The following is a 72,089-nucleotide window of genomic DNA, read 5'->3' as shown; positions in this document are numbered from 1 at the left end:
AATCTCTGTTCTGCAATAAAGATAGATAAAATGCTTCTGTTTTTGATAACAAGTTATACTGGAGGCACATTTTAATTTTGGGAGGGTAGAAAAAAAATGTGACTGAGTCTTGACTTTCTTTGAAAAGTGGCCGATGGTTCAGGGCCCAGGAGGTTGTTGTTGGGTTTATTTTCCCTCTGGGGCACAATGCTGGAGTTACAGAATTTTGGAATGTCTGAGCTAGCTCACAGAGGGCAGCGGGAGGTGATCTCATGTGACCTATGATTGAAATAATAAGGTGATCCATCCACAAAATCCATCCATTTGTCCAGTGAGGACAGTGTGAGGGGCGGGGAAGCGGGAAAGAACGAGGATCCCTCATCCCATGATGGTGTGCGTGACTCATGTCATTCTGAGGGTTGGGTCTGGAAAATCATCTTGGGAAAAGGAGGGAGATACGTCACTGCAGCCAGTTATGGGGCACTGTCATTCAACATCTGTTTCCCCCAAGCCAGATGGTCACTTTTATGATGGTGGTCACTCTCAAATCTTCTTTCCTTTTCCACTAATGATGGAGGACAGCAGTTGGGGCATGGGAAGGATGAGTGGAAGAGGAAAGGTGGTATCATCCCAGAGAGTCTCTATTTGTTATGAGATAGATTATCTAGAAAAGGGAGAATCAGTCAAGTGCCTGTGAGAACCTGGAGAGAAGTTGAAGTCGTCAGATGCCTGAGATCCTTCCAGAACAGTTCTAAGGGAACAATCATTGCCTCTGGAGGGTTCTAGAACCACCATGAAAGCTACCTCATCTGAGTCGCAGCATTCAGGAGATAGAGAGTCAATGGTGGGAGGGTGTACCTGTTTCCTATTACTGCTGCAATCAACTACCACAAACTTATCGGCTTAACAGAATACAAATTTATTATCTCACAGTTCTGGAGGTCAGAAGTCCAAAATGGGTCTTACAAAGATATAATCAGCGTGTTAGAAGAGCTACACTCCTTCTGGAGATTCTAGGAGTGAATCAGTTTCCCTGCCTTTTCCAGCTTCTGGAGGTCAGTGCACCTGCATTCTTTGGCTTGCAGCCCCTCCCTCCATTTTCAAAGCTAGCAATGTACCATCTTCAAACTTCTCTCTGATCTCTGCTTCCATCCTCACAACTCTTTCTCTGACTTTTTTTTTTTTTTTTGCCCTCACCGCCCAGCTTGTGAGGTCTTAGTTCCCCGACCAGGGATTGAACCTGGGCCCTTGGTGGTGACAGCATGGAGTCCTAACCACTGGGCATCCAGGGAACTCCCTCTTTCTCTGACTTTGTCCCTCCTCCTTCTTGTGGTGACATTGGACTCAGTTGGCTAATCTAGGATAAGCTCCCCATCCCAAGATCACTGATTTCATCATACCTTCACAGTCCTTTTTGCCATATAAGGTAATAATTCACAGGTTCTGGGGATCAGGGGGTAGATGTCTTTGGAGGGGCCATTTTTCTGTTTACCACAAAGGAAGTAGAAATGACCCCATTTAAGCCATAATCCTAGCTACTGTGCGCCTTTCACAGCAAAATCCACTGGAGCTGTCCCGAGTTGGCAGCCTATGATGGAGATGAGAGCAGAAGATGGAACTCAGGACTCCTGTGCCCCTCCTGGCTTTCTGTTATCAAGTCATCTCTGTGCTCCTGTGCCTGCGTGGAAGCTGGGTCAGAGGGACCCTGAGCTTTGCAAATGCAACTGGAAAGCTGATTTGAGTTTCTTGATGGAGGTCAGTTATCAATGCCTCCATGAAGGAGGAATGGCAGCACAATAAGGAAAAAGTAGAGAAACACTTATTTTTATGGAGGGCTAGCGGACCCCAGGGTCTGCCAAGCAATGAATGAGACTGAACAAAGGATAAGGATTTGACTCATCCATTCAATACAACTGATGTCCCAGTGAAATTCCCAGCCTAGTGCAGCAGCTAGAAGTGCAAAAGGCAATCACTCTCCAGTGTGGATAGGAGAATAGTAGGGGAGTACCTAGCCCACACTGGGGGCATTGGGGCTGGCCACTGGAAGGAAGTGACCTCGAAGTTGACACCTGTAGGATCAGGAGGAACTAGCTAGGGGAGGAGGCAATGGAGTGGAGGGAGACTTCCAGGGAGCGAGAACAGCATGTGCAAAGGTCCTGAGGTGAGAGCGTGCTCACTCAGGGAACTGCAGGAAGTCCAATCCAGCAGGGGCACTGAGTTTGACGTTGAGACTGGTTGTCATTATAAGGTTATTTATGGCATTCTCAAAGCCATGTCTGTTTTTCCCTCTAAACTGTGAGCTTGTAAAGCAGTAGTTGTATCTGTCTTGCTCATGGTTGAACTCCCACCAGCATGGTACTTAGCATCTATACATAGTGTTGCATGAATGAATGAATAAATGGACGAGGTCAGAGAGGCAGGTATGAGGCAAGTCCCACAAGGCTTTGCGTGTCATGGTCAGTAGTACCGCCTCTCTCCACAGTGGGTGACCTGGAGCTGAATTAGGTTTGGCTTTAGGCTACTGGAGGATCAAGTACGTATCTGGTGGTGGGGCTGAGGCTGTCGATTTTGACACTCCCAGCAGTTGGGGGCTGTCTCCAGAGGCCTGTGTTCAGAGCTTAAATAACCAAGAATGACTGACTCCTGCCTGCCGTGGCATTTACTGGTTTTTGCCCCTCACTGACCAAAATGCCAGCCACGTGCCCCACCCATCTTCCAGCACGTCTTCCACCAGAACCTCGTTGTCCAGCCCCGATGCGACTCCCACCCATGCAGGTGATCCAGACTTGAATTTACCCAGACTCACTCAAGGCTGCGTATTTATTTCATCTGCCGCTGAGATTCCCCTGGTGCTTGGACCCCAAGTCCACCCTCTAGCCCTGAAGATGCTCTGTCTTCTCTCTGTCCCCACAGCCGCAGCCTTTCCCAGGCCATATCCTGCTTGCCCTTGAGTCTCCTGGGCTTGGGAGTGGGAAGCACCTGGCACATAACGGCAGCTTAATAAACAAATCAATCCTCCTTAAGACTTGATTGGTCATTAGCCTCATTATCCTGTGAGCAGAGGGCTGGGGGAAATTCTAGAATGCCAAAGAGGGGACAGATCAAGGGGAAGGGTGTGTCCAGCCCGCATTTGTGGACAGGATTACACCCAGAAAGAAGGCAGTCTGACCAGGAACCTTCATCGCTGGACGCATGTCAGATCCACAGGGGAAGCCTTATAAATACCAATGCCCAGGCCCCACCTAGAGCTTTGGAAGCTGAACCGCTAAGGGAGTGGCCCAGCTGTTGGTGCTTTAAAAAGCCCCCCAGGTGAGTTTAATGGGCTGCCAAGGAAGGCTGGAATGTTATTTTTAATCTCTTGAGTGAAAGAAAGTCCCAGATTTGGCCATCCCAGCTTAGGCACACGGAGATGCTTAATGAATAGCAAGTTTCCTGAGATCTCAGATTTTCTGGTACCATCAGATTAGCCTTGATAACAGTCTCCCGTCACCACCGTCCCATGTCACACTGATATATACAGCATCTCCTGTGACCCTTTCCTGCACCCGATGGTTGCCATACTCTATATGATTCTGTGCTTAAAATCTTTCTTCAGACTGCATTTTAACCCACTTCTCTTATTCTTTCCTTAGTCTGTTCTAAACTAATCTCATGAGAGTGTGGGTTTGATATTCTGCTGGTATTTTTTTCGGAACACATGAAAACATAAACATATAATGATGAAAAAGAAAAAATAGGTTCATATCTCTACTACCTAAAATCACTTTGCCAACGAATTGTACTTATACTACTCTGTGGAAAATACTATTTTATAGTTACCAAAAATGTTTCACAAATAAAAGGATGAGGGTGAGCAGTTTTAAAAGTCTCCATCTCTCTCCATGAATAAGATATTGTTATTCTTTCATTACATCCTTCTGACAACCTTTGAGATATTAAAAATAACACTGTTTCTAATTAATTAAAATAGAGCTCCCTGGGGGTCTAATTTTGTGTGAGTTTCTTTCTTTCTTTTTTTTTTTTTTTTTGGTATTTGCTTTAGGTCACAAATCAGTTTCACTCCTAAAACTTCATTTAAGTAGAAACCAGATTTCTCATTAAGAATTTAAAAAATATTAATACCCTTAGACCCATTCATTGCATTCTGGGGCATTTATAAGAAGGAAATACTTCAGAAGAGAGATAATAGTTTATATACAAAAATGTCCAGTGCAGTGTTCTGTACAACTATGAGAAACATTGATCCACCCAAATCTCTAATAACAGAATGACTAATTTAATATATAATTAATATATATATTTATATATATATTCAGTTTAATGAAAGGTGTGATTTAAAAGATTAGGAACCCTATACGATTCTAATGTTTACTGGATTCTAATTTTTACATCTCCACCACTTAGCACAGTGCTTGGTACAGATTAGACCCTCAAAAATACTTGTTAGGGCTTCTCTGGTGGCGCAGTGCACGTATCGCAAAAAAAAAAAAAAAAAAAAAAAAAACTTGTTAGAGGTTGAATGATTTACTAAAATGATAGTCACAGAATTTATAATAACACAAAAAACCATTTTTTAGTAAGTGAAGAAACCAGGTTGCAATAGGAAACATAAAGTATTGTCACATCTGTATTAAAATGTGCATTGGCTTTGTACATGCCAAAATAAAGGGTGGATTAGTGAAATGTATATCAGGCTACAGAATTTTCTGCAGCTACTAAAATGATGTTTGCAAATAATATTCATGATATGAGAAACTGTGATAAAGACGTAAAAAGCCGCATGCCATATAATTCAGTTTGTGTGTATGTATAGAATTCTAACATCATATGTTATAATTTAATTGTAATTATGTTATATTTATAATAATGTAAATATTATCAATAAATATTATAAATATCTATAAATACTATAAAATAATAACATATATTTAAACATTTTACATAAATTTAATATTCAATATATTCATTTTATTATGTATTATATATAGGTATCTGTATTTTACGTTTTATTTTATTTATATGTATATGTATGTACATATATATGTATACACATACATTCACAAGACTGGGAATAACCTCAGATATTAACAATTGTTTTAGGTGGTAAGATTAGGATAAGTTTTTTTTTTCCTCCATTTCATTGTTCCCAGTTTTCCAAACATCCTCCTTCAGTGAGCATGAGTTACTTTTATCATCAAGACAAAAGAATAACCTCTAGGTATGTTTTAGAGACAGAGCGGGTGGGAGAGTTGGGGGGGGTGGAGGCGCGCAGCCTTGAGGGATGCTGGAGGATAGAGGTCTGCGGTCACATCGCATCAGCTGGTGTGACTGATTCTGCCCAAGTTCAGGTCCGCAGGCTTCTCTGGGCAGGAACTCGTGGCGGAGCCCGGCGGGGGGATGTGCACAGTCTGCGCCCTGGACTGTCTGCTTGTGGATGGTTTTGGGGACCAGTAGCCCGGGGGCCTGGCTGATCCTTCCAGAGGAATGCTGCCTTCCCCTAATTTGCCGGGTCCCTCCAGTTGCTAAGAATGATGGACAGTAATTAAAACTAAGCTAATAACCTCCTCACTCTTGACATTTCTGTGGGGTTTTGTTCACCATTATCTACATATAGATTAAAAATTGTAATTGGACTGGCGATCGGGTTAGGAAAATCAACCGCCTTCTAACTTGTCGTTTGCCAGAGACTGACACTTTGAAATTTTATTTAATCTGAGAAAATTGAGTTGAACTCTGGCACCCTGGGAGGCAGGGATGGGGGTGGAGAGGAAGGGGGAGAAATGAAGCAACATTTATCTTTAAGGACTGATGCTAGCTGAGAAAATATTCAGGCTCTGGGCTGGAAGGAGTGGGTCTGAAGTCAGAGGGGTGCAGGGAGCAGCTGCAAGGATACAGCAGACCAGGTATAGGGTGGAGGCCTCCTAGGAGGCAGCCATGGGAGGGTGACCAGATGCTCCAGTGGGATCCTGGATGAAGGAGGTTTAGGGAGACCAAAGCCACCTTCCCGAAAGGATTCCTGTGTCATTTCATAGGGCTTGGGCTACCTAACCCCACCGAGTCCCCCTGTGCTGGCGAAGAGTGATGTTATTGGTTTATAATTCCATGATTACAGGTCTCTGCAATGCTGTGATTATAGGGGTCCAACTTATATCCTTCTGTTCTCTGCAAGACTGAGGTACCATGCATCCCTTTCCCTGGGTCTAAGAGGCAGGGGTTCCCTTATTTCTGAGTCTATGCTCCTGGAGTGTGAGGTCTGAGGTCTGAGTCTATGCTCCTGGAGTGTGAGGACTCCAGAAGTCAGGGATTATGATATCGACTTTAAAAGGCGGGCCATTGTCAGAACTGCTCAGCTGCCCCTCCCACGGAGTCGTGAATTTGTCTAAATTGAAAGCCTTAAACTGATACTAATCTTAGCTTGTGTCCCCTAGGTGATGGGCCAGCTGAAGATTTCTTTGTAATACACCATGTGGCGGTGTCCATGCTGCTGCTTAAGATACTTCAGTGGGGTCTCATGGCACGATTTGGGTCAAGTCCAGTCTCCTTAGGACGGCTTCAAGGCCGTTCTGGATTGCCTAGTGCCTCAGTCTCTCCAGAGTCAGCCTCCTGAATCCTCACAAACGTTTCTCCCCCAGCGTGCACGCTCTCTCTCCCTTTCTGACTACAACAGTGCCTCCAGATCTTTGCATTACTCTTCCCTCTGCCTGGAATTACCCTCCTCCCGCTCCATACCACCCCCTTAACTTCGCCTCCTTCACTCACCAAATTTCTATTAATCTATCACTTATCAAACCAGGATCTCCTTGAAGGCAAGAAGAGTTTCTCGTTTACTGTTAATTCTTCCATCCCATGGTGCAGTAGTGCCAGAATTAAAGAATGAACGAATCTGTGTATAAAGGCAGGGAATTTGTGACTCCTTTTCCCTTGGAATAATACATGCTCATTTATTTATTAATCTCAGAAGTATTTGTTGACTGTCTACTTTGTCCCTTGTGCTGTGCTCAGCCGTTTGGTGTCCTGTGAGCGAGGCATAAGTCTCTATTGTCTACCGTGCTTGTGGGGGAAATAGATTAGAAAGATGAATTGGGGTGAGGAGTTACGGGAAGAACATTCGAGGCAGAGGAAACACGTGAAAATCTTAAGAAAGGAAGGGGAGAGACACAGTGTGAAACAGAAGCCCGGTGCGGCTGGGGCACTGTGAGAGATAAGGAGGGGTCCAAAATGAGCCCAGAGTTGTGGGCAGGACTTGAATCATGAGGTCCTTGCAGGGTTTCCAGCCTGGAGCTACGGGATTAATTTTACACTGTGAAAAGATGGTTTGTTGAATGAATTAAGTCCATGTGTAAGATATAGACAGCCTTGTCTCTTTATTTTGAGAATAATTATTCTCATCCTTCATGCTTGTTGCTTTAATCTTTCCGGCACACATTCACCTCTGGAGAGGACCTATGAATTTTACCTGCCTAGAAAGCTTTCCCAATACCCTTTTTCTGGAAACAGATTCTGCCGGCTGCAGAGGCGGTCCCAAGACCCAGGCCTGACCAATCATAGCATCCTATCCCTCTGGTGATAGTGATTGGTGCAAGAGGCAAGCACATGACCCAAGCAGGGCCAATCAGAGCCCTTCCATGGGATTGGTACGTGGACTTGGTAGGAGGAAGCTTCTCCTCCACTTAAGTTTGTAGGGCAGGTACCAGCCACGTGGAGAAGGTGGAAATGGAAGGTGTGTGTGGAGAAGGAGAGTGAAGCCACCGTCACGAGATGAGGAAAAAGGGAGAAACGAGAGCGTTTTCTTCGAATGTTTGAACTACCCCAATATGCAAATATTGAGAACCAGTGAATCTCCCCTTCCTCGGCTAAGCTAGCTTACGCTGGATGTCTATCACTTACATCCAAATGAGTCAGCTCACTCATGCCGTGCCTGATTCCCATACCTCTCTAGGATGTATTCAAGGAAGGCATCTTATCCTAATTTTATAGTGGAGAAACCTGGGGCTCAGAACATTGCCTGAGCTCATGCGTATTTAGTGGCAGAGCCGGAATCAATTGATCCATCCCTCCTTCTATCAACCAACTGATATTGTCAAGCTATTATTCCAAGAATGGTGATTCTGAGGATTTTCTGGATCAGCCCCAATTTCAGATCCTCCGTCCCAGTATCCTCACAGACCACCTGAATGGGCCACTAATTTGAAGTGACAAACCACCTTTCCTTAAATGCTTTTCCATGTCCAGAAATAATTTGAAAAATCCATTACAGCCATAGCTCTCGATTTGTAACTTGGAAGGCGCTATAATGACTCAGTGGTGTGCTGGTACGTGTTTAGCATTCAACGTGTGGTTCTGACATTAATCTTGGTTAATATTTTTGTTTACATTAGTGAGTGAGACAAAAACAAAACAACAAAGACATATGTTGGGGCTTCACTTGTTCATCTGTGACGTGGGCAACTTTTTTCTGAATTGAATCATGGTTTTCAAATACTGGAAGAATATTTCCTCGATTGTGCTTTCACAATAGAATGGCTACAGACACATCATATCTTTAAGTTTAATCCGCTTTATTAACATTTTTTACATCACTTTCTAAGGAATTAACAAAACAATAATAAATTGAACCATGGCTTGGAGCATTTACTGGGGTCTGTAAATACTCCTATCGGGGCTGATTTCAAGCTACCAACATGATGTCATTAAAGTGAAGTTGGGGAGATGCACAGATACCATTATATGTATTTCTACCAGATAAGTGCAATGGACGTAAATAACTTCAAGAGTATAGATTATAATAAAATGTGGTCAAATAATTAGGAAGTGATGAGTTTTGAGTAGTTTTAATGTCATTTATTTAACTGTAAGTTTATACAATTTAATTTTTAATCATGACCACATTTTACAACCGGCTCACAAAATTCCTGAAAATTTAGCCGTTGGCTGTCATGGGAAGGTATGAGCTGGTACAGCGTACAGCCACAAGTCACTGTAACCGTGTATTCTCTGATAATTGGATGTTAAGTGAAACTACCTGCCATTGTTCTGAGAGCCTTTCTTCTTTTACTGGGAATGAGCTCATCCTGGAGGTTCCTTCTAAGAGCATCCTTCTGGTTCAGATCAAGCAATGCCCTCCCCTTTTCTTTCACAGCCCCCTCCTTTTCCCCTTCATAACACTTAACACAGATTGTAACAATGTTACAACCACAATCAATAAATATCAGAAAACTCCAGGCTTCCCACATCATTTTCATGAGATAGAGTGAGTGCTTGTTTCCGTTTTTGGTCAGAACAGAGATTACTCAAGAATAGAGTCATGATGATGATGATGATGGGGATGACCATGGCAGGTACAATAAATTGTGCTCTTATGATGACAGGCTTTATTCAAAGTGTTTCTCATGCATGAATACTTTACAGATTACCTCCAACGTATGAATGTGGAAACAGGCTCAGAGAGGTTAAGTGACGTCCCCAATGTCACACAGCTTCAATCCAAGACTGGTTGACTCTGAAGCACCTCCTCTCCAAACCTTTCTCCTATCTGGGAGGGAAAACCTGGATGGAAGGCAAGCCCTTTAGCTGGCAGCCCCTTGCTCATTTCCTTCCCTGAGTCACCGTCCAGCCACGGAGGCACAGACCCCACTCCCTTTGCCGTGTAGCGCATTCGCAAAGCTTGGCCAACCCAGCGCTGAGACTGAGTTGTCAACCAGGAGATAGAAAAAAAGAAAAAGCAATTTCTTCCCTTTCTTGGCTCAATCCTATGTAGTCAATACTGTTAACAGTGAATCAAATATCAGGACTGCATTGACCCAGGAAAAGGCCAAGGAGAAAAAAATTCCAGAGCAGAATCCAAAAAGCAGAGAAAAAATGTTCAGCCAGAAGCATAAATCATACCTGGGGAAGTGAACCTGCAGGGGCAGCAGTAACAGCATGAGAATTAGCTGCCCCAGCAAGCTGGCTCTCCAGGGCCCCTGCTTTTCGTGTCCAAGTTTCTTGGACCCCGGTTCCTGGTAGATCCAGAGGATGAGAGGCCACTAGAGGCAGGGCTGGGGATCTCTGATTTGAGGTCCTTCGGATTTGCCACCTCACCCCACAACCCTTGGCGGAGTTGGGAAGGGGTATCTGCAGAAAATGGCTTTTGGGGGCAAAGCGCCCCCCTCCGCCCCTTCAGCCCTTCATCCTTCCATACATGCCATCCTATAAGATTTTACAGTGCAGAGCACTGGCTCCAAAAAGTATGAGGCTCAAATGTTCTAAAAAATATTCAGGCATGTCTGAGCCACGTTGCCGACTGACCTGTGATCTCCTTTCATAAATGCAGCTATTCAACAACTTTTCATGAAGCACCCACTGTGTGCCAGGCATTGTTCGAAGGCCCTGGGGATTCAGCCATGGATAAAATAGACACAGATTTCCCGATGTCACTGAAGCTACAGTCTAGTTAGTGATGCAGGGGAGATAAGATAATTAAGACTTTTATAGTATGTCGGAGGGTAGTAGATGTTATAAGGAAAAACAAAGAAACTAAAAGGGATGTAGGGTTTTTTGAGTGGGAAGAGTCAAGTTTAAGGTAAAGGGACATCTGAGGAAAGACTTAAAGCAGGTGAGGATGTGAGCCTATCAGAAAGTGGAGAAATGTGTTCCAGGCAGCAGGTGCAAACGTCCTGAGGCACAGCGTGTCAGGGGTGTTTGAGAAATGATGGGGTGTGGCTGGAGAGGAGCGAGGGGATGGTGACAGATGGTGGGGTTGATGTTGGAGAGGTGACCAAGGACCAGAACAGGCAGGGCGTCTGGGCAGTACGGACTTTGGCTTTCCTCTGGGCCGGTGGGGATTGCTGGGGAATTGGGAGCTGGGGAGAGACCTAATCTAACATGGGTTTCAATGTCTTGTCAGTCCCTCAACCCCATATCCTGACTGGTTAAGATTATAAAAAAACAGATGGATTTGCATGGCAACCTGTGTACCCCTGAGAACCCATCTTTCTGATAGTCACCTGTTAACGCCCTTGCACATTCTTGGCATATAATAAACGCTCAAACATACTAGATGAGCATAGAAAGATGTCTGATGGCTAGTCAACAAAGAGTTAATGGTGCTTCCTTTGGAGACTGGAATGGGTATGGCAAGTAAAGGGGAATTTCCTCTTCTCTTTCTTACGTTTTTGTAATGTCAGAATTATTTTTTAGCCTTTTTTTTGTTTTGTTTTTTTTAAGATGTGTTGAACGGATGGATAAAGACCGGGAGCTCTGTGTTAGGTTGTGTGACCTTGGGTAGGCCATGCGTTTCTGAGTGTCCACTGCTTGTTTTGATAATGGGGTAGGCCTCTCATGCCTGCTCATGAGGGTCTCAGGGAGATTAAGCCCAGTGATGTCTGTGGAACACCTGGGACAGCGTCTGGTTTGCACTGATTTTAAACCAGGTTCTTAAGGAGAGACCTGATGGGGAAGGACCTGGGCTTTAGGGACATAGGTGCCCGCACTAGCCCCCACCTACTGCTCTGAGCAGGCCCAGCTCTCTCCATCCTCCTGGGCAGCTGGGAGCTGGCTGACCATTCCTTCTCTCCCTGACTCCCCTACCCCAGCCTAGTACCCTATACCCTCCTTGGGGAAAACTGGCCGCCTTCCCTGCAGGCCCCTCAGAAACTGAAGGACATCCTAAGACCTAGGAGAGAAGCCACATCACCCAGTGGAACTCAATAGAATCTTTTTCCAGGTGAATTCCAGAGACTTGTCAGGTGTTCAATTAAGAAGGAGCCTGGGGACTAGTCTCACATTCAGCATAGACACCTCCCGCACAGTGTTCTAGCACCTAGGCCCCTGAAGCGGACACTTGGCAGTTTTGCCTCTTTAGCATCTGTTCCTTTTTCTGGTAACAGCATCCTACTTTTTTTTTTTTTGGCCACACTGTGTAGCATGCAGGATCTTAGTTCCCTGACCAGGGATCAAACCCATGCCCCCTGTAGTGGAAGCGTGGAGTCCTAACCACTGGACTGCCAGGGAATTCCCAACAGCACCCTACTTTCTTAAGGAGTCCTCTCCCATCCCCACTCCACTAGTTTTACTGGGGTTGACTGCCCCTCCCCCACACGTGGAGGCGAGCATGTGAACCAGGCCTGAGCCAATCAGAGCACTGCTGTCCTCTGCCTTCAGTGATTGGTTCAGAGATGGCACTCATGACCCAATCTAGCCAATGAAAGCCAGACTCAGGATTTTGGTTCAGACTGTTGGTGTAACAGTCAGAAAGGGCTGGGATATGCTACAGTAACACACAGCCCCTAAATCTTAATTACGGTGGTGCAAATCTTAGTGGCACAAAACAGCAAAACAGTGGCACAAGTTGATTTCTTGCTCATGCTCCATGTCTTCCTCAGGCTGGTGGGGGCTCTGCTCTTATCTCCCTCATTCAGAGATGCAGGCTGGTGGAGACTCTACCATCAGGGACATCATCAGATACCATAGCAGGGGGGAAGGGGATGTGGAATCAGATGCATCTGACTTCAAGTCCCGACTTTGCTGCTTAAAGCAAGGGACCTGCCTGGTACATAGTTATCGCTCAGAGAGTATCGATTTCCCCCTTGTCCACTTTCTCCAACCCTTATATGTTGTATGTCCAAGTTGGATTTCCAGAGCTTGGCTCAAAGGCCTGCCCCTCCATGATGAGTTCTCAGACCCACCTCATTGCCCAACACCTTTCCATCATCTTAGCACAGAGGGAAGCACCTAGTAGGGGCTGTAGTCTGTGCCCCTTCAGTGTCTAGCAAAGACCTAACCACTTAGTAGGTGGCATTCTCAGGGCCACGCGAGGTGCTTTGCGGTGTCAGGCACATAGTAGATGTTATTAGTTGAACTGTTAAAATGCCCAGCCCAATGCCAAGCAGATGGTGTGTTCTTTCCTTGTGTCTCTCCCTGCAGTGTTTCTAGCAGTGTATTTTTCGACGATTACCCCCCAGAACACGTCCTCCCAGCCCCCAGCCTCTTGCATCTTGGGACCTGGAGTTTGTGACCAGGAGTTGCCACCAGGGTATATTTGCTGAAATGGGTGGGGTGAGGTGAGGGGGCCTTGAAGGGGTGGTCCAGGGCTGCGCTGCCCTACGCGGGTCATCAGGGGTCAGTGAGCAGCAACTTGGCTTATGAATTTCCTTGGAGGGCCCCAGACAAAGAGAAAAGTCATTGGTGATGCAGTTACCTCGGCAACTCTTTGTGCTGGAGAGTGGGAGAGAGATGGGGGAGGGAGGAAACTGAGGGAAGGGGGCAGCTGCTGGGGGAGAGGGAGGTGCCGTAGGGGAAGTTTCCCTTTAAAAGAGGTGAATGACTTTGCTTCTGACTTCTGAACAAACTGAAGGAAGGGGTCTCCAAGCTGCAGGATGGAGGCTGGTCTGGGTGAGATGTCCTGCTTCTCGTCTTCAGGCCTCTCTTGAAATTCTTCCAGCTGGCCTAAGAACATGGAGAGAACTGGGTTGGAGTTCTGGCCCTTCTTCTAACTTGCTGTGTGACCTTGTGCAAGTTACTCTCCCTCTCTGAACCTCAATTTCCTCTCTTATAAAATGAGGATAGTCATCCACAGCGTGGCAGTGAGGATTAGGAGATTGTTTTATGTATCGTGTGGAACAGTGCTGGGCCCCTGTGAAGTCTGAACTACCTGGCGGCTGGTATTTATTTGATGGCCTCTCACCGGCTACATGGGTTTAGGCAAGTGACTACCTTGAAATAAGGATGGGGCATTTCTAGGTAACATGCTGTGAGCCAAGTGGGAGCTCCTGGTAACTAGTGATTATTGATGATTATGGATGTTTCTGCCAGATTCTTGACATCGGGAAGGGGGTGTGTGGGAGAGTCATTACTGTTGGGCCTCATGGATCATTATGTAGATGGAGAGACTGAGGCCCAGACAGGGGCGTGACCTTGAGGTGCCCTTGAGGGAGACACCTGGGAGAGGGAACCAGCAACACGGCAGCAACGTTGCCCAGCTCTCTGCATCGTGTATTCACGGAACAGCTCTCTCGCAGCCCCCCGGGCAAAATTCCGTCCTTCCCCACCCACCTCGCATTGCGCATGCCCAGAAGGCAGTCTCCATTTCTGGGCCGCTGAGACCGTGAAAGGTAGGCAGAGGTCTGAGTAGAGGCATATTTGGGTGGGGTGGGAACCCCGGCTTCATGAGGGCAGGGATGGTGGAAACCTAGAACTCCATGTTCCAGGGTGGGGTGGCCTCGGGCGCAGTGCCTCTCCTACCAAGGAGGCTGACCGGTTCCTGTCCATTTGCCGGGGCCTTGGGGAGATGTGGTTATGGCAAAGGAATCTACTTCCCCGTGTACACTGTACACTGGCAGCCTGTTTATCAACTTGGCTCTAAGGAGGGCGGTTTTCCCGGAAAACAAGTATCTGGAGTCCTGACCTTCATCGAGACCCTCGCTTAGCTCCCCAAAGCCCTTTTGTCTGTCTCTCCGTCCATGTCTCCCCTTCTTGAGGAGCTGTCCTGTCCCTGGGCAGACTCCCTAGGCTCTGCTGGGAAAGACTCTCTGTCTCTGATCCCAGATGGTTTCTGACTGCTGTGGGGAGACACACTTCTCCGTGTTTTAACTACTTACTATGGGTGTTACCTGGGAGGCATCACAAACAGGAAGTGCTTCTGGTGTTCAGAGGGCTGGAGATGTGAGGGAGGGCTGCCTGGAAGAGGCAGCATGCTTCTCTGAAGGAGGAAAGAAAACAATAGGTGTCAGGGCCAGGCACTTTCAAGACACTCCTCATTTAATCCTTACAGTAACTTGGCGAGTTGGACACTATGATGATCCCCATTTTACAGGTGAGCAAACTGGGGCTTGGAGAGGTCAGGGGCCTGTTTCAGCCTGTCCAGAGGTTGCAGAGGCCAGGTTTTAAGCTGAGTCTGTCTGATCCAGATCTGGGACATTTTGCTCTACTAGAGGCCAAGATAAGTGTGTCTAGGTGGAAGCTGTAGGCAGGGAGAGAGTGTAGAGTGAGGATCCAGGAAGATTCTGGATAAGGGAAGTGGCAGGGACTAGTGGGGTCATACTAGCCTGGGGGGAGGGGGAGGGCAGAGGGGTTTGTATTTAATGCTGTGGGAAAATCTGACCATGCCACTCCACTTGCATAGAACCCTCTATGGCTCTCTAGAACCCTTGCAAAAGCTATACGTTCTCACCACAGCCTTCAACATCATGCATGACCTGGCCCTGCTCCCCTCAGCAGCCTCATCCTCCTGTGCTAACACAAGCACACCTCCTCCTCTGCAGAAGTTCAGTCTCCACCTGGGACCTTTGTCTCATGATTCCTTCTTTCTGGAGAATTCTGCCTCTTTCCACTGCATGGCTCATTCCACTCGTTATTCCTGTCCCAGCTTAAATGGCACCTCCTCTGGGAAGCCTTCCTTGATTCCCCAGGTGGGTCTGGTGCCTCCTCCGAGTGCTCACAGCCACCTTGGATTTCCCCATCACTCTACTCTGATTATCTGTCCCCCTTTCCCTGTCTTAGTCCGTGAGCACTCCTTGAGGGCAAGAACCACGTCTATTTGTTCATCACTGAATTCTCAGTATCAAGAGCGAATGATGCCAACGCGTAGCAGATACCCAATAGGAATTTATTTAATAAATGAATGAGGTAGGGAACCAGTGAAACTTTTGGTGGACAAGCAAACTGGCAGAAATTGGGTGGTGGTGGGCAGGATCTGGTGGAGAGAATCCTGATTCAGACAGGATGTCACCCCACTATACCTCGAAGTGCCCAAAGCACCCCCCATTCCATCCCTCTCCCTTTGACCTTTGTGTGGGGAGGAGGCTTCCTTAGGTCCTGAAGAATTCCCTGCCTCACTCCTGTCTCCTATCCCAGCCTCCACTGGGGCTCTTAGAGTCACTCCCCTGCCCTCTTGCCTGCCAAGGACACCCATTTCTGGAGAAAATCTTAATGGAAGTCTCTCCAGCTATTTTTCTGTCTCTAGGAGGAATTAGCAACCACAAAATCTTCTTTTGTCCCAGAAGTGGAGCGAATAGGCAGTGCTAAGAGGCTGCTCTCTCATCCCCTTACCATGGCTTTTTCGACCACTGGGGAGACCATCAATTATTGAGCACCAGCTGTGTGCGTTTCCAATGAATGTTAAATTCATTCACTCCACGTTACGAATGGAAGGAATTGGAACTCAGAGAAGAGAAGAGACTTTCTGAGGTCACTCTCTGGAGAAGTTTAGAACCGGTGTTCATGCCCAGAGTGGACTGCCCCACTCAAGCCCCTGACTGGAGCCACGGTGAACTGTGGGCACTCGAGCCAGTGCAGTGCCCTGGTTTAGGTGTGGTTTCTCCACGTGCAGCTGTGTCATCTTGGGCAAAGGGCTTTACTTGACTTCTCTGTGCCTCAGCTTCTTCATCTGTAGAATGGGCGTAATAAAAGCATCTACTTCACTGGCTTGTGAGAAGTTAATTGTTGAGAATGTGTCTAGCTAAAGTGTTTGGCAGAGGGCCATATGCACAGTGCAATCCAGATTAATTCAACAAATCTTGTTGATTTGGATGTTGGGGCTACAGCAAGGGAGCAGAGCAGACCCCACTCCACCCTCCGGCGCTTACATTTTGGTTATTGCCATGTCACAAGGTATAAGATAATAGTCTCTGAGCCTTGAGCTACTATGTATATATTCGCCCATTCTGTTGAGTACCTACTGTACTCCAGCCTCTTATGCCTCTCCAAGGAAGCCTGTGAATGGGCTTACAAACAGGGAAGGAGAGAGTCAGAGAGAGCCTTCAGTAGGCTGAGTCCTGGAGGGCCAACAGGAGTTAGGTCCGGAGGGTGACCTAAGTGCCTACACTGCACATGCAAAGGCACAAGAGTTGTCTTGCTTGTTCACGTTTAAACCTCAGTGGTTGTTAGACTCCTCCATTAATGTTTGGCCATTTCTTCCCTAAACTCAACGAATTGTGTGTGAACATGAGAACTTTAACCCCGCTAGCTTTGACCTTGATTCTCTTTACATTCTTTTAAATCATCTCATTTAATCCAAACAACAATCCTGTTGGTATCATTATATAAGTCCAGGAATAGATGATCACTTTATTTTACAAAAGCACAGAGAGGTGAAATGTTGTGTCTAAAGTCACCCAGTTATAGGGTTGCCGGATTTACAAAAACAAAAGTAAGCAAAGCTGGGCTCCCAGTTAAATTTGAATTTCAGTTAAACAATGAATGATTTTTTTGAAGTCTAAGTATATCTCGTGAAATATTTGGGACATAACTTATACTGAAAAAGTATTTGCCATTTCTCTGAAACTCAAATTTAACGAAGTATCCTGTATTTTACCTGGCAAACCTATCCAGTTTTTGAACTTGGTTGTGTCTGAAAATAAAGGTAATGATAATTATCATCTAGGTTTCTTGAGGGCCTACTATGTGCCAGGCTCTGTCCTAAGTGCCTCTTGAGCATACAGTGTCTCTTGAGCACTGAAGGAAGGGGCCAGTCGCGCTACTCTCCGTGCCCTCTGCTCCGGGCCAGGTGGCCCTGCAGTTTCCAGCGTGGCCACGCAGTGTCACCCTCGGCCCGCTGTACCCGGGCGGGGGCGGCCGGGAGCGCGCGGCCCATTCATCATCACGGCGGGGCCGCGGCGCGCAGACAATGTGGGGAGCGGCCCTCGCCCGCGCCCGCGCGGCTGTCGGTACAAAGGACGCGCTGTTAACACGTGTACGGTAATGGGCTCCCCCACGGCCTCTTCGCGGGCCGCCCGCTCCCAGCCTGACGGATGGCCTGAGCCATCCATCTAAATTATGTCATGAGCAATGAGCATCCTCCTCTGTCCGGAGCCCCGCCGCCAGGGCCAGGCTGGACCTCATGCGGTGAACTCTGCCGGGTCGACCCTGTGGCCTCCCACTCTGGGAAGGGAACCTCCTGCAGGGTGAACACCTACTGTGTGCTGGTCCCCAGCCCCTCTCTTCTTGATTTCCACGTAAGGTGGTGTTTGGATTATTTGCCCATTTCACAGAGAAGGAAACAGAGGCTTGGAGCCGGGAAGTCTTTATTCTGAGGTCACACAGCTCTGGGGGTTGCTAAAGATGGATTTTTTTCCTTACGGCTTTATTGAGATATAACTCACCTACTATAAAATGCACACGTTCAAAGTGTACATTTCAGTGGTTTTTAGTCTCTTCACAGTTGTGCAAATATCACCACAATTCAATATTAGAACATTTTAACTACCCCCTCCCTCTCCCACCAAGAAACCACATACCTGTTAGCACTCTTAGTTCCTCTGCCTCCCTAGTTCCTGGGAACCACTAATCTTTCTGTCTCAATAGGTTTACCTATTCTGGACATTTCATATAAGTGGCATCCTACAACATGTGACCTTTTGTAACTGGATTATTTCACTTAGCATGGTGTTTTCAAAGTTCATCCCTGTTGTAGCCTGTGTAAGTACTTCCTTTTCGTTGCTGAATAATATTCCATTGTATAGATATATCACTTTTTGTGTATCCATTCATCTGTTGATGGACGTTTGGGTCGTTTCCACTTTTTGACTCATGTGAATAGTGCTGCTATGTCCATTTGTGGAATATTGGTGTGGATATATGTTTTCAGTTCCTTTGGGTAAATACCTAAGAGTGAAATTGCTGGGTCATATGGGAACATGATGTTTAATCATCTGAGGAACTGCTAGACTGTTTTCAAAGTGGCTGCACCATTTTACATTCCTGCCCACAGTAGATGAGGGTTTTGATTGTTTTTCCACATTCTAGCCAACCCTTGTTACTATCTGACTTTTTGATTCTAGTCATCCTTGTGGGTGTGAAGTGGTATCTCATTGTGGTTTTGATTTGCATTTCCCTGATAGCTAATGATGTCAAGCATTTTTTCATGTGCTTATTGGCCATTTGTATATCTTCTTTGGAGAAATGTCTATTCCGATCCTTTGCCCATTTAAAAAAGTCGGATTGTCTATTATTGAGTTGTTGTAGTTCTTTATATATTCTGGATACAAATACCTTATCTGATATATGATTTGCAGATATTTTCTTCCATTTTGCAAGTTGTCTTTTCACTTTCTTTATGGTATTGTTTGCGGCAGTTTAAAATTTTGGCGGAAGTCCAAGTCTCTATTTTTCCTTTTGTTGCTTAGTGTTGATAATTAAGAACCAGCTCTGTGTGACTCTGAAGCTGGTGCTCTTTTTGCCTTCAACCTTCCATGGGGGATGTAGAAATTGGTGGTCAGGATTTGGTAGTCAGTCATCTTAGGCTTGAGTGAGGGTGCAGAGCTGTGGAGAATAATGACCCTGGAATCAAACGAATTTGAGTTCTAGTCCTAGCCAGGCTATTGCTTTCTTTGGTGACTTGGGCAGGTCACTCAATGCCTTTGAACCTCAGTTTACTCATCTGTACAATGGGATAATCACACTTGCCCTCGAGATTGCTGTGAGATTAAATGGGGGTGGAGCAAGCACATGGAAGATGCTTCCTAGACATAGCTGTGTTGACACTGGCCTCTGAGTTCACCACGAAGAGCCCCCCCCAACTCCCCACACCCCAGTACTGTGCAGGGCTCTGGACCTGGAGACACACAGCACCTCTCTTGCCCTCAGATGCCAGGCACCAGGGCATACGGCCGGGAGTCCCTGGGCCTCTGTCCCAGTGAACTTTTCTCTGGAGCCTGAACACAAAGCATAGTTTCCCTTTGTCCTGCTGAAACCTGTGAGGGCAGCAGAGGGAACCAGAAGGAAGCATTAAACTGTCAGGCAGAGGGAGGCAGAGGTTCCAGTTTAGAAATTGCCCCCCCAGGCCTGCCCCAGCTCCCATAGCCTTTCAGCCTCTGTTACCAATAAGGCAACTAAGGCTCAGAGAGGTGAAGCCATTTGATGGAGGTCACACAGCCCCATCTTGAAAAGCAATACAAAGAAGGGCTTCTTGCCTCCAGGTCTGAGAATCTTCAGGCATCACCCTGGCACGTGCCCCACTTCTTGTGGAGTCAGGACCTTGGAATGCCCCCCTACCTGCAGTGCACCTCCCTGGCTCCCCTTTAGGACAAGATGCTTTGGAGCCACACAGAACTGGGCTGGAATCCAGTGACACCATTTACTCTCTGAACCTCAGTCTCTTCATCTGTTCAGTGGGGATATTTGTTCCTGCCTCTATGGTTGCTGTGAGGATGGGATGAAGGCTGAGCCTTGTACGAGCTGAGTGTGGACCCAGCCCTCTGTGAGTGCTTGGTAATTACGACTGTTTACTATGACTATCAATAACCCAGACAAGAGTTTTGTAACAGATACAGACTGGGGATTCACACTGGCCTGACTGGGAGGTGGTGGCCAGACCATTCCCTCATCCCCGGAACCCCCAGAGGCAGTATTTTCAGGGCGATGGGAAGCGGAGGGCACTGTCTGCTGGAGCATGGAGTGGATAAAATTGATTCCAGCCCAGAGGCTGCAGGTGGCAGGGCAATTACCGACTGCAGAGCCGCTGGAGATGAGAAGCCCTCGGGTCACGGCTCTGCTGACCTACGAGGCGGTGGATCGGTCTGGCTGGCTGGCTGGCCGGGCCTCCTGTGCTAAAGCCAGGGGCTGCGGTGCTGGGGCACCCGGGGTCGGGGCTCGGCCTCACCCGCCCCTCCAGACAGACAGACTGATAGGCAGGTGGACAGGCCCATATCCGCTCCACTGGGGGAGCCGGACGTGTTTCCATTTTGATCATCACAGAGCCAGCCTCACAAGCAAGTGCTTAGCCCCTGGGGGCTCATAGCCCACTTGTGCATGGAGGTCCCACTAATGCAGTCTGGCTCATAGAGAGCCTTGCCATGAACGCATCCCTGCCTGCCCCTCTGGCATTTGGTGATGCAGAGACAGGCTGCATGTCTGTGAAACCCTAGACTGAGTGCCACCAGGACAGGGGCTGCATCTGTCTTGGTCACCATCCTCTCCCCCCGCCTGGCACGGTGCCTGGTACAAAGTGGGTACTTGGGGGAACATTGAATGGGTAGATGAGTGTTTGATTCTCCTTTCTCCTCTCTGCAGAACCTAGCCAAGTGTCTTGTATATAGTAGGTACTCATACAGTAGAAATGCCCAGTCTTAGAGCAGGAAGGGCCTTTTGAAATTCTATAGTGCTCCTGGCCCATGTTATAGATGGTGACTGTCTTAGTCAGTTTGGGCTGTTATAACTAATACCATGGACAGGGTAGCTTAAACAACAGACACGTATTTCCCATAGTTCGGGAGGCTGGGAAGTCCTAGATCAAAGTGCTGGTAGATTTGGTGTTTGATGAGGGCCCACTTCCTGGCTTGTAGACAGCTGCCTTGTTGCTGTGTCCTCACATGGTGGAGAGAGTCATCATCTCTCTCAAGTCTTGTCTTCTAAGGACACTAATCCCATTCATGGGGGCTCCACCCTTATGACTTAATCACCTCCCAAAGGCCCACCTCCAGACACCATCTCATTGGGGGTTAGGGCTTCAACTTATGAATTTGGAGGGACATGAACATACATTCAGTCTATAGTAGGGACACTGAGGCCCAGAGGGGGAAGTGGCTTACCCAAGGACACTCAGTCCATGCAGAGCCAGGCCCAGAACCTGGATCCAGTGTTCCTTCCTCTCCTCCCCCATGGCTGGGTGGGTTGATGTCATCTACAGAGTGAGGCCTGGCCTATCACTCTCCTCCAGCTTCTGGTGGCCTTGGACGTCCCTTGGCTTGTAGATAGACTTCTCCCTGTGTCTTCACATCATCTTCCCGATATGCTCGTCAGTCCGAATTTCCCCTTTTATAAGGACACAGTCCTATTGGCTTAGGGCCAACCCTAATGATCTCATCTTCATTTGATCATCTGTGAAGACCCCATTTCCAAATAAGGTCCCATTCATAGGTACCAAGGATTAGGATTTCAACATACTTTGGGGGGGACACAGTTCAGCCCGTAATTGGCCTGTAATGAAATAATCATTGTGCTGTGTTTTTTGAGCACCAGCTGGCATATACCTGGCACATGGTGCCCAGAGCATGGGGGTGGGGTGGGGAGGAGGAACAATATCTATAAGTGGGGACCATGGAGGGGCTGTGGATGGAGAGCAGTGGGAGGTGGCATATGTCTCTGGGCCTGCAGGGGGCGCACTGGGAGATGGGCCAAGAGAGGAAGGTGGGGCCGATGGTGCCAGCGTTGAGTGCCAGGTGCAGGACTTAAGAATTGAACCACTAAAACATTCTCAGGAGTAAGCAGGAGTCTCAGGCTTGATGAGCTACAGAGCTGTAGAAACCATGCTGGCTTGTTTTGTTTATTTGGGGCGGGAGGTCTGTGTTTAAAGCTCAGCTCATCTCCAGCTCTCATTTAATGGGGGAAGAATCTGAGGTTCTGAGTGGGGAAGTGACTCTCTCAGGGTCACCCAGCCCGCAAGGGCCAGGAGTGACATTGGATGGTAGACCTTCTTGCTTCCAAGTCTTAAGAGCCCATGGCCCAGTCTGCAAGTTATAAAAATGCTTATTCAAAACACAACAGCCATTACCGATGACAATAGAAGCCATTTGCCATGTTTCACTCATCTGCTTCTCTAGGGGTTAGTAAATTTGCAGCCAATTTTCAGGGGTTTCAAATTGGATTTCTAGGTAGATTCCATTGAGACATGGAGAAAAGTTCCCACGCTTATCCTAGAAAGGGCTGGGCTGAAGATTCCTTCATCGAGTGAGTGTTTCCTGACCACATACTGTGTGCCAGCCTTCCCCTCCCCAGATGAGGGCTGGGAATTGAGAGGCTTTTGTTTTTTGTTTTTTGTTTTTGTTGGAAAAATTCTTTTGGAATCCACAGATACTCTTGCTGCCTCAGCCTCATGGAACTCCAATGGGGTAGACAGTCTCATACACGGATAACCAGAATCCAGGTAGCACGATTGAAGCAAGCCCAGGGGGGCGGTGGCATCTGGGGGAAAGTGTCTGACCAGCCTCAAGCACAGGGAGGGCTTTCTGAAGGAGGTGATGCCTGAGCTGAGTCTTGAGAAAGGAGTTGGAATTCACCAAATGGGGGAGGGGATCAGGGATGTAGTCCAGGTGGGATGGCATGTGAGAAGGCTTAGAGGTATAAGGTTTTATAGAAAGTCATTAAATGCACCTGGCTGTGAGGCTGGGGAAGTGTGGGGAGTAGATGGGGAGAGATTAGCAAAAGCCTTTGAAGTCAAGGGGAGGAGCTTGGGCTTTATCTAGAAGGTAATAGAGATCTATGGAAGGGTTCAGAGCAGGGGAGTAACCTAGCAATACTGGCCTTTTTGAGAGCTCCTTCTGGCTACTGTGATACCAGTGAAAAGATGGCTGCAGTTGTGCAAGTGCATGGTATTTAATATAATAATAGTTATTACAATATATATTACAATAATAGTGTACCAGGCACTATTCTAAGCATTTACATGTTTTACCTCATTCAGTCCTCAAATATCCCTATGAGCTGAAGTGCATGGTAACCTGGGGCCTGGCATATTGTAAGTATCAACAAATTATCTCCATCATAGTAGTAATCTGTATGTACTCCTTGCCCCATGTTGCAGCTGAGGATTGCGGTTCAGGCTGTTTAAATAACTTGCTGTATTGGATGCTGGGATGCACAGCCCAGATCCACTTTAGGGAAGGAAGGATTTATTCCTTCACTCCAGGAGCGGTGCCTTCTTTGGAGGCTGACTCAACAAAGGTTACTCCCTTCTGGGGGCAGCTAACATCCAATGACTGATAGATGCAGGAAGATAAAGGCCTGACCCCTTGTCCCAACTCGAGACAGCTCTGAAAGGCCATCTCAGCTCCAGAGCTCCCCGTGGGGTCCGCTGAGACCTTTGTTGGACCATCATCACAGCTCAGCTTCTTCCTCTTCCCAATTCTGCTTCCTTCTCCCCTCTTGCTTGAGTTCTAATCCCAAGAGCACTTTCTGCTGAACATCCTGCATGGTAGATTCTGCTTGCTGGGGACAGACCCATGACACATGCCCAAAGAAATACAACCAGTAATCAGTAGAGCCTGTGTATTAGTCAGGGTCCTCCAGAGAAACAGAACCAATAGGTCAGATAGAGAGATAGATAGATAGACACATAGATACATAGATAGATAGAAAGAGATTTATTATGAAGGATTGGCTCACATGATTATGGAGGCCTAGAAGTCCCACAGTCTGCTGTCTGTAAGATAGAGGCCCAGGAAAGCCGGCAATATGGTTCCAGTCCAAACCCAAAGGCCTGAGAACCAGGGGAGCCAATGATGTAAGTCCAGGTCCAAATCTGAAGCCCCAACAAACATGAGGGCTGATGTCCAAGGGCAGGAGAAGGTGGACATCCTGGCTCAGGCAGAGAGAGGGAATTGCCCTTCCTCTTCCTTTTTGTTCTATTTGGGCCCTCCATGGATTGGGTGATGCCCACCTACATTGGTGAGGATGATCTTTACTCAACCTATTGATTTAAATGCCAATCTCTTCTGGAAACACCTTCACAGATATACCCAGAAATAATGTTTGACCCACTGTCTGGGCATCCCTTAAGCCTAGTCAAGTTGACACATAAAATTAACCATCACAGTCAGAAAACAAACGCTGACCCATCTGGCGTCAATAAGGTCTCCATTTTGTTGTCACCACACTACCTCCGTCAAGAATATTTGACTCTGAACTTTGGTTTCCTTGTCTGTAAGGTGAGGGTGTATCAGTCAGTGTCGTAGTCTGCTCAGGCTGCCATAACAAAATACCATAGACTGAGGGCTTAAACAATAGACATTCATTTTCTTGTAGTTGTGGAGTCTGGAAGTCCAAGATCAGGGTGTCAGCAGGGTACCAGCAGGCTCATCTCTTGGATTTTAGACAGCTGCCTTCTTGCTGTGTGCTTACATGACCTCTTTTTTGTGTGCACATGAAGAGAGAAAGAGAGAGAGAGAGAAAGACACACACACACACACACACACTCACACCCCTCTGGTGTCTTTTCTTTTTTTAAAAATTAATTACTTAATTTTTGTCTGTGTTGGGCCTTTGTTGCTGTGCGTGAGCTTTCTCTAGGTGTGGCGAGCGGGGGCTACTCTTCGTTGTGGTGCACGGGCTTCTCATCATGGTGGCTTCTCTTATTGTGGAGTATGGGCTCTAGGCATGCGGGCTTCAGTAGTTGTGGCTCATGGGCTCTAGAGTGCAGGCTCAGTAGTTGTGGCGCATGGGCTTAGTTGGTCTGCGGCATATGGGATCTTCCCAGACCAGGGCTTGAACCCGTGTCCCCTGCATTGCAGGTGGATTCTTAACCACTGCACCACCAGGGAAGTCCCTGGTGTCTTTTCTTAAGAGGACACAAATCCTATCAGATCAGAATCCCACCCTTTGACCTCTTTTAACCTTAATTACTTCCTTAGAGGCTTCATCTCCAAACACACAAGGGGTTAGGGCTCCAATATATGAATTTTGGAGGATGTTCAGTCCATGACAGTCAGCTTAGTTCAGGCTCTGCAGAGGTACAAACATCTCCAAAAATCTCTGTGTCTTCCAAAGATAGGGGGACTGACTTGTCCTAATTCACCCAGGTTTGTCTTGGTTTTAGCACTAAAAATCCTGCATCCCAGGAAATCCCTCAGTCCCAGATAAATCAAGGCCATTCATTTGGACTGTCTCAGTTTTAAAACTGGAACCCCCTTGGCTCTTGAGAAACCTGGACAGTTCATCACCCTGTAAAAAAAAAATGAAGATTTGTCTTTCACTTGCGTTCCATGTCCATCATTTACACATCCGTCATGTTCCTCACGTTCCACATTGGCGGCTGCCCTGCTTCAAATGGTTTTTACGTGTGACTCAGGTCACTGAAGCAGCCTCTCTCTAGCACATTCCTGGTCTGGAGGCAGAGAAAAAAGACACCCAGAGAAGCATGCACTGTCTGTTAAAGATTCTGCTTGGACGTGACATGGATCACTTCTGCTGTCATTTCATTGGCTAGAACAAGTCACATGACCGAGGCTGCTTGGAGTGTTGCAGGATGGTAAAATCCTTCCTCCAGGAGGGGTGCCCCAGGAAAGGGATTTGGGCTATTTGGAGGCTGCTTGGAGGAGGTGATCGTAAACGTCTTGGGTGGCCACTAACCGCTTCTTTCCAGAGCTGAGGGCCTCCTCTCTGTGTCTGCAATGCTCCGCCATGCTAATGACTTGAAACAGCGGCTAATTTGACAAGCCAAATGGAGTTCCCATGATTGCATTTGACTTTCTGACTAATGACAAGAGATGAACTCCCTTTTCTTAGCGCAACTTACAGTTGGATAGCCTTGGGCCATCACCCGATCCCAATGTTCAAAATGTTGCCTTGTAAATTGTCTAATAAAGTAATAAAGAAACAGACTTGCTAAATGATTTGTCTTTTAACCATTGTAATGGGATTTTTTTTTGGGGGGGGGGTAACATTGTTTTATGTCAGAATGCAAAAATTATCACATGTAATTAGAATCATTTCAATTCCAGTCTCTGCCAGGCCTCTGACATATCCGGCAACTTGTGCCATGGCATGCAAGTCAGCTCGTAAAACCTAATCAAATAAAATTGTGAAAGGCAGTCGGATTTGGAGTGGTGCAGTGAATGCTGGAAGGGAAGTGGTGCAGTGAATGCTGGAAGGGAAGGCAGCTCCTCCATGCCTTGGAGGGAGGAGAAAGGAAGGAGGGAGGAGGAGGAAAGATGAAAAGAGAGGGGAAGAGAAAAGATTCAGCCGCGTTAGGGCTGCTTTCCATCCGGGCAGCCCAGGACCCGACAGGCCATGGGTCCACCATGATGCTCTTAATCACTGCCCCTTCAACCCCACTCAGATCCCACATTTGTACCCTCCACCCCCTGAGTTTCATCTCATTCAGGCCGACCAGGTCCCTGCCTGTGCATCTTTTGAATATTTAATCCTAATCGTGCAGACACATGTATGGATCTATTTATCCACAAAAGCTGCAGTATAAATGTTTAACCAGAAAAGCACACGGCAGTTTGGAACATCTAACAGGCAAGCTTTTCCAAGGGCACAAGGACGGGCAGGCTATCTCGCTGTGGGGAGAAGATATTTATTGAGAAAAATGTCCCTGGTTCCCAAAATGTCCGGGTCAGGTCTTGGGGGTGGGGGTTAGGAAAATGTTGCTTTTTCCAATTGGCTTGAATGAGAAGCTGCTTGCCTCTGACTGGAGAAGAGTGGAGAGTGAAGGCTGCCTCCTTCTAGATGTTGGTGGGCATACAGGCTCTTTATTTGTCCCGTGATGTCCCTGTGCAATGATGGCAGCCCGGTTGTCCTCATTGGGGCCTGGAATCTAGTTCTAGGCAGGAGGGTTGTCTGCCCAGGCTGGGATGTGTGGGCGGCAGCGGAAATTCACACTGGAACCAGTGACCTGCGATAGAAGAATCACACTGTAAAGGGAAGTGATAACATCAGGGAATGGCAACAGAGTGCTTGAATATTCTGGGCACTTGGACCAACAGCCAGCGCCGGACCCGGCTCCTGATTCATCAGTATTACACATCAGCACTACGCAAGCAGGCTGTCAGCAATTTTGATATTTGCCTCAAACCCAAGGAATCACAGTGGAAGTATTTCCTGGAGACACCCGGCAAGAATGCCGGGCAGTGTATTCTTCTGCGGTCACAGAGCATGGGACTGGGCTCTGGAGGCTCTGGGTTTGAGACCCAGGTGCTCCACTAAAAACCAATGTAACCTTGGGCAAGTCTGAGCTCCCATCCACCCCCAACAGAGCAAGAAGAGAGAATGTGACCACCTAGTATGTGCCAGCAACCACATTGCAGCCTTTCTGCAGAAGAGAAATGATTGACCCCATTTTAGTCAGCGTAAGCTGGGCTGCTGCAACAAAAATGCCTTATAAGCAAAGTTCATTTTTTGCCCCTGTAAAGTCCACCGTGGGCCTGGGCAGCTGTGCTCCATGTGGTGACTCAGGGATCCAGGCTCCTTAAATATGTGTTTCCATATTTCAACACGAGGCCTACTGTATTAACAGGGGGCAAGAGAATTTCCTTAGTTTGGAAGTGATGCTTGTCACCTCCACTCATAGAACCAGTCACATGACCCCAACAACCTGGAAGGAGGCTGGGAAGGGGTGGTTTTCTGTGTGTCCAGGAAAGATGAATATGAAACAGCATTTGGTGAACACATAGCACCATTTCTGCTGCAACCACCATGTCTTATCTCAGTAGTTACCATAAGACCATGACTCTACATTAGTTTATTTAAATCATTAAAGATCCTTTTGAATGAGGACATTGAGGCCCAGAGAGGTTGAATAACTTGCCCAAATTCACAAATCGTGGCAGATTCGGAATTTGAACCCAGGTTTGCATGCCTCTGAAGTCTGTGCCCTTCACCTCTCATGTGGTGGTGGACCTTCAGACTCCAGGGGAGCTGGTGGGGTGACTGCTTTCACCCTCAAGTGTCTGCTTGTGGTAGCCAAGCCTGGATGCATGAGGGGAAAGCACGCTTTGCTGACTTGGGAATCCCACTGGGTGGATGTGACACCTTGCAAAAGGCAATCAGTGGTTCCTGACAGTCTTTTCATTTAAGCAAAAAATATGGAAAGCATATTTTGATCTTTGCTTTTCTTTCATTTCCCATCTGTTCTTCATTAGGAGTTCAGACTTAATAACTTTCTAGAGTTGGTATTGAATTCAGAAGCTGACACTCCTTGGAGAGGATCCTTGTTGCAAGAGGATGGGTTGGATCATGCTGGTTGTTGTTTTCTCTTGCTCTTCTGTCTGTAAGTCCATCTGTTCCCTTGCCTTCCATATCTGATCCTCCTCACCCAGAAAGTCAAACTCACTTGTGGGTGAAGCAAGAGACTGCTTTGGTGTACAATTTCAGGAATGTTTGATTGGTCTACTGACCCTTCAGGTCCTCTCCCACTTATACCTGTGCCTAAAACCCCACCATTCAAGAACCTTCCCTTTAGCGTAGGGGAATTCTTACGTTTGGTCAAGATGCCCAAGAAAGGTAATCGTATCCCAATAGCATACCTTTTCAGTGGCTGGGGGAAAAATCTTGAAGAAAGCAGATTTCAGAGGGGAAAGAAGGCAGAGGACATGGGGAAGTAGTGCAGTTGTGGCCAGAGTGTTGACTTGGGGTCAGAAAACATGGGGTTGTGTCCCACTTATGCCACCATCCTTGGATATGGGTCTAGCAAGCCATCCAACCTCTCTGACCCTGTTTCTTCATCTGTAAAATGTGGACATATGATGTATTTCTTGTAGAGTGACAGAGAAAATCAACAGAGACGAAAAAGGCAACTTACAGGAGCTCAGTGTTTTACAGCATGGCAGGAAAATATTTTGAAATATTAACTGAGTTCCTCTTTTTTTAAAAAAAAAAATCTGTGCATTTATTTATGTCCTGTGGCCAGTCTCCTCACTCAGGCAGCAGCCAGACCATGCAGCATGCATTGCCTCAGGGAAAGGATGACACAGCAGAACTCAGATAAGGAAGGGAATCCAATTTTGGCTTTTGAATTTTAAAAGCCAGCCAAGGACTGGGCATATGACAAAAGATTTGGAAGGATGTAAAAGTGAAGCAGTCCTGTCTCTAAGACTAGAGAAGATTCCCTGGGCTGCAGAACAGAGTTAAGGGCGAAGTGAAGGGAACATGGATGCTGGTGCCTCCTGAGAAAGGACAGGGAGGGCTTGAGGTCCAGGGTGAACCAGGGTGTCTGTAGATTACCATGGACCACATCTGAGCAAGGACATCTTAGCAAAAGCCAAGAACAAGATAAGATGACTCCTATTCCTGACACCCTATGGATAGCCATTCTCCAGGGAGCCTCACCTCCTGGAAGGCATACCCTCATGCAGTTTCTTCCTTCATTAAATTGGGACTATCTGTGTGATCAGTATTGTACAGCAGAGGTGATGTGTGACTTCAGATGGTGGGTCATAAAGGGCTTTTCAGCTTCCACCTCATTCTCTTAGGTTCCTTGCTCTGAGGGAAGCCATGCTGGGGGGACACATGTTTTGGAGATGCCCACATAGAATGACAGGAGGCTCCGGTGAGTGAATCACCTTGGAAGTGGAGCCTCCGTCTCCAAACAAGCCTTCAGATGAGACCGCAGCCCTAGCTGATATCTGACCGCAGTTTCACAAGAGACCTGCAGCCAGACCACCTGGCTAAACACTCATGAATTTCTGACCTACAGAAGCCATATGACGTAATAAAAGCTGATTATCATTTAAGCCACTACATTTGGGGGCAGCAGCAATTGATAACTGATACACTCAAGTTGGCATAATGTCATCTCTCCAGAATTTAGACACAGCCCTGGACAAAGGAGGAAGAGGACCCTAGATGAACTATAATTGTATTTCTGCCACTTGATAGAACACAGGCTTGTATAGATATTATACTCCATTGCAAAAAAGTAAAGTTTTCTAGACTGCCTGAGTTTCTAGACTAGCTGTACTGCTGCAACCCACTCCAAAGGGCTTCTGTAGACATTTTCAGGACTGTGGGAATCTGGGGACGCCAGGACAAGAGCCACTAGACTTTTGGGACAAGGATGGTCAAACAAGGTGCCTGAAGATACATAATTCTGCAGTTCTTGGATTTGGGGACCACTCAGCCTGTGCCTGTCTCTTCTCTGGGCTCCCTTTGGCTCCTCACCGCACCCCCTCCCATGAGCACATGTGAGCTCTGCTTGACGCCCAAGCCCTTCAATTTGTCTTGTTAGAAAACCCTTGTGTTAAAGAGACCATTAAAAAAAGAGGGAAAGATAAATTGCCTGAAGCTGCAAGGCCCAGGAGGAAAGAGGAGAGCAGGTGATGGAAAACAGGCCTGTGATTAGAGGGCAGGGGGTGGCACAGGAGCCCAAGCAGGCAAAAACCTCCACTGGAGATGTCAAAATATTTGAAAATTCTCTCCCTTTGGTGAATTGAGTTACCGAAATGTTTTTTTTTTTTTTTTCCTTTTTTGCACACAGAGAAGAGTCTGGAAGAGGTTCAGAGCACAGTTTTGAGTCAGGCAGAGCTCGGCTCTGTTCCTTTCTCACTGCTGTCTGTCCTCAGGCAAGTCTCTGAACCTCTCTGACCCTCAGTATCCTCATCTAGAGAGAGAGATAATGATAAGCCTACAAAAATGGCCCTGAATCTCCCCCTCTCTTTGTGTTTATGTTCCTTGCCATGTGACTTTACATCTCCTCCCATCTCAAGGTGGAGTCTTGTCCCCCCATCCCTTGATTTTGAGCTGTCCATGTGACTTATTTTGGCTAATAGGATATAGAGAAAGTGATGGTGTGACAGTCCTGAGCCTAGGTCCCAGGAGGCTTTGTTCACTCTGTTCTCTGACCCCCATAAGGAGAGTCTCAGGCTAACCTATTAGAGGATGAGAGGCCACATGGAGCAGACATGAGCTGTCCCAGCTGAGGCCATTCTAAAACACCTGGGACCCAGGTGACCACAGATGCATAAGTGAGCCAGCCAGTATATGCCAAGGCAGACCCAGGAAAGCAGAAGAGCTAGCTGAGTCATAGACTCAAGGGCAACAGTGGATACATGGATATCATTTTAAGCTGCTAGATTTTGAGTTGATTTGTTACACAGCAGTAGCTAACACATACTCCTGTATCTTAAGGAGTTGCTATGAGGAGGAAGTGCAATCAAACAGGAAAGTGATAATAACTGCCATTGGTTGTGTGCTGACTGTCTGGCATTCTGCCAGGGTTTGACAGGCATTGTTTCAAGAACTTGCAGAGAGAGAGCTGAACCTGGGAAAGTGCATTCTAGCGCCTCACACCCAGAGCCTGACACACAGTACCTGCTCAACTCATATTAGTTGTTGGCTGCTGCTGCTGTTGGGAGTCCAGCCCAGTGCCTCTGATTTGGCAGTGGGGTCTGAGCTGTAGCCTCTGTGTCTGGAGGCCTTGGTGAATACTTAGCTGTGAGAAGACTAGGAGGCAGCATCTCTGGGTGTTGGGGGAACTACAGGGAATGAAGTTGGGTCAGGGAGGGGATAAGGCATCGGCCAGGGTGCTCCATACTCGCCCCTCCCCAGGGCAGTCCCGGGACCAGCACTGTCAGCGTCCTCTGGGTCCTTGTTAGAAATGCAGACTCTCAGGTGCCACCCAGGTCTGCTGAATCAGAATCTGTATTTTAAAAAGATCTCTAGGGGATTTGTGTAATGTGAGAGTTTGTCTAGAACCCTGCTTCTCAAGCTACCTGTGCTGAAGGACCAGTATTCTTTTTACATTTCCAGTTCATTGCAGAATGACACTTGTAAAATCCAGTAAAAAAAAAAAAAAAAAGAATCTTATAAAAATTAAATGAAACTTTAAAATAGCTGCAAAATCCAAGCCCCTGCTTTTTTATCATTAGATTCAATAGATATAAAATTACTACAAAAGTTTCTTAATATTAGTATTTACTCTTTTTCTCTGTATATACCTCACTGTGCTGAGGCGATAAATAGTTTGTAACCTGGCACGGCCCGTGGACCATACTTTGAATAGCATGATTCTAGAGTTAATCATGATAATGGTATGAATACAATGTGATTACACATGATTGTGGGCTGCACATTGGCTGGTGGCAGGAATTTACAAGCCTGTGTACCCTGGAATCCTCTTGACAACCTGCGGGACAAGTACATGTTTTTATCTACACTTTCCAGATGAGGCAGTTGAAGCCCAGAGAGGCTAAGTGACTTGCCCAAGGTCACACAGCCTGTAAGTGGGGTAACCAGAATGCACCTGTTTAGCCCCTACAAGGCAGGAGGAGGGGGAGGAAGGTGCCACCAGTGACAGGCACAAGGGTCTTGTTCCCTGTGCCCTGTGTGAGTGACAGCTGTCAAAAAGCCAGGCCCAGGGTGCTCACTGTCTTGGAGCCTAATAAGCTGTCTGCTAGCCCCGGACTGGGTGGATCTCCCTCATGCCTCACTCTTGGGTGCAGCCAGCGGGAAAGAAGCCCAGCCCCTGGCACCACCCTAGCCTGCCGGGCTACCAGGGGTGAGGGGGCAAATCCCCCTTGCAGGCAGCTTTCCCTCTCTTGCTTTCTCTTTCCCCTGGAGCGATGGGGGCTGGCGGAGGGGCCGAGGCGCGGGCTGGCGGGCTGGGTGATAGCTAGTTATCGACAGGTTGATGGCTGCTACAGAAGGCTGCCCGAGGACACGGAGGCAGGAGCCACAGCTCCAGGAGAGCCGGCTGCCAGCGTCTCTGCCCAGGGCTCGGCGCTTCCCCCACCATCTCATTAATCCTGATTTACAGAAAAAGGCAGCAGGCAGGGGCCCTCGTAACAGGCCGAGCAGCCGACTGATTTGCCTTCACTGAAGACAATAGTGCCCAGGAGACCCGGCATTGCTGAATTATTAAAATCAGCCGCGGCAGGGAAATCTGAGGACACAGAGTGGAGAGGGTCCTCGGCCCCCAGACAGCCCTCTTTGCCTGCCCTCCCTGGGTGGTGGTAGCCGGAAGCTTGGGCTGGCCGACACAGGTCTCCTTGCCAGAGATGCGGGCTGCTCCTGGCCTCCCCTCCTCCCTGGATGGAAGTCGGAATTGGTGTTGATCATCTCTAAGCACCTTAGAGCTCTAGTAATGGATCCAAAATGACATTTCCCACCTGCTCGTCCCAGGGGGCATATTCTGACAAGGACTTCTGGATGAACATGTGATGGGGGTGGGGGAGGATGAGGGCAGCAGGAGATGGCTCTTCTGCCAGGTGTGTGTGTGTGTGTGTGTGTGTGTGTGTGTGTGTGTGTGTGTGTGTGTGTGTGTGTGTGTGTGTGTGTGTGTGTTTCAAAGAGGCAGAGGACATGGGGTGAATCCTGGCTTGGAAAAACCCCCAGTTTTTGCTCTTGGAAAAAACCATAGTGAATAGGCAGCTCTTCTATTCAGAGATTCAGGAGCAAAGATGCTCAGACTCAAAGCTGACACCAGGTGAGGACAGAGCATGCCTTCTGTAGCATGGTGGACTCCCAGAGGGAAGGAGCCTTTGGAGAGGAGAAGGGGTAAACTGAGGCCAAGAGGGACTTGCCCAAGGTCATCAATTAGCTTGTGGGCAAACTGGGATTAAACTGGGATTAAAAGTCATGGCAGGGGCTTCCCTGGTGGCGCAGTGGTTGGGAGTCCGCCTGCTGATGCAGGGGACGTGGGTTCGTGCCCCGGTCTGGGAAGATCCCACATGCCGCGGAGCGGCTGGGCCCGTGAACCATGGCCGCTGAGCCTGCGCGTCCGGAGCCTGTGCTCCGCAACGGGAGAGGCCACAACAGTGAGAGGCCCGCGCACCACACACACACACACACACACACACACACACACAAAAGTCATGGCATTCGACTGGGATTAAACTGGGATTAAAAGTCATGGCATTCGACCTGCAATCAGGACCTCTTTGTTAATAATGATATCTACCCTTTACAGGGCATGGACAGTGTGCCAGCCTCTGGGTTCAGGGTTTTGCAATGTATTATCTCTGTTAACCTCATGATAATCCCATGAGGCTGATGCAACTAGTATTCCCATTCACCTGATGAGAAAACTGAGGTTTACAGAGATTCAACCACCAGGGGGGCTAGAAAGTGACAGATCTGGGATTGGAAAGGTAGTCTGTCTGATGCTGGGCCCTTAATTGCTATGCTTGAGTGGCGGCACCAGGATTCCAGCCTGCTCCCCCAAAATCCCTCCTCACCAAGGCTGTAGTGCCTGTACTGTCTCCTTGTGATGGCCTCCTTGGGTTAAGCATTGCCACCTACCCACTTTCCCCCAGGGGGAGGGTCAGATTAAGGACTTTAACCCTCTTCAGAAAGGCTGACTTCACAGCATCCCAAAGGGTCTGCCCTGAGCCCGAGGAAAACTTGTAGGGGAGGGAGTCTTTGAATGGTGGAAGGAAATTTATTCATGAAAGGGTTCAGGATCTCTGGGCACAAAATCTGCATCCTTGGGGAAGCCAGTGGGTTCTTCTTGATAGATCTGACCACCAGTGGAACAACTTTCTTTAGGGGAGGCAGAAGCTGGGGACGGTGGGCTAAACCAATCGTGTGCATTGGTGGGAGGGGAATAACAGCTTTTCCGCGTTAGCCAAATACCAACAACAGTAAGAATAGGAATAGGAGTAGTGACCTTTATTCAGAGTTTGCTCTATGCTGAGCCCTTTTTTAAAATGCAGAAGGTCGTTGAATCCTCGAGACCATTTTAGGAGGTCAGGAGCTATGCGGTCGGTATCATTATGTCCATTTCACAGGGGAAGAAACCAAGACTCAGAAGGGAAGCCGTTCATGCAAGATCCTGCTGCTGGGATGGAAACCCAGGGCTTGTGACCCAAAAATGTGGCCTTTGGGATGCACTGTGCATAGGCACGTCTTCTCCGTACAGGTTAAAGTCGCTCTCACAGAGGGCACCCACTTCTTCCCTGCCCACAGTGCCCCCACTAGTGGCCCGTTTAGGGGCCACCATCCATGTACTTGAGTCCCCAGAGGGAGACTTGATGCTTCGAGGCAGCTCAAATGCACCTTTGCAATCATGCCTTTACAAACCCTGTCCCTTTTCTTAGAGAAACCTGCTTTTTCCCAGGGAAGCTCGGCTCTCTCCTGCCCTCCTCACAGCTCCCATTTGGAATAATCAGCATCTGAATTAGTGAGGTCTCCAGCTTTTGCCTAGTGCAGAGCTGGCCTCCCAGGATCCCCTCTCCCTCCCTGCGGAAAAACCAAACTAAGAGGGATTTATCTCCTGGGTCAGATAAAGGTGACTAAATGCAAACTGGACGATTCCTTTCGGCAAACGGTTCCCCAGGGACGGCTTCTGCAAGGAGGAGAAGAGCCAATCGATCAGGGAAATGCTTCGAGGTGACTTACAGGGGAGACTTAAAGGAAAAAAGTCCCCGTGTTTTTACACCCTCCAGTGACTTTGCAGCCAGTAAAACTCCCCCAAAGAGCCAGGGAGCAAGGAGGCGGGGAGTAGGGCTGCTCCTCATTTACCAGGCAGGCAAAGGGGGAAACTCTGCAGAGTTCGACCTCTCAGACTCCAGCTGTGTTCTTCCTTCATCCCCCAAGCATCTGTTGAGTGCCTACTGTGTGCCTCCTAAGTCCTGCTTCATTTCCCTCTGGTTCTCCTCAATTCTAAACTCCCCTCTCTGTTTCCAGACTCACAGAGACCTTCCTTATAATCTGGGGACTGTCAGTAAATCCTGGAGACTGGTTTCCCTTGGCATCTCCAGGTTCACGCCAGCCCCTGCTCCCACCTTTCTTCCCCTTCACTTCACTAAGGTGCAAATCCCACCTTCTGGGAAGGGTAACTGGGTCTGGCAGGGGTCTGCAAGCTTTTTCTGCAAAAGGGTAGATAATACATATTTCAGACTTTGTCCTAACTACTCATTCAGCTCTTGTGTTTCAGAGACAGTATGTAAATGAATGGGGATGTCTGTGTTCCAATAAAACTTTATTTACAAATACAAGCCCTGGGCCAGGATTCAGCCCATGCATGGCCTTTTCTTCTCTGACCTTGGAACAGAGGATAAAAGATTTGGTTCGGGGGTCACACAGACCTGTGGTTTCCCCCAGGTCACTTACTTCTTTGCTGTGTGACCTTGGGCAGGCTGCTGCATCTCTCTGAGCCCTGTTTCCCTTCTGTAAAATGGGATAATTATAGCACCTGCCTCAGGAGCTATTGCTAGGATTCAGTGAGACAAGGCAGTGAAGGCACCTAGCTAGTGTGCAAACGGGTGACTGTTACTTTCTAATTAATGACTTTAAAACTTCTGAGGATAGTCCCACTCCCTCCCTCATTCTGGGGTAAGGGGAAGCTGTTATTCTATTTGGTGGCTAATTATGCTGATAAGATTTTCATTTTTTTCAAGTTAACACACTTGCATTTTAATGTTTTGAAAAGATGCAGGATGTGTCTCCTTAGGGGCAGAACTGGCTGCAGGCCTTTCTCAGGGCGATGGTCAGTGAAACTCCAGATGCCCCCAAAGTCCCCTTGGGTCCAGCTTCTGTTTCCCTCTACTGGCTCCAGAAGGACGGGCTGGGTGGATCCAGCGTGCCCAGTGATCCTCTGGTTCAGAACTGATCACAAGTAGCCAGTTAATCTATTACTTGCAGATACAGTTTCCATTAGTGACGGTGGAATAGCTGACTTTGAAGCAATTAGTCAGTGTAACGAACCTGAGTCTGGGCGAATGGGGGAGAGGTTAACTGCTTGATGCCCAAAGGGGGCTATGACGGTGAGGGAACAGACAGAAGATTGGGGATAACGGAGAGGCTGGAGAGGGAGAAAGGTCTGCAAACCACACCCCAGACTCACAGGTAGTAGGACAAGATGGCTTTGAGCCAAAGGGCTGGAGCTCAAAGCCAGGAAAAGGTGACTTTCCTAGTTACATGGACATGAGAGAATTGTTCTAACCTCAGTTTTCTCATCTGCAAAATGGGAGTCATAATAGTACACACCTCATAGGACCATTGTGAAAATCAAATGAGACATTGTATGAAGTACATAGTCTTGTGTTGGCACGGGGCAAATTCCCAATGGATACTGGTCTCTCCCTCATGCTCCTCGACTTTGCTGGGGGTCATGAGGAGAAAAACAAGGGACCTCTTGACTTTGGGCTTAAAATAACAGAAACTTCTCCCTAAAATTGGCTTAGCTCAGATCCACAATTAACATAATTGCAAAGGCTAGGATTCCAACAGGTATCTTTGCTGCAGGCCTTGTCAGTGACTTGAACTTCTGATGTACATTGTGACTCTCCAAAAGGAATTGGTCCAAATTTCCCAGACCTGTTAGAATGAAACAGTTTTCTTTTTCCATCACAGAGCATCTCATAGGACTGGGAGTTTTGTTCTAAAAACAGTGGGAAATGATGCATTTGCCAAAGTTTACCCGGTCTCTCCCTTAAAGCCCTCCCATTCTTACACAGTCAACCTTCTCCCTCCTGTGATCTCTGACCTGCTTTTGGCCACTGTGTTTGGCACACATGGAAATAGAAAGCCCATGTCTTTTGTTTCTTTGGCATCATCCACGTTGCCTGGGACAAGTAGATGTTGGACAGTTCTAGGGTTTTGGTTGCCTTTCTAAGGGGGACCAAGAGAGCATCAGGTGGAGAGGTGAGCAAACTGTGGCTTTGGAGGTTCCCAGAAGAAACTGGAGGGCTGCTACCCTGGTGAGGCCAAGTGAGCGATGGTTCAGGATGGTCTTCGGGTTCAGGATGACTTTCTACTTTACCTTCCACTAGATTAGCTGTGAAAACAATAAAATAGGAAATCAGTAGGATAGAGGGACGGTCAGTGGTGGGCGTGGGGGATGCTGTCGATAGGGTGGTCCAGGACTCCTTCTCTGTGGAGGTGACTCTGGACTGAGGCCTGACACATGAGAAGGAGTCCATCAGAGGAAGGGAACTCCACGGGGAGCGACAGCAGTGCAAAGCCCTGAGGTGGGAGCAAGCTTGGTGTGTTCCAGTCCCAGACCCAGGCCAGTAGGGCCGAGTGTGGTGAGCCCAGGGATGGGGGGGGGTCAGACGTGGAAACAAAGTCAGAGAGGAAATGGGGGTGTAGGACCTCATAGACCCTTGCACAGAGTCTGGAGGTCATTCAAACAGGCCAGTAGAGGGTTCCACGCGGAGGAGGGACATGATTTGTTTTTAGAAGGGTCCCTCTGTTCAATTCACATTGTAGCATGCATCACAGCTTGGCTCCTTTTTACGGCTGAGTAATATTCCATTGTGTGCATAGATGGGGAGTTCCCTTGTGGCCTAGTGGTTAGGATTCTGGGCTTTCACTGCTGTGGCCGGGGTTCGGTCCCTGGTTGGGGAACTGAGATCCTGCAAGCCGTAGAGCCTGGCCAGAAAAAGAAAAAAAAGAAAAAGTAATGTGTATGGATGGACCACATCTTTTTGGTCCTTCATCCGTTGATGGGCGTCTGGGTGGTCTCCATCGTTTGCTTATTGTGGATGGTGCTGCTGTGAACATTTGTGTACAAGAATTTGCTGGAACACGTGTTTTCAGTTCGTTCGGTAGTATACCTAGGAGTGAAATTGCTGCATTGTATGAATTTCACCTCAATTAAGTAAAAAGTTTCCTTTGGGGCTTCCCTGGTGGCGCAGTGGTTGAGAGTCCGCCTGCCGATGCAGGGGACGCGGGTTCGTGCCCCGGTCCGGGAAGATCCCACATGCCGCGGAATGGCTGGGCCCGTGAGCCATGGCCGCTGAGCCTGTGCGTCTGGAGCCTGTGCTCCGCAACGGGAGAGGCCACAACAGTGAGAGGCCCACGTACCGCAAAAAAAAAAAAAAAAAAAAAGTTTCCTGTGGCTGGAAGGGGCAAGAGTGGAAGCCGGATGTCCAGTGGGAGGATGATGACCGAAGGTGATGATGACTCGTTCATGGTGGCCGTGATGAGGGGGTCAGATGCTGGTAGCATCTTGAAGGTAGAATCAGCGGGTGGTGCTGATGTTGTCAAGTGAATAACAAGGAACCGCAGATGCCTCTTCGCATGATTGCAAAAGCTGAAGCCCAGGCCCACCCAGCATGTCTCCCCATCAGGCTCGGATGGAAATCCCATCTCCCAGGTGTTGCACTGAAGTCATCCTGCACATCACTCTGGCTGAACCTCCCCTCCTCCCCCTGAGGCAGGAACCTTCTAGTCTTGGCTTAAATGTGCCCCATCCCAAGAAATCTCCGTCTACCCTCATCCCCTAGACACTGGCAGACAGCCGGCCCTGGGAGAATGGGATGTTCCGTCTGCCTTGGTGGTGGGCGCGGACGGGCTGTTTATCCGCGTCCTGGTGCTTGGAAAGCCATTCTGCACCTTCGAGCCACCGCCACCCCCTGCCAGGGCGTGCTCATGGTGCGTGTTTAAGCAGGTAAACTGCCCCCCATGATAGAGACGGATGGAAGCCCAATTTTGTAATAGACAACCTTTCATTAAGGAAACCACTGCCTTATAATGCCACTTTGGATGATCTAAAGGCGCTAATGGGCCAGCCCCAGCTTGGGACTTAATTATTATTATGGTTAACGAGCTGCACCAGCAACAACTGCTTGGCAGTCGGGTTTCTTTCTGCCACCGTGGGTCTCAGGTGACACCGTTAGAGATTGTAGAGGATGTGATGGCTGGGAGGGTCAGTGAGAGGACCACTTCTTTGAAGGGTCTCCGTCCCCCTGAAGGTCCAAAAGGGATGCCTGTAGCAGGAGAGAGGAAAGTTAGACATGGAGAAGTACTTCCTGATGGGGAGGCTTAGAAGTTGCTTCTGTAAGGGTTCTGAGTCTTAGCTGTGTCTGTATCCATCCCCAGACCCTAGTACCCTCCCAGAGTGGGGCCGGGATCAGAAAGCCCTGAATTAGTGGGAGAGAGAGAGAGACAGGGATACATATATTATATGCAGGATGTCTGTTGTATATTAGGATTTGCTGTTCTCCCAGCTGTTTGCATGGCTGCTTCCCGTAGGACTCAGGGGACCAGCTACCTCTGCAGGGAGCCCAGCCCAGAGCTCACTCTCCCCATCTCTCCCCAGCACATCGCCCTGTTTATATCCTCCCTAGTTCATGGCCATCTATAATTATCTGGTTTATTAATGCATTTACTTGTTTACTGTCTGACTCCCGCATTCCTGTCACCTCTGTGCTAGCAGGGGCCTTTGTCTGCCTTTTTCGCCTCTGCTTCCCCAGCGCTTGGGACCGTGTCTAGTATGTTGTTGGTGCTTAACAAATATTTATGGAATGAATGGATGAATGAATGAATGAATGAACTTCTGAGCATTTATAAGATATACAAGTAGCTCAGAGTAGCTTAGTGCACTTTTTTAAAGTTTTTTTTTATTGTGGTAAAATAGACATAACATAAATAACATTTACCATTCTAACCATTGCTAAGTGTATATTTCAGTGGCGTTATAAGTACATTCATAGTGTTGTACAACCTTCACCGACATCTGTTTCCAGAACTTTCTCATCAGCCCAGAGAGAAACTCTTGTACTCATTAACGATAACTTCCATTTCCTCCTCTGCCCACCTTCTGGTAACCTGTATTCTACTTTCTGTCTCAGTGAATTTGCGTATTCTAGGTACCTCATATAAGTGGAATCATGCAATGTGTCTGGCTTATTTCACTCAGTGTAATGTCCTCAGGGTTCACCCATGTTGTGATGTGTGTCAATACTTCGTTGTTTTTTTTTTTTTTTTATGGCTGAATAATGTTCCGTTGCGTGGATAGACCTCATTTGTTTATCCATTTATCTGTTGCACAGTGCACTTTCGAGAGAAGATGTGTAGGTGGTACAAGGTGAGGAATTAGATATTTCTGCTCTTTGGTAACTTGCAGAATTAGAGAGGTTTCCCATCTAGCCTCATCGCCTGTCTAGGGCTTTTGCTCTAGGAATACCAAATTACGTCCCACCTCCATGCCTTTGCCCATGCTTTTCCCTCTGCCCATGCAGTTCCCTCTGCTCCAAGTGGCTTTTCCAGTACCACTTGTTGGCCCCGAATCAGCCTCTTTTTGTAGGTTGTAGAGTCAGTGAAAGCAAGGACCACATGTATTTTATTCACTTCTGGATTTCCAGCCCATGAGACACACTGCATGTGTGCCTGCATGAATGAATGAATAAATGATGCATTCAAACCCACACTCCTCCAGAGGGTCCTCCTGGATTGCATCTTGTGCTTTGCAGCTACTTCTGCCTGTTTTTCAGTCACCACACTAATTGATTGATGCTACATCTGTCTCTTCTACTAGACTGTGTGCTCCTTGAGCACAGAACCCATGTCTTGTTCATCTTTGTGCCCCTCCCTTGGCATATCATCACCCCAGAGTAAATGTCTACTGAATAAAGATGAAGGTTGCACACAGACATCAGGTGTTATTAGTTCCTCCCTGCCATCCCACCCCTGCAAACTGGTTTCAGGCAAGTTTGTCTTCATCTCAGTAGAGACTGGAAGACCATAGGACACTTGCCCAAGCCTAAGCTCTGTCAAAGACTGTCAGTGATACGGTTCGGAAGGCTCCTGTTACAACCATTACACAACCTCTTACAAGTCTGTGCAGCTCAGACACTCATTAGCTAACTGGGGCCTCCAGCAGTCTGCTGCTGATGTTTAACAGAAAAGATTATTATGTTCATTTTACAGGACAGGAAACTGAGACTCAGTGGTGGGCGTGGCTTTGCTGAATTGCACATAATTAGTTAGTAACAGAGTCTGTACCACCATCTAGATTTCCTACCTTCCAAGTCCTGACTTTTCTCCTCTTTTCCATTCTGGGGGAACTGGTTTTCTACAGTGCCTAAAATTTGTAATGATAATAAAAACAAAAGCAATACAAATGACAGCTAACTTCTGTTAAGCGTTGGTTCTGGTTTGGTCCCATGCTCAGGACTTTGCCCATTAAGGAGTAGGTCCATGGCATGGGTCAGTTTCCCAAATGTCTGCTTTGGAAGAGATTGAAACCAAGAGGAATTTGACTTATGTGTCTTTTGGATCAGAGCAACATTCAGGACTTGGAGAAGGAAGAGACCAGCCCTGATTCAAGTCATCACATCCATTTCTCCGGGACTCAGTTATCCCCATCTGTAAAATGGGTGGTTGGATGAAATGAACACTCCAGGTCTTCTCAGAGCCAACACTGTGTTGCTTCTTCGGGAGTTGGTTCTGCCTCTGCCTGAGTGTGGCTTTCTCATGAAGGCAGATGCTAGAGTCAGTGGCGGTGACTCTGGGTCTCCCCCGTGGACCTTCGGGAGAGCAAGGAAGCACTAAGCAACACGAGAAAGCCACGTGAGCCCCATTCTTCAACGGCAGCAATTTTCCGTGTAATTAAGTTTATTCATCATGTATATTAAGGGGAAAATGGAGACGCATGATCATCACAGCCCATTTGCCATGAACATCCATCTCTCAAGCATCGCTTCTGTTTTCTCCAAGACCAACTTGCCATGATAGATACAGGGACTGGGAGAGCCATCTGGTGGGAGGAGTGGTGGGAACCCAGCCCCCTGCAGGACCCAGGTCTCATCCACCTGGACAGACACTTCTCAAAAACCATCCCTGCCCTCAAGGGGCTTACAGCCCGGGAATCAGGTTAACATTGGGCATTGCTTTCAGTTCGTCTTCCTCCAGTGGAATGCTGGCAATGTCATTGCCGGACTAGAATGTGGAAATACAGCGTTGCTGCAACGTTTCTACCATGCTCATCACTGCAGCTTCCTCTGGTGTGCTTTCTTACAAATGCACAGGTAAGGCTTAGCCTGACCCCTGGCACGTATAGGAAGTTCAATCAATTTACCAGTTCATCCCACAAATACTTGAGTGCTTATCCATTCTAAGCTTCTGGGATCCAACAGTGAACACAACAAAGATCACTGGCCTCCTGAAGCTTACTGGGTGACTATTTTGGAATAAAAGAATGAATGGATGGGCAAGCGCACATGAATGGCTTTATTCATTCAACACTGAGTGCCAATTATGGACAGCACTGTGCTCATCACAGGTGGTTAAAATGGGGCCCAAACAGTATGTTCTGTGCCCTCATGGAACAAATGGAGGATGAAGATATAAGTAAAAGGATCACACTAATGAGTGACTCATTACAAACTGGGATGAAGCTCTATGAGAGAAAGGGATGCGGTTTTTTGAGAGGGTGTGAGGGGGTGGGGATTCAGGAAACCTGGAGGGAGGGATACTTAAGCTGAAACCTGAAATAAGCGTTTTCTTCAAGTAGTAAAAGAGAGTGGAGTGGGATAGGGTAGAAGCGTGAGGGTTCTATCTGTTAGGATGAGTTAGGTGGCCAGTGTCTGAAGACCCAAAGCAGTAAATAATAAGGACAATTTACTATCTCGTGTAATAAGAAGTCCTAAAGCAGGGCAGCTCCAGCGTTGTTTGATTCAGAGGCTCAGTGACATCATCGAAGACACAAGTTCTTTTCATATATTCACCCTGCTTTCCTCAGAGTGTGGACTTTTGTCCCCAGCATTATTTCTTCATGGTCACAAAATGGCAGCTGCAGTTCATCCTCATACAACAGCATTCAAAGCTGGCAGAGAGACTTCTAGTTCTCAGACTTCTTGAAGAGAGAGAGGAAACCTTTTCCAGAATCCTCCCAGGAGATTTCTCATTGGCCAAAGTTGTGTTGGTACATTTGAACTACTGGAGTTGAGGGGATGCTCATGGGGTGAACAAGAACGTCTGGGCTAGGAAGCCAGGGGACCTGATTTGGAGTCCCAGTTCTGAAGTCAACTTGCTGTGTGACCTTGGATAAGTCTCTTCCCTTCTCTGGGTCCTAAGTTCCCAATATAAAAAGCTAGATGATTCCAAGGGTCTTTCTGTGTATGAGGTTCCAGGATTCTAAATGGGCTCATGTTATTGTGGGAGCCGTACAGATTTTTGTCTGTCTGGGTCCCTTGTGGGTGGATGGGGCCATGTGATGAGTTCTGGCCTATGAATCAAGGGTATGTTTTTCTTTCTAGGCTGGGGCATTTAATGGCTGATTGGAGACTCTCAGGATTTATTTTTCCCTATAGCACAGCCACTGGTAACATTTGAGATGGGGGCTATGCCCCATCAACCTGAGTCCCTGAGTGATTATAATGACAGCCTCCCTGCTCCCTGCCAACCTAAGAGACATGTGGCTCAGGCTTGAAATAAACCTATAAAGATGTGGGAATTACTTGTTATAGCAGCATACCTTAACCCATCCTGACTGATACAATAATAATAACAATAATAACATAATGGGCATAACAGGGGAATTGACTCTGGGCCAGGCAAAGGGTTAAACCCTTTATTTGCATTTTACTATTTAATCTTCACAGCTGCCTTGTGGGAGGGGCACAAGTACCATCCCTATTTTCAAGATGAGGCAGCAGAGTCTCAGAGAGGGAAAGTCAGTAGCTCAAGGTCACACAGCTGGGAAGGAGCAGAGTCAGGATTGAAACCCAGGTGTGTCTGACTCTGAGGAAGGAATTAACCCCAGCACTATTCTGCCCTGATGAAACTTGGTGGACCTTTTCCTCAGGGCTAAAGAATGGATGAGGAGCTTGAAGAACAATGCGTGTGTGTGTGTGTGTGTGTGTGTGTGTGTGTGTGTGTGTGTGTGTGTGTGTGTGTGTGTGAAGCTCACTCAGGCCCGGGCTTCACTGCAGAGAAGGACCCTGGTGGTGGACAAGGGCGTTCCCAAGTTAGGGGAGACCCGCCCCCCCCGCCCCCCCTGGCCCAGCTTTGTCTCTGCTGGTAGCCACCTCCTCCCTGCCTCGCAGCTTCCTCTGCCTCAAGCTCCCTGCAGGGCCTGAGCCAGCTCTGCCTTCTAAGAGACCTAATTAAGCCCCAGCGAGGAGGTCCGGAGCGTCAGCTCTTGGCACGCAGCGGCCCAGAGTGGGGAGGTGGGTGGTAGGGCAGCCATGGATCCTGAGCTGCTAGCAGAGTGAGAGCAATAATAATAACACCTATAATCATAATAATAGTAACCATCACAGCTCAGGAGAGCTGTAAACAGTTACTGCCATTATTATCATCATCATTAGCCTGGCTCTGGGCTGTAATTAGCATTCGTGGAACGTTTCCTGTTCACCATTAGGGTCTTACTGAGAGGTGAGACCTTCTCCTGCTCCATCCTCACCCCAGCTATCTTCTCGGGAGACTTTGTGGGAGGTGGCCCATCTAGAAAAACCCGAGGCTTGCCCCATTTTACAGATAGGGAGCCTGAGGCCTCAAAAGGCCATGTTCAAGGCTAGTCAGAGTCCTGATCAGGGTGGGTCTCGTGTAGGAGGGACTTGGTCCCTTTCAGGCCCTTGAGGACTTCGGGCCACTGTCTCAGTGGACAAGGGGAGATGGAGCCTGGGGAAGGGCAGGTGTCCCCAGGGGTCACTCCTCGGCTGTGGCCGGCCCTGGGCTGCCAGAGGGCACAGGGTCATGGTGGGCCAAGGTCTTGCTGACGAGGCAGCCTCGGTGAGGGCCTGTGGAGCCTAGCCCCGAGGCTCCGGCTCCCCGACCCGCTCCCGGCAGCCACCGCCTCGGGGATAGCAGCCTTATTAGTGCAGCCGCCTGCAGGCCCTGGGTGCAGCCAGGGGCGGAAAAGGCCTCATTTACCCCAATGCTGGACCCTGTGCACGGTGGCCACACGCGCTCCAAGCGGGGCTTCCAGAGGCACATGGATGCAGCCACACACACACCTCACGCCCTGCACTGACACGGTCACGGGCCCAGAGTATGCATGGCCAGACTTACACGCTCAGGCAGATGTGTACACAGGCACACAGGTGTGCACCCAGACATGTAACTGCTGTGGATGTACCCACATCCACACAGCACGGACACACACACATGCATCAAGGTGTACAAATGTGGGCACGTCCACGTACACTCGTGCAAACATAAACAAGCTCACCTCCCTGCACACACTGTACACGACAGGTGCCCAAGTGCACGGGAACACAGAGCTGCAGAGGCAGAGATACAGACATGTGCTTCTGTCTGTTCACCGAGACACAGCCAGGCTGGTCAACACACGTGCCCTGAAACACACACATGTGCAGGCCTTCAAATGAGGGTCGTACTGGATCCAGGAATGTGCACCCACTGAACACACACACACATACACACACACACGTGCCCTTGTACAGACACTGCAATTCACAAACACACCCACCCTGTTACATGAGGGACCCATAGATCTTTGTATGCACTGGCACACACGTGCTCACAGTCTGTGTTTATCTGTCTCTATTGTTTCCGATTCTGTGCGGAGCTCTACTCATCCTACTGATGAGTGGCGTCTACAGGCACTTACATTTGAAGGCACTGTCACCGAACAGAAGTTCATTTGGTTCCCACCACCTTCTTGTGGGCCAGGCTTTACATATTCCCATTTTACAGATGAGGAAACTGAGCTGCAGCTGGAGCAAGGGACTCACCCACGGACAGCCAGCTAGAAGATGATGGAGCCCTGATTACCTCCCAACACAGGTGGTGTCATGGGAAGCGGGGCGCAGGCCTGGGTTTGAATCCTGGCTCTGCTGCTCACCAGCTGCGTGATCTTGGGCGAGTCTCTTTACCTCCAGGAGCTTTTGTCCTCACTCATGAAGATGGGGAAGGACAGCAGCTGCTTTGTGGCATTGCCTGGAAGAGCAAGGGGAGAACCGATGTAGAGGGACAGGTACTGTGGGGGGTGCCCTGTGAGCAGTGGGCAGACGTCATCTATCTTTATGACTATTATCCTAGTGGTACAGGCACAGAGGGAAGTGATGTGAGGATGCAGGAAAAGACGGCCATCGACAGGCCGAGAGGCCTGGGACAGACCCTACCCCCGTAGCCTGCGGAAGGAACCCACCCTGCCCACACCTCGATTTTGGACTTGGAGCCTCCAGAACTGGGGGACGATACATTTCGATGGTTTAAGTCGCCTAGTTTTTGGTACTTTGTTACGGCAGCCCTAGGACACTAACGCAGATTTTGGTCCATCGCATTTTGCTTCATAGCAAATCCAGGGGGCTGCTGGCAGAATACCATCCCTGGCATTGTCCCCAGGCCCCGGTGTGTCTCAGGCAAGGGGCTCCGGGCATCTCCAGAAGAACAGGATTCAGACCCGCCACAAGGAGCAGGGAACCTGGGAGCCCTGAGCACGACAGCCAGGCCCGCTGCAACAGTGACTTAGAGCTGATATAACAACGCTCGTATTCTTTTAGTGAGGCCTGAAAGGTGCTATTAAATGGAATATTGAGATAAGGAAGTGGGAGCAGGAAAGGTTAGACACTATTTATTCAGGTTTTCATGGGGCACTAAAATATCCTCCCTGCTGCGCTCGCCGCCCCTCCGACCTTCCCCCTCCGCCCCCCTCCTCCCCTCCCTCCTCCCTGGTCCATGGCTGGTTCTCCCAGCACATGGTGGTCAGGAGGTGCTGGGCTCCTCTGCTGTTCTGGGAGGGAGCCTGGACTTAGGATTAGGCTGGGTTCTGGGCTCAAGGGGACCCAGCTTTGAATCCCACCCCAGCTGACCTGTGGGTAAACAGAGTTTCTGTGCTTGGACAGTGGCGGGAATCAAGGGGAGAGGGGGCAAGTGCATGGCACAGGGTTCACCGCCCCTCTCTTTCCCCAGAGCCCAGCTGTGGGTGGGAGGGGTAAGGGATGGCTCACAGCATCCTTGTCCCACAGCACGACCCCTCGGACTAGATAGGACCCTTCCAGCCACCCTCCCTCCCTCCCCACTTCCCTTCCTCCCTGTCCCTGCTTCTCTCATCTCCTCCCTCCCTCCCTCCCTTCCTTTCTTCTTCCTCTCCCCTCTCCCCCTCGTCCCTTCCCTCCTTCCGTCTTTCCTTCCTTCCACACCTGCCTCCTATGCAGCGTTAGAAGACAGGAGAGTGCGCTCTTGCCCGTACCGGGCTCACAGCTTTACTCACAACAGCCCTATCCTTATCCCCATTTAGCACATGTGGCAACTGAGGCTGTGAGCGCTTGGGCAAGGCTTCCCAGCTGGTCCGAGGTGGATGAAGGACAGAAGCCCAGCTCTGTCTGACCTCTGACTCAGCTGTCTCCGAGGGCTGCTCGCAGGGTCTGATGTGAGTACCCCAGAAGTGGTGAGGTCCCCAAGCAAAAGTGTGCCGAGTGGTGCCCATGAGGTGTGAAGGTAGTCCTGGGAGAGTGACCGTGGGACCCTGGCAAGGAGGCAGACAGATGGCAAGGACATCTCGGCATTTGGAGGGGCCTCTGGGATGGGGTCGGCCAACCTCGCGCCTGATTCTGGGGCCCCCGGGGCAGACTCCTTTCCAGGCCGTGGATTCTCTCAACCCATCTCCACCCACTTCTTCCATGGAGGGAATTTGCTACGAGATTATAGTGGGTTTTGTTTGTTTGTTTGTTTGTTTGTTTTTTGCAGTACGCGGGCCTCTCACTGTTGTGGCCTCTCCCGTTGCGGAGCACAGGCTCCGGACGCGCAGGCTCAGCGGCCATGGCTCACGGGCCCAGCCGCTCCGTGGCATGTGGGATCTTCCCGGACCGGGGCACGAACCCGTGTCCCCTGCATCGGCAGGCGGACCCTCAACCACTGCGCCACCAGGGAAGCCCTATAGTGGGTTTTGAGGTGGACAGACTTGAGTTCAACTCCTAGTTCTGCCTCTTCCTAGCCATGGAATTGTGGAAAAGCGAGTTAAAACTTCAGCGTTCTCATATGAGTAAAATGGGCATGAGGACACCACCTTCCAAGTGTTGTGAGAGTTTGCGGGGGGGCTACTGGAGGTAAGCATGCATTGTAAACTGTAAAGTACTGCCTGATGTGAAGTTTGGGCCGTTACCTGCCTTCAGTAGAGACTCAGAACCTTGAGAGCCGGGCCCTTGACTGATTTAACCGTGTACATAGTTGGTGCTCAATAAATGTCAAAGGCATGATCTGTTGGGTGGATTATAGCTTTTGTCTTGTTTTATTCCCTTTGTGGGTGGGTAGCGGACTGTGAGCTCCTCTGGCATCCCAGGAAGGCTTCAAACATGACAATAATTATTATTACTTAATGATAATGATGACAACAGTTCACTTCATTGAGCACTTTCTATGTGCTTGGTTCATCTAATCTTCACAGCAACGCTATGAGATGTGTACTGGTATCATCCTTACTTCACAGATGAGGAAAGCGAGGCTCAGAGATGTTGTGTTACTTGCCCAAGGTCACACAGCTCATAAGCGGGGGGGAGTTAGGACTTGAACCCCGGTCTGGGTTTTTCTGACTCTAAAACTGGGCCACCCCAACCACTGGGGACCCTACCTTCAAAGGTTTCTGTCCTCAGGCCTGGGCAGAAGACAGAATAATGTGAAGTCTGTCACCAGCTGGGCACTCACATCCACTAATAATACAGTCAATTGCTCCTTTCAAATTACAGTAAGTGTTTCCCCCCTTGAACAAATCATTTACCGTAACTGCAGAAAGAGTGTCCTGTTTACACGCAGAGCCAAAGGAATTCCAATCTGAGTCTAATTATTGATGCTGCAGCTTCTATGGCCTTGGGAAAGGGCTACCTAATTGCACCAATTAATACCTGCCACTCGTGTGGGTCTGTCGGGTTTGAGGTTTGGTTTCCTTCTCCCGTGGGTGTGCGGAGAGATGGTTCTGTGCAGCCACCGTGGGTGCAGAGCCCCGGGCCACAGGCTGCGGATGGCGGGAGCTTGTTTTCAGGGCATTGTCATTTTCGGGGGAGGGGCAGCCCAGGCATCCTGTCAGACCTCTGCCTGGCGGGCACTACCTCCTAGAAAGGAGGGTGAGGGCGGCTGGGGGATGCGAGTTCCATATGCCAGTCTCTTTTCTGCCTCTGATGTGCTCTGAGGTCCTGGCAGGGCACACCTCCAGCCCGAGCCTTGGTTTCCCCATGAAAAAAAAAAAGGGAGCTTATGCCCATTTTAGTGTTACCATGAGGATTTCACAGGGTCAAGTGTATCAGGTACAGTTGCGGGGTGAACTCTAAGGGGCTAGCCAGACTGAAGAAATTGTTAGTAAAAATGGCAGGGCAGTGGCTGGGCGTCTGGGTATTGGGATTCTCGTCTTGGGTCCACCTCTTGCTTTGCTGTGGGATGATGCCTTCACTTTCTTGGGCCTCGATTTCCCCAGCTGCAAAATAGGAATGATTTCATCTGCCCTGTCTGATGTCCATGTGGGAACCTGGCCAGTAGTACCCTGACCAATGAATGTGGAGGCTGTGATTGTCCCATGGTGCTGATGAGCTGCATGATGAGTTGCTATATTGGGAAAGAGAAACTCTACTTGGGGTTGTTTGGGTGGCAGACAGGGTGCTGGGTGGGAGTGGAGAGGCAGAAGAAATGTCATGGGTCTTCAAATGAAACTGACCACCTCTGACTCTTCTGAGCTGCATGGTCTTCAGTATAATACTTACAACAATGACTCATTGGTGCTTGCTGTGTACTGGGTACTGTGTGATATATGATTACACTAAACCCTCTAGGACGTAGGTATTCTTTTTATACCTATTTTACAGATGAGGAAGCTGTGGCTCAGAGAGGTCAAGTAAGTTTCCTGAGGTCACACAGCCAGGTATTGTCAGAACCAGGATTTGGACCCGGTTCTCTGGGATTCCAGAGCCTATGCCTGTCACTGCTACATCTTCCTGCCTCCAGTTGCCTCAGTCTCCCCATCTGTATAAGGGGCTCATGTTAACTTCTTCCAGGCAAAGACGTGGTTAGGATTGGGCAAGGTAAATTACGTGAGTCTCAAGGCCCACGGTGTGGCTCCTTCTTCATGAATATATGTGGGTTGGGAGACTCATGGCCACTTTTCCATCCTCCCACCCACCCTAACACCACAAGGCCTGGCGAGAAGTTGGGCTGTTTATTTCCCAAGAGGGGGCTGGGTGGGCTGGTGTCTTCTTATCCCTGCAGCCCCCTTTGCTGGAGATTCCTGTTTTTGGTTTCCTCGGCACCACTGGGGCTTGTGGTCCCACCTGAGCACACGTGGGGCTGTGTTTTCTGATGTGACACATTGTCACCGTGCATTATATGTCATCAGCCCCGCAAAGTAGTGACACCGGAGCCTGATGCCACATGAGCGACAAAAAACGATGTGGGCCCCCTGGGGGAGTCTCGGGCCTTGACAGGTTCTCTGCGGTCCGCCCACCCCCACATTCAACTCAGAGCCCCTCTGCTGCTTCTTGGCAGAACCTGCAAGGCCCCGAGGGGGTGGGGCTCTGCTGGCGGGGCCGTGGCTCACAGGGGGATGAGTTTGATGTCCTGGAGCCTGACACATGCCTTGTATGAGGTCCCCAAATTAAAAGAAACAAAGCTCCTTAGTCAAAGGCAGCCCGGGCCTGGTGGGGAGACGTGGCAGGGCTCTGGAGTGCGGCGACTGACTGATTTCCCCTAATTACTGCTGGTTTAATATTTATAGGGTTGGTGCCAGAGGGCTGCAATTCAGCCCAAATGGCTGCTGGGGTGGGGGAAGGCTCTGGCGGGGGCCACTGAACAGGCAAGAGTCTGCCTGCGTTCAGGGTCCTGCTTGGCCAACTGGTCTGTCCCTGGCGACTTCCTGAGGCACAGAGAACATCCATTTATGTTGCACAAACTATGTGCTGGGCCCTGGGATCAAACCCAGCCAGCCTGGAGGCCCCTGTGGCCTAGTAGTTCAAGGTGGGGGCTCTGGAGTCAGTTAGATCCAGGTGTTTAATCCAAATTTGACTTCTTCCTGGCTGTGTGCCCTTGGGCCAGTGACCACACCTCTCTGAGCCTCAGTTCCTTTGTCTGTAAAATGGTGGTAATAATATGCCTCCCTCCCGTGGTTGTTGTGAAGATCCAATAAGGTAAAACATGCAAGGTGCGGGCTTCCCTGGTGGCGCAGTGGTTGAGAGTCTGCCTGCTGATGCAGGGGACACGGGTTCGTGCCCCGGTCCGGGAAGATCCCACATGCCGCGGAGCAGCTGGTCCCATGAGCCACGGCTACTGAGCCTGCGCATCCGGAGCCTGTGCTCCGCAATGGGAGAGGCCACAACAGTGAGAGGCCCGCGTACCGCAAAACAAAAAACAAAAAACAAAAAAAACATGCAAGGTGCTTAATACAAAGCCAGATACACAGTTTGTGCTTGATAAATTGTAGCTATGTCAGTGATCTATAGATATTACTTTGTGGGATGGAATTCACCTGTATCAGTTAGCTATGGACTCAATGATGTTGTGTAACAAATCAGCCCTAAACTTGGTGGCTTAAAACAACACTAATTTCTTCTCCCAGATTTGTGGGGTGGTTGAGGGTTGGTTCCTCTAGACTGGGCTCAGCTGGGTGGCTCTGCTGATCTTGACTGGACTTGCTCAAGCAGCTGGGGCTTGGATCATCCAGGCTGGGCTCTGTCTACATGGCTCTCTCCCCTTTCTGGGACCAGCACTGGGCTGTGCATGTTACTCTCTTGGCAGTGATAGAAGCATGCAATATTATTGTCTATCCTTCCACCTGACATTCCTGTGAAGGAGAAATTATTCCCATTTTCCTGATGAGGAAACAGATTTGGATTCAGGAAGTTACTAAATGGTGGAGCTAATATCTTAACACTTCAAAGACTGTATTCTTCTCAATTGCCAGGTACTCTGAGCCACCTTGAATCACAACAGCAGGTACCATTTATTAAACCCCTACTATATGACAATTGTTTTGCATGACTTATCATTAATCCAAAGCAACTTTTGGATGAAGGCATTTATATCCCCATTTTACAGACAGGGAAGTTGAGACTAAGGCTAAGTAACTTGTCCAAGCTCTCATAACTAATAAGTAAATGACAAACTCAGGATTGGAACACAGGTCTCTTTAACTCCATGCCAGCATGTCTTTGTATCTGAGGTTTCCTCTGCCCGTTGTCTCTCTCTCTCTCTCTCTCCCTCTCTCTCTCTCTCTCTCTCCCCGCCGTCTTTCTGCAACCAGACTATGTCCATCAAAATAATGTGTTCAATAAATTAAAATAAATAATAGACACCAGGAACTACAGTGGTGCTATCCCCATTTTAAGGATGGGGAAACTGACTTGAGGAGAAGTGAGGTCTCTTGCTCAGGTCACAGAGCCAGAAGTGACTTTGCAGCACAGAACCAGCACTTGAACTCTGGGCTGCCTGCCACCAAACCTGCAGTTTTTGTGTCTAGGCAATGCTGAGGTATGAAGGAAGGGTCAGTTGCTGTGTGTTATATAAGAAATTGGCCCTCTCTGGCCTCTCTCTCCTCTTCCCCGCCTGCCCTGTTCTCCACCTGATTAATTGATGCCTTTCTGCACTGAGGCATCTGCCTTCAACAGGCTGCCCTGCATCCCACACCTTTTCCTCTTTCATCAAAACTTGCCTTTGTGGTCCCATTGCATCCGGTCTTGCTGGGGACAGGAGCTCATCTGACAAGCTAACATGGGCCACCTTGCGGTGTAGGGCTGAGGATGGTATCTCATATAGCCACTTCTGACCACCCCACCGAGCTAACCTGAGTGAACATTCCCTCTGACTCCCTGAGCCTCAGTTGCCTCATCTGGAAAATAGGGAGAGTCACATATACTTCGAGGGCTGTCGTCAGCATCAAAATGTGCTTACGTCTGGTCTTAGCACAGCATCTGGCAGGGAGGAAGCGCTGCAGAAATGTAAGCTATTGTTACTGTCAGTTGGGCCCTGCAGTATTTTTTTTCACTCTGAGGGGGGGGGAAAAAAGCTTAAAATTATGGAAGCCGGCTGACTTAGGTTCCCAATCCATCATTCTGCAGATGGAGAAATTATCTAAACTCCATCCCAGACTTCCGGAGTTCGGGAGAGGAGGAGGGAGAGATTCCACAGGCTTCCAGCTGTGGCCGAGGAGGGGTAAGGAGGGTGCGGGCATGGAGGGGTGACAATATTCTGTCCGATGCCCTTCTTTTCCAATTCGAAGGCTCAGAAGGGCCCAGGAATGCTGTCACGTCCACATAGCTGGCTGCCAAGGGGCTGAGGCCACTCTTGGACCGAAAGCTTCACAGCTCTTCCTCTGTCCCGGACTCAGGCCTCCCTGGGCTGCAGTTGGGGTGCTGTGAGGTGTTTCAGGGAAGAGCAGCAGTGTGGGGAGAGAGAGAGAGAGAGAGAGCTGCTAAAGCAATTCTCAGTGAAATCCCCGGGGGTTGGTGTCAAGGACAAAATAGTGTGTCCCATGAGTAAATATAGTTAACACAGCTGCAAAACAGAATTTATTTCTTGTTTGAGATATCATTTTTAAAGTATGGCATAGGGAGAGCTTTAAAAATGAAATTATAGCAGGCAATAAAAAACCTCATAGGCCCTGTATTCAAATTATGCTACAGTAATGGGCCAAGTTCATAAATAAACATTGCCGGTTAACCCTTTCTGAGCCCTGGTGGCAGAGCCACTGGGATTCAGCTGCGAGTGGTGGTTTTAAACCCCAGTGGGAGAAAACAGAATCGCCTTCCTGTGCTCCCAGCCTTCTCTCCCTGGCCTCTACAGTCAGGTGTTAAAGGGCCACAGATGATTCTTTGCTAAAATGAGAGGCTTGGGTTTGCAGAAACATGCCCCATAGATGTCTGTGCTCTCTGGGTCAGGAGTATTTTAGGGTCTCGATTAGGTAGATTCCTCCTCACACTCTCCATATCTCCCACCTCCTCTTAAAAATAAAATATGTTACTATTCTCCCTCTTATTAGAGTACATGGGTTCTCACCACTGCTGGCGGTGATTTTGCCCCCCTGTGAACACGTGGCAGTATCTGGAGATGTGTTTGGTTGGCACAACTGGGAGATGCTACTGGTACCTGGTGGGTGGAGGCGAGGGATGCTGCTCAACATCCTGAAATGCACAGGTCAGCCCCCATCCCCCATCCCAAAGAATGATCCGGCCTCAAACGTCCCTGGTGGCGAGATTGAGAAGCCCAGCTTTACCACGATGCCTTGTTCGGCCTCTGCCGTCCTCTTTGAAAGCTGGCACGCGCCGTCTTGTTCACTGCTCAATTTTATCACTCAGCCTAGTGCTTGGCACACAGTGGGTCTTCAATAGGGATTTGCTAAAAGGTTGAATGAATGAACGGAAACTCTGCATTGCCCCTTCTCCCCTTGGTAGACTCCGACCCATCCTTTTGTTCCCAGCTCAAAGGTTGCTTTTCTCGGGGTGGGGGGGGCCCTCCACTGGACCCTCTACTCCGAGGTTACCACCACCCCGCCCACCTCCCATTAGACATTTTGGTGATACTTGTTCCTTGTTTCTCATCCTTGGATTTACTTGTCCAGCGTTCACATTTCTGGTCAAACGTCACAGCTTTGAAGCAGCGTCTTGACTGCCTTCGCTAAAGTGGCCTCACTTGTGTCTCTCTCATCCTCCTGTTTCGTTTCCGTCATAGCATCTATCAGTCGCTGAAATCATTTTGTTTATCATGGGCTGGGGCTTAACCATCACTGGGTCCCTAGTGCCCGGTGTAGCCCCTGGATCAGAGGGAATGCTCAGTGAACACTTGCTGAATGTGTCAGCGAGGGTCGGAGAATGGGGACGGCCTCTCTTGCCCTAGACACCTGCCTCTCCTTCTCTGGAATCCTCCCACATCTCCTTCCTCTGGCATGGAGATGGTATTAGGACTGAAAAACCTGCCATCTCCCTCTGCACTGTTCCAGTAACTTGTCGGGAGAAACTGGCAAGTCCCTATCTCTCCCTTCTCTGCAAAATGAAGGCGCTGGGGTACATCCCTGCTTTGTAACCAGGGATGTGTGTGTCAGTATCACCTTCTCAGACTTTTCCTAAGAGACAAAGCCCTACTTTGTACAGACCTGCAGAGCCAGATTCTCTGCAAAGGTGTGTGCCCTGCTCTGTGCTTTTGTAAAAAACTCCCTGGGTAATCTGGATTCAGGGTATGATTCAGAGGCAGAAAACCAGGGACCTTTGGAGCCCCAATTCCAGCCCCAGCATCTGACATCTCCATGATTTAAAGTTGCCCAGCCTGGGCCATTTATCTGAGTGACTCTCTTCCCAGGCTCCCCTGGCACTTTTGCTAATTTAATAGCATTTAATTTAATTTTGAAATGATTTTTTAAAAAAGGCTGTTGCAGCAGAAGCCCCAACCATCTCATTCTTCCTCCTCCCTGAGGCTGGAAATACATCTTGTGGCTGAAGCCAGGTTTCTGGCCGTGGATGTCCCTTGGAAAGCCCACCGCCTTTTTGTGAAAAATGCTGAGCTTGCTGTCTACCCATTGGGCATAATTACCTTTCTCCTCTCCAGAGCCCTCTGCTCGTTCTGTCCTGAGGTGGAAAGAAAGGGCTGGAAAACCAGACCAAGTTAGTGTCTGACTCATGAGCTCTTATCTTAGACAAAGGGATCGGCGTAACCCAACACATGTACACACATGCACATACTTACACATGGATACAAACACATGCACCCGGTTCATTCTTTCATATTCTCTAGGGCTGAATGGCTATAGCTGTTGGTTACATTTAGCTCTGGGTTTTCTCCTGAAGTTTCCAGATTTTTTTTTTTCCTGGACATTCATGGGCTTTTTCCCAGGGATATGCCACATCAGTTTCTTTGCCTCCTTTTAATTATTTTCTGTTATTTTAAACCCAATTTTACATGGGCTTGATCATTATAACTCATCTTAGATTCATCTATTCATGCATTAATTAATTTTTATTGAGAATCTCCCATGTGGTCAATGTGAAGACAGGCACAGTTGTGAGTCAGACAGACCTGACCTTGTCCTCAAGAAAGACAGAGCCGGGACTTCCCTGGTGGTCCAGCGGTTAAGAATCTACCTTCCAATGCAGGGGACGTGGGTTCGATCCCTGGTGGGGGAGCTAAGATCCCACATGCTGCAGGGCAACTGAGCCCGTGCGCCACAACTAAGACCCGACGCACCCAAATAATAAAATTAAAAAAAAATTTACTTAAAAAAAACCAAAGAAGGACAGAGCCTGCCTAGGAGGAGAGACAGGTATGGGGAAAGGTTCTTATGGGCACAAATGGGGAGGGACTATGGAAAACGGGGATGGGCAGGTAACCCCAGAAATCTTGGGGGAGGTCTCTCCTGTAGAATAATTATACTATTTGTCTGGATAGCAACCAGAAGCAAAAAGGCAGAATGGAGATGGTGAAAGCATCCTGTCACGCCCAGACAAGTTGAAGTTCTTTTCTCTCCTGTGGCAGAGATTACTAGCTCTTTGCCAAATCTGTTTTGTCTTCTTTCAGGACACACAGCTCAGGTCCCAGCCTCCCTCGCAGTGGCCATGAGACCAAGTTCTAGTCACATGCGAGTGGAGGTGATGTGCTCCACACCCAGGCCTTGTCAATAAACCCTCCCAGGTGTGATCTTGTGTGCTCTTCCCTGTCCACTGATTTAATTCAGATCAGTCTGGTGAGCTGAGGATGGAGGAGCCATAATATGGTGAGAACCTGGGTCTCTAATACCTCTTGGAGGAAAGTCACCCTAAAGAGTTGCCCAACCAGGAACGTCTGCAGTGGACTTTGCAAGAGCTAGAAATAGACCTCTACCATGGTTAAGCCATTGCACATTTCAGGGTTTGCTTGTTACATCAGCCGACATTACCTTCATCCACGAGCCCCAACCCTCCTGTCACCTGTGTTTGTAAATTATGTTTTGTTGGAACACAGTCCATGCTGCTTTCAGGCTGTAGCAGCAGAGGTGAGTAGTTGTGACAGACTGTATGGCCTGCAAAGCCTAAAATATTTATTCTCTGGCCTTTTCCAGAAATCATTTGCTGACCCTGCTCTTCACTAGTGCACCAAGCATCTGGGCAGAGCTAGAAGCAGTCTAGATTCTTCTCCCTCTCTCCACTACGGGTTTCTTTGAAGAGACCACTCCCAGATGCTCAGACTTCCGGCCCGGACTTGGTTCTGGCTTCCTCGGCCCCTTTGGCCCCATTCCTTGGGCACAACTAGGCTTTGTGACTTAGACCCGAACAGAGACAGGAAAGGATGATTGGCGGTCATCATTCTTCAACTTCCTCAACCGTTAGCTCTGATCTTCTGAATCATCTAGTTTCAGCCCTTGACTGTCTGGACTTGGAAGCTGCCACCCAGAGAGAAAGGATTAGACTTTTCCCAGGGTCACTCAGCTCAGCGAGTAGCTGAGAGGTCTTGCAGAAATAGCTGGGGGTCAAATAAACTGCTTTTGGATAAAAACAGCTAATGTTTATTGAGTGCTCGTTATGGGCGAGGCACTCATTTACTCCTTTCAGCAAACCTCAATGTGCTATCATCCTGATCACTCCCATTTTACAGATGGCAAAACTGGGGCACAGGAGGCTAATTTGCCGAGGTCCACTGTGTTGGTGAAGCTAGGATTTGAATGCAGCGGTGTGAGTTCAGAGTCCACATTCTTATTCATGGTGCCCTATTGGACCTGTCATCCATGCCCACTTTGAGTCTTGAAACTTTCCCCTAATCAGCATTGGTAGAAAGAATAGACTCAGGTGTACAGGGCGGTCCTTTTTTTTAGCCCCTGCTCTCCTGTCCCACCTCCCTGTGATCCTCAAAGCCCGGAACGGTTCATCAATTTTGTTTGCATATCCAACTTCACATACTGTCATTTCATTAACTCAAGTGAGGGGCTCTTCATATGAGGTTGAGCTTCAATAATTCTCTTTAAAGTTATGGAGAAATGTATGCTTAATTATATTTGCATATGAAAAATAGGGTCTAATTAGTTTGATTGATTATTATTTTAGCCCTAATGGCATTTTGAGTATCTGTCCCAACTAACAGCAAGTGGATCGCTAATAAATCATTGAATTTTTATGGCATGGTCTATTGAGCTGGCTTATGAAATATATTTTATTAATATCCCGGAATGTATTGAAACTGATACAAGTCAAACAACTGCTCATTTATTAAACTGTTTAAATGTCAGTTTTATACAAGAGTAATAATACAGGAAATATGTTCGTCCAGGAGACATCAGCATGCCACGGGTACTCACAGTATTAGTTATCTTGGAAAAATATATTATGGAAATAAAAGTCCAATTATGTCATTTATTGCATTAAATAAATCTATATTGACTAACATAAATGTGGCATATTAGCAGATGCACTTTCTTTCAAACTTTTTAATTCTCTAGGATTTCACTCAAGGGCATAGTGGAGCCTGGATCTCCAGGACAGAGGAGTCACTGAATGTTGTGGTCAGTTCTCCTCGTTGTGGCGTGAGTCTGTCCTGTGCAATAAAGGTCCCCAGGATGTCCTTTCTTTTTTTTTTTTTTTTGCAGTACGCGGGCCTCTCACCGCCGCGGCTCCTCCCATTGCGGAGCACAGGTTCCGGACGCGCAGGCTCCCGACGCGCAGGCTCAGCGGCCATGGCTCACGGGCCCAGCCGCTCCGCGGCATGTGGGATCTTCCCGGACCGGGGTGCGAACCCGTGTCCCCTGCATCGGCAGGCGGACTCTCAGCCACTACGCCACCAGGGAAGCCCAGGATGGATGTCCTTGCTTAAGCGTTCCTCTTCTGGAACATCACGAAGGACTGGGGTTCAGGCCCAGCTCTTACAGGAGCACAGGTGTCATCCTTCATTTGTTCACCTGATGAGTTTTTTTTTTTATTGGAATATAGTTGATTTACAATGTTGTGTTAGTTTCAGGTGTACAGCACCTGTATGAGTACTTTTGGGGTGCATGCTGTGTGTCAGGTGTTGCACCCTGGGGACACTGGGGTGCACCAGATAGGTAGGGACCCTACTCCCATGGAAGTGACGTTCTAATGGGGGTAAAATTAAAAAAGAAACTCTTTTTCTCTGCTACTACTATGCATAGCAACTAAAAGGAAAAAACACTGTTTTTCTTCTCCTACTTACGATGTTTCTGACTCCCAAGGTGTGGGTTTTTTTCCCACACCAAACAATTCTCCAATTCTCTGGACACCAACTAGGTATCCCGTTACTCAATTCTGACACTAGCCACCTGGGCTTAGTGCAGACTCTACTGGTTGAGGACTCAGTTGAGGACAGTTGAGGACAGACTGGCCCCTCTGCCTGACCAGCTATACGTTGAGGATTCCCACAGGGCCCTCCTTGGGTTCAGTAATTTGCTGGAACCCCTCACAGAACTCAGGACAGTGCTTTACTCACTATGATTTGTCGATTATGAAGCATACAACTCAGGAACAGCCAAAGAGAAGAGATGTGTTGACTGACAAAAAATGTACAACGCGAGAGTTGTGAGTGAAGTTTTATTTGAGGCAAAATGAGGACTATAGCCTGGGAGACAGCATTTCAGATAGCTCTGGGAAACTGCTCCAGAGAGGTAGCGGAGAAGGTAAATATATACGTGATTTTGGTGAAGGGGGAGTACATGCAGTCAAGCACATATATTTTTGCAGAAGGTTTCTGCTAGTCACGAGGAGCAGACATCACCATGAGGATTTTAGTGCTTTTCTAGATTCGAGGAGATCCAAGAATTGGGCTCATAAAATCGTCTCCTGCAAATAGTAACTATCTGAAGACCTGTTCTGCCAGTTTTTCCCAGAGCACAGAGTGCCTCCTTCCTGATCTCCACTCTGAACTCCTTTCAGGGGGTCAGCAGCTGCAGCAGCTTATAATTTGATCCTTGTAGAGGTGCCAATTTGTAGGTGACAGATGCATAGGGCAAGGTATGTGGGAAGGGGCGTGGAGCTTTCATGCCCTCTCTGGGTACACCACCCTCCCAGCACTTTGATAGCTTCACGAACTCCGAAGCTATCCAAACTGGTGTTTAGGATTTTTACGGAGGCTTCATTACCTCCATTGCAATGATTAAGTCATTGGCCATTGGTTATTGAAGTCAATCTCCAGACCCTCTCACCTCCCCAGAAATTGGAGGGGTGGGACTGAAAGTTCCAACCCTCTAATCACATGGTTGGTTCCCTTGGCAACCAGCCCCCATCCTTAGGGGTTTTCCCCAAAGTCACCTCATTAACATAAACTCACTAGAGTTGAAAAGGACTTATTATGAATAACAAAAGATATTCCTCTCACCCTTGTCACTCAGGAAATTCCAAGGGTTTTAGGAGCTCTGTGCCAGGAACTTGGAACAAAGACCAAATATATATTTCTTATTGTATCACAACATCACGGGGAGACAATGGACAAAAGAAAAATGAGATCATTTCAAATAGCGATATGGGCTATGAAGGGAATAATGCAGGCTGCCGGGGTGGGGAATGCCGTGGGCAGGGTTCCTTTACATGGGAAAGTCAGGGAGCATGGTGAGAAGGAGATAGCCAGTAACAGAGCCAAGGGCATGGACTTCCAAGCAGAAGGAAGAACAGGTGCAAAGACCCTGAGTTTAGAGTGAGCTTGTCTTGTTTAAAGAACAGAGTGAGTGCCGATGGGGCAGGAACAGAGTGTGCTAGGAGAAAAGTGAGAGCTGGGGCACCAGATCATGAAGGGCCTTACAGATCAAGAAAAGGAGTTTGGGTCTAATTCTGGGTGCGACGGGGACGCCACTGGACTGTTAGACTCAGGAGAGGGAGATGGTCAGGTTTATATTTTGCCAAGGTCACTAGGGTGCTGGGAGGATAATGCACTGCAGGGGGCTAAGATGGCTGGGGAGAAACGGGGTCGGCAGGTGCAGTCGTTAAGGGCGGGATGCGGGAGGGAGAGAAGTCCACGGTTCGGGATGTACGTGGAGGTCGAGTTGACAGGATACGCTGATGCATTAGAGATGGGGAGACAGGGAGAGAGGAGCCAAGGATGCTTCCAGTGTGTGATCCGAGCATCTGGGTACCATTTCCCGTGCTGAGGAAGAGGGTGTGGGAAGGAACAGCTTGAGTAGCCAAGTCAAGACTCGAGGGGCCAGTAGGAATCACTTAGGCTGGTGGTTCTCAAATGTTAGGTGTATTGGAATCACCAAGGATTCTGGTCGCCATCCAGAGTCCTGGACCTTGTCCCCAGGGGTTCTGATTCATCAGGTCTGGGCTGGGGTGTCGACATGAGTTTTTTTTGGTGGGGTGGCCTCTGGTGATTCCAATGCGCAGCCATGTTGGAGGACGGCTTTTCCAGACCTCATTTTGCAGAGCGGGAAACTGAGGCCGGAGAGGAGACAGGATTTGCAAATTGGTGGCAGAACTAGGATAGAAACATGTTCATCCTGACTCTTGGCTTGGCTATTGGCTCTCCCATGGCTCAGGCTGCCTTTGTCATCAAGAAAGGCATATTCTATGCCCTGGGTAGGCAAAGCCCAGACATTCTGGCTCAGCCACGCTCAGAAATGCTCAGGACAGAGGTGGAGTATAGGGAGTTTTAGAGTTAGATAGAGGCAGTTGGGGATGGTTCAGCCTTTGGGCACTGCCATCTTGCTGTGCGTCCTTGGGCAACTCATATAACCTCTCTGATCCTTGGCTTCTCTATGTATAATTGGTCATAAGAATGATGCCTTCTTCACAGGGTGTTGTGAGGATCAAATGGGACGTGAGGGGCTTAGCACAGCTCTTGACGCGTTGTGAGCCCTAAGTACACATTAGCTGTAATATTGATACAAATTACTGTGGATACCCAGTGGTGACCTGGGGAGGCAGCCCAGAGCAGTGATAGTAGCATGGACTTGGGAATCAGGCAGACCCAGGTCCAAATCCCATTTCTTTGCTGTGGGGCCCTGGGAAGGCATTCTACCTCTCTGAGCCTCTGTAAAATGGGAGGGCAGGTGTTATAATGCCCACATGTAGGGTTTGTTTGTGGATTTAAGAAAAATGTGCATCAGATTTCAGGCTCAGAGTCTGGTCTTCAAGGGCTGGGTGTTATTGGAATTATTATGCCAACTTCAAGTCACTGACCCAAATCCCAGTCAGTTGCAACTGCTGTAGAAAGCGCCACTGCCACCTGGGGACTGCCAAACGGTGGCCGCGGAGGACAGCGCTTGCCTGGGGTCTCCTCCCTCCATCTTGCTAACTTGCTGTGTGACCTTGGGTGAGCCCCTCACCCTCTCTGGCCCCTGTTGCTTCATGTGTGAAATGAGGAGGTTAGTCTGGTTAATCTCCAAGGTCTTTTTCAGAGCCTTAAAAAAATCAATGACTGTAAAGGTCTGTGATTAGTGAGAAACCATCTGCCCCAGGCGAAGACCAGACCCTCCCCAACCTTTGTGTGTGGGGGGAATAAAACAATAAGCAGAAGGCTTAGCAAATTGCCACCTCACAGGCCTTAAAAACGAATATCTGCTTTTGTATCAGCCTTGATTGAGATCCTTATGCTATGGCGGCCGTCCCTGCCATCAATGCCTTAATTAGAAATTAGGACAGTCACATTGGCATAAATTAAATCAGACTAAAGATGATTAACAAAGTAATGCAAGAAATCATTAAATTAAACCATTGTGCCAAGTCCTCTGCTGATCTATCACAAATTTGGGCTGCTAATGAGGTCTTAATTAGTAAGTTAGGTCGAAATAATTCATGTCATTCACTTCAAAGACAGCCCTCTTTCTTTCTTTTTGTTTTTTCTTTCCTCTTTTTGAATCCAGCCCCTAATGTAGATTTCCTGGGCTGCAGAAGGAGGCGGGTGGACATCATCAATAAAAAACAGAATTCTTCAGATTATCAAAACCTGCTTGGCATCCAATGTATTTTTTGGGAGGCTTGTTCTGATGTCAGATTAGGCGGAAGCAGGATGAACAGCTTGCTATCCTAAGATGACAGAATGGCAGAAAGAGATGAAACAGTTTGGAAGTTCATTCCTTCATGATACAGATGGGAAAACTGAGGGCGGACAAGGTAAGGGTCTTAGAGTGTGTTGGGGGCAGAGCTGGGACCCTGGCATCCTGAGTACGGATTGGCTTTTTTTTTCTATTGCTTTGTGATGTCTCCCCTTTGTCCAGAAAAAGCAGCAGGTGGAGGAAGCAAGTTCTGAAATGGTTCAGTACTATCCAGTTTAGTCAGTAGGAGGCCCTGCCCCGTTCGGTAGAGATTGACATCTTCGTGGTCTTCCAAGGGACCACTTCAAGTGCCTGGTCTGTGGCACGCTCTCAGGAGTAATGGCAGTTGTTATAATGGCTAGCATTTCCTGAGCATGTACTACATGCCCCGCACTGTGATAAGTGGTTTCCATGCCTTTCCTCATTTCATCTGGAAAGCATTCAGTAAAGTAGACGTTACTGTGTTCCCCATATTATTGATGAGAAAGCCGAGGCTCAGAGAGGTGAATTAACTTGTCCTAGGTCACACAGCTGAGAAGAGACAGAGCTGGAATTTAACTTTGATGCCAGAGTCTGAATGCTTAACTGCTGTGCTCTCCTGCCTCAACAAATAATTGCCGAATGAATGGTGGGGTGGCTGGGGTGGGTGATGTGGGGGCATGTGGTAAGAGTCCGTTGGAAAGGTGATCACGGAAGAGGGAGCCAGCCACGGATAAATGTGCTGACTCAGCATGGTTTTAGAGCAGAGTGGGGCTGTTGGAAGACCGATGGCTTTGGGGTCAGACCGGTCAGAGTGTGACACCTGGTTCTGCAAAGTCCTAGTCATGCGGTCTTAAGCCAATTGCTTCCCATGTCTGAGCTTCAGTCTCTTCATCTGTAATATGGATACAATTAATATTTACCTGTGAGGAATCTGTGGGGCTTCAATGAGATTGTATGAGGAATATGCTTTGTACATAGTATGTGTTTAATAAATGTTTTCTCCCCTCACCTTCTCAATGGTTGTCTGTTGATTAAGTTAGCTTGTGCTGTGTAACAAATTACATGAAACCCAGTGGCTTAAACCAAGAACAATGTAATTAGCTCAGGATTCTGTGGGCTGGTCATTTGAATTGGGCTCAGCTGGAAAGTTCTTTGGCTGGTGCTAACTGGGCTCACACAAGAGTCATCCATTGATTGCTGGTCAGCAGGACTGCTCCAACATTGGGGTTTGGCTGGCTGTTGGCTGGGGTGCCTGGGCCATGTGTCTCTCATTTCCCAGAAGGCTAGCTTGGGCTTGCATTCTAGGTGGTGAAGCGTTCCCAGTATAGCAACAGAGGGCAGCCCTATGGCACAAGGGCTCTTTAAACTTCTACTTGTGTCACATTTACTGAAGTCTCACTGGCTGTGGTGGACTGAATGATGCCCCCTACCCCGCTCCTCAGATGTCCAGGTCCTACTCTCTGGAACCTGTGACTATATTACCTTATATGGCAAAGGGACTTGGCAGATGGGATTAAGGATATTGAGATGGGAGGTGATCCTCAATTATGGACTGGGCCCAACGTCATCACAAGGGTCTTTATAAGAAGGAAGCAGAGGGATCTACAGAAGGGAGGAAGGTGATGTGATGATGGAAACAGAGATTAGAACAATGGACTTTGAAGATGGAGGAAGGGGCCACAAGCCAAGGAATGCCGGTGGCCACCAGAAGCTGAAAAAAGGAAGAAGGTGGATTATCCCATTAGGACCTCCAGAAGGAAGCAGCCTTGCTGACACCTCGACATTAGCTCTTAAGGCTTACTTTAGACATCTGACCCCCCAGAAATGTTAAGAGAATAAACATGCATTATTTAAAGCCACTAAGTTTGTGATAATTTACACACTTACAGCAGCCATGGGAAGCTAGCACTGGCCAAAGCAAGCCCAGATTTAAGGGGTGGTGAAATAGACCCCAGTTCTTGATGGGAACTTTATAAAGGGTGTGCATTTAGGATGGGAAGGATTTTTGGTCATTTTTTGCATTCTGCTACATCTGTGAACATGTCGCTTCAGCCCAGTAATTTAAAAATAATAATAGTGTTAATAATAATAATGTATATTTAGTGAGCATTTTCTAGAAGCCAGGCAGTGCAAGCACATGGCATGCCTTATTTTTACCCTTTACCTGTATTGTGGTAAAATATACATAATATAAAATTTCCCATTTTAACCATTTTTAGGTGTACAGTTTAATAGCATTAAGTACATTCACGAAGTTGTGTAACCATCACTGCTGTCTATTTCCAGTTTCTTTTCATCATCCCAAACAGAAATTCTGTAACCACTAATCAGTAACCCTCCATTCCATCCTCCTGTCCTTCTGTGTCTGGCTTATTTCACTTAGCAGAATGCCTTCAAGGCTCATGTGTGTGGCAGCGTGTGTCAGAATCAAGTCCTCGCAACCACCCTCAGGGGCAGCTGAGGCTCAGGGAGGTGCCATGACTTGTCCAAGGCCACACAGCTGGTAAGTGGTGGTGTCAGGGCCTGAACTCCGATCTCCTGGACTCTAGGTGTGCAGGTTGACCTCCTTTCACTTCTCCATCCTGCGTCTTGTGGCAGGTACTGGGCCTCCTGGGTCTTAGTACCCACAACCCAACCACAGCTCAATAAAGTTTCCCTCCCCCCCGACCCCCCCACCCCTCCTGCCCACCACCATGCTGCCTGAAGCCATCCATTTGTTTCCCACGGTCGAGATGGCGCCCCACCCAGCCAGAGCCAAAATGATCACTTCTTCATTGATTCCCTGTCAATTAATTAAAAAATCCATCCAACCACTCCACAACTTGCTAGACTCTGAGGATTCAGAAGGAAATAAATAAATTAGTCCTGGAACAGGAGTGGAAGTGAGGTGGTGGTGGAGGGAGCAGATGGGGAGGTTCAGCTCCAAGGATCCAACTCTGCCATGCTCCTTGCACAACTTGTCGGGGACCCAGGAGCCCCCCAAGACCCTTTGCAGATGGGCAGGGGCCAACGACCTGGTGCTTGTATTATTATGAACATTCTTAATAATACCTATGTTTTATTGGGCATTCCTCTGTGATGGGCATTTCAAATATGTTCCATATACATCATCTCACTAACACCTCATAGCGTCTCTGTGAGCCAGATGAGGAAACTGAAGCTCAGAGAGGTCGGGTGATTTGTCTGAACCCACACAGCACCTCTTTGGGGGTGCATATTCTGATTTGCCCATTGTAGTGCTATGAGTGGAAAGGGCATGGGGTGGGATTCTGTGCCTTGGAGGTAGTCTGGGGAATTGTCTCCAAGGGGGAGGACTTGGATGTCGAACTCCTGGGATGTTATTTAGAGCTGGAGACCTTACCAGATCATTTGCTTTGTTGACTTTCAAACTATGTTTAGCCTGCAGAGTCCAGTGTTGAAGTGAAATCTTATGTAGATTTATGAAAGGAAAAAGCCAAAAATAATGCTGCTTGGATGAATAGTAATAATAATATAAACAATAATAATAGACGGCTCTGAGGTGCTGGAGCTGGCTCACACCAGTTCACAAGAGCCGATTGTTAATTATTCAGGAGTTTTCTAAGCCACTTGTTAAACCATCGGCTTGAAATTAGTTGTGATGGGAATATTTGCACCATGGAAATTGGCCAGTGTGAGAAATGAGGACTCCTCCATCCGCTCCCCAGATCTGGATATCTGGGATGAAAGCCACGTGCCCTGCGTTTGATGCCATTTCACCGTTTTATCAGCTCTGTCTCCAGTCTCAGCTCCTCGACTGGGCTGTGGGTCTGAAAACCCCCGACTCCTCCTCTCAGGGAGGATGTTAGGTGAGATAGGCCACCTGTCAGAAAAAGATTGATCTGGAACTTGGGGTGAGGGAGAGGCAGAGCCAGACACTGGGACCTGCTCAGTCTATTTCCCTCCAGTGGGGCCGTGTGTGTGGGGGGGGATGTCAGACCTCCTGCCAGGCCTTATTTTTGTTCTTTTAATTTCCCCCCAAACAAGCAGTTCTAGGTGAGAAGAGTGATGTCCCGTGCACCCCATCAAAGGTGCTGAGGCAGACTTCTCTATTGCGTGTGTGTGGCAGAGGCTTACATTCACCCAGTAGGCAACTCCTGAAAGCCTAAAATACACTCATTCATTCATTCATTCACTCACTCATTCATTTATTCATCTGTCAGCATCTGTGGTTATTGACCCCTAGATGAAAGGCCAGGCCCTGTGCTAAAGCTGTGGGGATTCAGAGAAATATAGTACCTGAGCCCCTACCTGCAAAACTCATTGTAAGGGGGACAGATGTCACACTATGGGCCAATTAGTTCTGTGCTGGTTCTTATCAGAGGCATGTACAAATAACTGTACATGAAGGGGCAAAGCAAAAGCTTCCCTGCCGGTGGGGCATTTGACTTGGGCTCTGAGGGATGCCTAGGAGTTCACTAGGCAGAGAAAGGCATTGCAGGCAGTGGGAATACCACAAGAGATATAGGGGAGGAAGTCTGTATCCAGAGGGGAAGTGTTGTTTGACTAGCACATGGGATATCTTTGAGGGTATACCTACGTGTGTGTGTGTGTGTGTGTGTGTGTGTGTGTGTATGTGGGTGGTAATAATGAGGTGGAAAGCTGAAAAGGTAGGTTGGGGCAAATTACTAAGAACCTTGAATGCCATGCTCAGGACATTAAATTTTGCTTAGCTGGCACAAGGGTGGGGGAAGCAGAGATTTTTATGTAAAGGAGGAAATATCAGATCCATGTATTTTAAAAAATGATGTTGAATAAATTAGGGATCATGCTCCCTTCAAGGTGTTATAGAGACTGAGTGTATGAGGACAGCTGCATCTCTGCCACCAGAAAACACAGCTAGCTGGGACTCTAGCAGCTCTGAGACTCAATTTAAGTCCTGCCTCTTCCAGGCAGCCTCCCTTGATCACTCCTCCTCCAGATGGTATGGTTGGCTGGTAGGAGCATTTGGGTGTCAGTCACATCTGGATTTAAATTCGAGGTCCATATTTGACCAGCTCCAGCTCTTGAGAAGACAGTTTATTCCTAAGAGTCTCACTGTTTCCTCTGAGAGAGGGGCATGATAATGATTATGATAGTAGCCTGGTAGGACTGTTGGGAAAATCAAATGAGATCACCAACGGGGAGGTGCCTACTGCTGAGTCTCCTCCCTGATAAGAGGGGTCGGGAAATGAGTCTGCCTTTCCCTGACCACTCAACTCAGATGCTCTGGAAGGGTCTGGCCCATTTCCCCCTCCCTCCCAGAGATGTCCACTCTGACACTGTTAGTTTTATTTCTAGAACACAGGATCAGGGACAAAGCGAACCCTCTTAGTGCCAGGAGTGCTCATAAATTCTGGGGAGATGAGAATATTTTAATACAAACCAAAGAATCTCAAGTACAAAGAACTGTTCTGAGAATGTGTTTTTTTCCCCCTTTCTCACTCTTTCTGTTCCCCTGATATTTGGAGCTGAGAAGACTCCTCGGGGAATTTATAACAAGTGGAATATTTAAGGATAGGGAGCCAGAGGTCTCTCTGGCGTTCTCTTTTCAAGGGAAGTCACCTCGGAGTGTCTGGTACGTGCATGAGTGACATGAAAAGAAGGCTGTGCATGGAGAAGGGGAGGATATGCCAAGAATTGTCAATTATGAAAAAAAAAATTGCTTGTCCAAAAGAGTGATGTGTCTGGCTTTATTCCCCAGATGGAGTTCAGCATTCTGGTCGGGGCCCTTGCCACACTGTGAGTTTTCTGGAAGTGCCTTGGGGCTTGGCTTCTCTGACCCACCTGTGACGACAGGTCACTTGGTCAGCTGGGGGTCACTTTCCACCTGCTCCACCAGCGACAGCTGTGGGATTTGTGCTTTGATCTGTCTTGAAGAGACCCTGATATTTTGAGTCCTTGGGTTGGGAGATAGTTTCCAGGAGTGATCTGGACTGGTGGTGTGTTACACCCAGTGCTAAGCATCTCAGAGCTGTTCAACGAGTGTATCGTCATCCACTGCCATAATGATGCTGTGTAATAAACAGCAACACAGTCTCAGGAACATACGCCAATATACTTTTTTTTTCTTTCTTTCTTTCTTCTTTTCTTATTTTTCTTTGCCCCCCCCTTTTTTTTTTTTTTTTTTGCCCAGCTGGGCTTTCTCACGGAAGCTGGTGAGGTGGCTGGAGGCTGGCTGGTCTAGGATGGCCTCACTCTCAAGTTCTACGGTTAACTGGCTGTTGGCTGGGGTGATGGAGGTGAGTGGGCCACATGTCTTGTGCCCTCCAGCAGGCTAGCTTGGACTTGCTTGCCTGGGGGCTGGCAGGATTCTAAGGAGGGAGAGTGGGAGCTCCAGTGCTTCTTAAGGCCCAAGCTCAGAACTGGCATGGTGTTACTTCCACCACATTTTATTGGCCGAAGCAAATCACATGGCCAGTCCAGACTCTGGAGGTGGGGAGAAGTTTCATCCTCTGATGGGAAGAGTTTCAAAGTCACATTGCAAAGGGTGTGGATTCAGGTAGGGCAGAGAATTGGGGCCTTTTTGCAAACCATCTACCATAATGGATGAGCAGAAATAGTGAGTTTCACTTACAATTATTACTGGCATCTCTATGCTGGGTCCTCTGTAGGATGCTGGGATAAGAAGTGAATATGAGATGTTTTCATTTCACATTCTGAGGGCAAGAAACAGACATAGATACAGACGATTATGACCCAGTGATACAGACGATTATGACCCAGTGTAGGTGCTGCAATGCGTGAAGCTAAGGCAGTGGGGGGAGCCCCGAAGAGGCACCAAACACTCCTTGGAGATCAAGGAAGGCTTCCTGGAGGAGGTCACTCTTGATGTGGGTTTTCATGTTTGAGCAGCAGCTCACAGGGTGAAGGAGGTGCTGAACAGGGTGATGGGAAGTGGAGAAGCCATCTAAGAGGAGGTATGTGCAAAGCCATGAGCGTGAGGGAGGAGCTGGGGGTGAGGCCTCAGTCACGATGGCTGTAGCGGGTGAGGACAGAGGCAGTGTAAAGTGAGGCTGACGTGGAAGCAGTGACCCCTCTGGCAGGACCTCCAACCTGGCTCTTAGGGCAGCAGGAGCCTTGAAAGTTTTCAGGCAGCAGAGTGACGTATCACCGGGTGTTTTTAAAGCATCCTTCTGGCTGCTGTATGGGGACAGTTTTGAGAGTGAGACCGAGGGCAGAAGGGAGGCCTGGGATGTGTGTGACCCGGTTAGGGCATGATGCCTGTTGACAGGAGATGATCACCCAGAGTGGGGTTTGGAGGGAAGTTCTGATAAGGGGGTGCAGAAAAGGATGAGCAGAGCATTGTTAATAACAGTGGAAACCCTCCACTCACCCATCTCGCCCCCACACTGAGCGTCGGCTGTGAGCCAGGTCTTGTGTGGGTGCTGGGGTCTCAAATCAGGTATAATTTCTGCCCCTGAAGACCTCTCTGGGTCTCAGAGATACGCTTCCGCTCCCTTGCTTTCCAGAGTCTGCAGATAGGGCTAGGAACTGCCCCACTCCCACAGCCTACCACTCCCAGCCCTGTGGACCCCATCACCCTGTTTCATTTCCTTCTCAGCAGTTAGGTACAGTAAGTCCCCTACATGTGAACCTTCAAGTTGTGAATTTCCAAAGATGCAAACATGCGTTCCACTGACGTCAGGCATAAGTGAAATTGCAGCTTGCCCTGCATCTCTTATTGCTGACGATCCTTCAGCTCTACCATCTCCCACCTCCTCTCCCTCCTCCAGTCAGTAACTCACTCCTCTTGCCTGGTCACTCGATGCCAGCCCCTGTATGCCAGCTCTTGTACTGTACTACTGTACTTTTCAAGGTACTGTACTGTAAGATTAAAAATGTTTTCTTTATTTTTTTGTGTGTTTTTATGTATTGTTTGTGTGAAAAGTATTATAAACCTATTATGGTACAGTACTATATAGCTGATTGTGTAAGTTGGGTACCCAGGCTAACTTTGTTGGACTTAACGAACAAATTGGACTTACGAACATGCTCTCGGAATGGGACTTGTTCGTATGTAGGGGACTTACTGTATACCTGAAGTTGTCCTGGTTCTCTCTTTATTCAGTCAAGCGCTCTCTGCCTCCCCCACTCCGAGATGGTGAGCTCCATCAAAGCATCTTTTTTGTTCAGGCCTGTATCTTTGGTACCCAGCTTAGTCCCTGGGCATAGTGGGTATACA

Source organism: Globicephala melas, chromosome 13 (assembly GCF_963455315.2).
Source record: "Globicephala melas chromosome 13, mGloMel1.2, whole genome shotgun sequence".
In the NCBI taxonomy this organism is placed as follows: Eukaryota; Metazoa; Chordata; class Mammalia; order Artiodactyla; family Delphinidae; genus Globicephala; species Globicephala melas.
This window is presented reverse-complemented; position numbering follows the sequence as displayed.